Source organism: Acyrthosiphon pisum, chromosome A3, assembly GCF_005508785.2.
Source record: "Acyrthosiphon pisum isolate AL4f chromosome A3, pea_aphid_22Mar2018_4r6ur, whole genome shotgun sequence".
In the NCBI taxonomy this organism is placed as follows: domain Eukaryota; kingdom Metazoa; phylum Arthropoda; class Insecta; order Hemiptera; family Aphididae; genus Acyrthosiphon; species Acyrthosiphon pisum.
Window position 1 is genome coordinate 27,710,641 of NC_042496.1, and position 72,089 is coordinate 27,782,729.

The window sequence follows — 72,089 nt, forward strand, 5'->3', positions numbered from 1 at the left end:
TCTGGTTTACCATTTAAAACATTTCACTCGAATTTCAATTAAAAATAAAATAATGTATCAGGTAATACAATTTATTTTTGCGCTTTTATCCCACTACCAAGGTACAAAAGCGCAAATTCGTTTTGCGCTTTTGAGTTATCGAAAAATAAAGTCAATTTGCTCTTTTGGGTTTCACCGGAGGACTCTATACCCATGCATTTGATGTCTCCGTCTTAAGCAAGTACGGCAAAGGAAATTTTAATTTATAAGTTTCAATGGTGTTCTGTTAGTTTTCATAGTAGAATGAATTAATCTGTTATAAAACTTTAGTCTAAGAACATTATTTGTGCTCAAATGTTGGCGATTTTTCAATATTTTAATTTTCAAGCACGATATTGGTATGTGAAATATTACAAACTAATAATGCACAGATAATGTTCTTACTTAAAAGTTTGATAATAGGTAAATTCATAATTTCACTCCAATAACAAAACTAACAGCACACTTTTGAAACTATTGCGAATGAAAATTTGCTATGTCGTACGTGTGCAAGACAGAGACAACAAATGCTCAGGTAGCGTCCTATTAAGCGTTTTTGGACGTGTTATGGTCAGTTTCATTTCTTTTATTCGACGTTTTTGGAAAAAATTAAACCAATCTATCAATTGAGAAAACACTAATAATAATATAGATCCAATATAATACAGACATTATCTTTAGAAATATAGATGCTAATCCGCCCATTTCCGCATAGCTCAAAATCTTAGTTCATCTGTTTTTTTTTCTTAACTAATTTGGTATATAATATTAGCATACATAAATTTTAACTATTATTTATTATTGTACTTGATATAAAAGTGCAATAAGTTATTTTTCTGAAATATTGTCATATTAAGCATGCCTACGCTATTTAATCATTTATTTTACTATTAATAGTACCTACCTACCTGTAACAATCAACATTTTTTTTTTAAATTTGCATTTTTCTAAAACATATCTAATGAACTTTATATAAAATATATTTAGATAATCAAACGAATGAAACATAAAAAATTAGAATAGTATTCTAAAAATAAGTTTTTTTCATCTAGAACTCCTAAAATGAATAACATTATAATTAATTGATGTAGGTATGTTTCACAATTAAAAATAAGCCTACTTCTCATTCCATAATCCATATAATGTTCAATAGTAATAAATATGATGGTACGTGGTCGGACCAACGTGAAAGATATTAGAACATGCCCTTTAGTTTCCTGGCCATGTGTTTTCCTGTTCACGGTTATCTAAATCCAACAGAAGGGGTAACAGACGTCATAACTTCAGAAAAACCCTTTCGGTTATTAATTATGACGAAATAAATTTCCGCACGGCCATCAGGGACGTTCTTTTTATAGAACGTGCATATATCATGTCAGTTTAGTAATATGATTTACACGTTCCTTTTTATAAAACGCCATATTTTTTTACTACCCCTTAAAAATAAAAAAGCGGAACCAATGTCTAAAAAAGAGGAGGGTCTTCCCCATGATAAAATACTTTTAGTTCAATATAGCTATTTAAAATAGTATATTAGAATAGTGTATTAGAATAAATTATTCTGAATAATAATAATTATACAACTATATTATATACCTGTATACAATTATCGTTGTAATTCAATGGTGCTTTTTCCTTTTTAATTCCTTTTTTTTATTATTTAAAAAAAAAAATTAATAATTATTCGGAATGTGGAATATAAAATATGAAATAATAAAATGCAAAGAGCTCGATGAACTCTAGACTAATTAAAATTCGGTATCTCAAACTCACGTCTTCAACTATATTATGGAGGCTAGGTACTTCACTAATTATCCGGTATACCGTTATGATATGTGTAGTCCGAGATGGCCTCTATATAATAAAACAATACTGCTGCCTGCTTATTGTATGTGTAATGATAGTAATTATGATTAATTAACCTGCCCGAAATGGTTTGTGTGTTTTCCTTTCGGGAATCTATTACCAAAAATAACAGTCAATAAACCGAAACGTGAAGTTTAAAAAGATAATTTTCTACCTAGTCATTTTCCACATTGATATACATCATTCGTTTTGGTTTGGCCATTTCTATGCAGACTTTATTCACGTATCAAATTGTATACTTTTACGTTTTGATTAGTTTATACTTCAATTCTTGTAATACTCTACAGTCTACATGATATATTGTAGTTATATGATATATATGTAATTATCAATGTCTTATTATTGTTGTAAAAGCGAGGTAGGCACTAGGTACTATTGGTTTAAAATACGATCATAACATACGACGCAAATATGAATCAATGAATTTTAATTGTATGAAATAATTAATTTAAAATTATAATGGATATTTAAATGTGTAATTGGAATGTTATACATGAGTAATTTCAAATTTAAATGCATAAAGTAACTATGATGAGCAAGTTGCTTTAATATAGAGTAATTATCTTTTGACTAGGTATAAAAATAGTTAAAACCAGGAAATGAAGGACATAATATTATTATTTATTAATGTATAATAATTATTAGGTGTACAGCCTATTTAAGTTTATAATATATTATGCGGATATTCAAAATACATAGAGTTCATAAAATAACAATGAACTAAATATACAATAAAAGTGTATCATTGGTTTGAGATATAAAATACAAATAAACGGATATTCTTAAAATCATAAATACATTTAAGCATAGGTACCTTTAATTTAATTAGTATTATAAAGGTATTTAAACGTGGGAAAAAATGAAATATTTTTAAAAATGTATTTAAAACAGTTACTTTACATTTGGCTAATTTTTATTATAAATTATCAAAAACTTAACATAGAGTGTAATAAATATAGTATAGAATATAATTTTTATTATTTCAATTAAAACATTCAATACTTTTAAAAAAATCATCTCCCACGACAATAATTGTTATTATATGAAACAATGAAGAAGGTCAAAAGGTTCATTAACTTCAGACATGATAACAATAAGGGAACTCAGCTCTAGGAAAAACGTTTGAAATATGGAAGGCCAATTTATCGCATATTCGCATGTAATAATTTTTAGTTCAAATTGTAGATGACATTCAAACTCGGCATTAAAAATTTACAGACATTATTCTATTGTAATATTGTTATACCTACTAATTTTTAGTTATAATAACGGGCGTAGAGTATCGTGTACCAACTTTTGGGGTTTACCTCGGAAGAACGTTATCACTGTTTTAATTATTTTCTAATTTATCTATTCACATTTAGTATAGGGAAATGAAAATACGTGTAACACACTATATTGACCACTTCTTAAGATATATGAGAATTGCAGTGAATGGATAGTTACGATAGCTAGTACGATTGGTTGTTATTAGAATCGGTTATATAATATATTAAATTATGAATGGGTTTTAGTTTGTTACATACTTACTTGAAAAATAGGTATATAATAGACCAATTACGTTTGTGTACATGTATACTTATTTTCAAATTAATTTTTATTCTTTTTTTTTTTAGATTTCGAAGAATTTTATTTAGTTTTGTTTAAAGACGTGATTAGCTTATAATATTATTAATATTACAGTATTATAAAAAGCAAATGTTACCAAGTAAACTACATATAGGTACCTGTTCAAAGGACGTTACACCGAAATGTGATATCTCCGTCTTACAAGTGCGTATCATAGCAAATTGTACGCTAATAGTAGAACACGTGTAGCTCCGTTAGCTTAAAAAATAGAGTGAATTGACCTGTAATAAAATTTAAAGGTAAGATTATTATCTGGGCAATATCTTATGCTTTTTATTATATTTCAATTTTGATGCGAGTTATGAGTATTTAAGATCTACAGATAATTTACAATTTTCTATAATATATAGGTACTAGCTTAAAAATTCCAAATATAATAAATAAACAAAATATTAAAGGAAAAATGGGGGTGAGCATGATGTCGTCGAATCACCCTGTATTTTTATACATCATATCGTTTTTCTTACTACGTCGCCATTATATACTATGAATCATGAGTATACATCTTTACCTATATTATATTCACAACGATCAGTGTTGAGCTACAGATTCGATCCAATCGCGTTTATCGGGGTTTTCTTTTTACATATTCCCCTTTATCTTGCAGTGTGAATTTGGAATTCCGGAAATCAAAAACTAGGTTTATATTGTATTGTTATATGTGTAGTGTATACGGAATACCTACATTAATCACGTACCAAACACATCACTTATACATGTACATATTATATACACAAGACCCGTCCGAGCAACCCTTCTGCGGATTTCATCTTCTCAAATCAGCGGGACGCCGGTTCATTTCTTGAAAACATCGATGACATGTACATGTCTTTACCTTTAAAAAGGATAATACACCCAAACATGTCAATAACTGTTGGTTTCCTGCACGGCCCACACACAAGGTGTGATTTGTGTCAGTTTTATTTTTAACTGTGCCAACTGAAAGCCTACATGTTGATGTACTTGTGTACCTACTAATATCGCAGCATAAGTCAAAAAGGAATATTATATACATGCACATTTCTGGGGACTATCGTGTATACTGCACGGCGACCGGTGACACACAAAAGGAACATGGTATAAGGTATTCGATTTTTATTTTAAGATTTATAATAATCGAGACGGACATTGATGTGTCTGAATAAGAACTGGAGAATATGTTCGCCCCGGAGGCGGATAGGTAGGTACTTCATACACACAATAATATACAATACGAGGAATTAATTAAAAAATGGCCCACCACGGGACATATTTTCCCATGACCACTCTACTTACCGACTGGCGAAACTGTTTTTTTTTTCATGCCGCATTCTGTTTTATTATTATTATCATTTTTTTTTGAACTAAAATAAAACACGTATTTATAGCATTGGAGTAGTTATATTAATAATAATTATTATTATGTGGATCACTCACATCAAAACCGTATTTATAAAGGAAATATACTTACAAGTTTTATAATACAAATGTATAACTAATAAAATATCATTTAAACTGTTATAGGTTAACTGTTATATTATTTAAGTTATGCATTTCTGACATTTTGAACACTGCATTTTAAACATGTTTACCTGTTACGCGTATTCTATGCTATTACATAGATCGTTTGCAGTTATCGTAGATGCACTGTATTGTCTATGATAACGGATAAAGTATAGATAGGTACTATAATATATAATTATTTATGTACACTATACATATTATAATATTCGTAATTCGTGGTTCGTCATCATTTTTATTCTGCTTCAGCGTAGCAGAGAGCGTGCTCTAATTTCGTAAAAAAAATTGCTCTAGCTGTTTCTCTCATAATTAAGTAGGAATAATATTGTCGTCACTTATAAAATGAAAATGCGCATATGGTATACATTGGTACCCTACTTGATTGAAGAGTGTACCTCCTAATTTATTAAGAATGTGTAAACTATTTTCTGCACCTGATGAAAATGTTCTTGTTATGCGTGCAGTGATTCCTTTGATGTTTTTAAATGTAACAAAAAGTTAATAATAGTTAATAATTTTTAAAAAACAACAACATTGCATTAGAATATTTTTATTTATGAATCGAATAGTTTCCATCATAGGCACATCACACATACGAATATAAAATATGTTATCACAATTTTATTATAGTAAATGTACATTAATTAAATTTTCTTAACATATTATAATAATAATTTTCGTTATATACAGTCATGGTCACATTAGTCTTTTACACGATATAAAATAGTGGCTACAACCTAGATCACTGGTTTTTGTTCCTATTTTGTAAAGGACTCATTCCTTTGTAATTCGAAATTTGTTATGAAATTGTTTGGATTGCTTCTTAATACAAAGTACAAACTGACAAGTAGGGGTTCTAATGTGACGTTAACATATTTTAAGCTATTATGTAGGTGTACGTATAGTTACATTTGAATTTTTACATAACAATATAAAAATATTTATTTGTATTAATTATATATATTAATATAATAACTACCAACTATCATAATAATTAATAATATGTTTCAGTTGTGTCAATATCTAAATGTTTTACAACAATTATGTTAGATAATTACATGACCTATTTAAAGTAGGTTCAACTTTAATTGTAATATGCAATATTGGTAACAGCATGATGTATGCGTGGATTACATTTTTTTTTTTATTTTAATAGGTAATTAAGAAATATGTTGTGAAAAATACACAGTTTAGTTATTACAATCATTTTTATATCGTTTGTATACAGTTTTTAGTTGTTTTAATAATTATATTGTACGTGGTTTATGTCGTGTGAAAAGGAAATCCGTTAAGTAGTTTATTTACACGTCATGAACAAAAATGAAAATCATTATAAAATATATTAATTACCATCATAAAATCGGCTGTAATGATTGTGGGGGGGGGGGGTTAACTATTAATTAGAAAAATTAAAAAGTAGAGTTCATACATTTAAATGAATAAAATAAATACTACGCGTTGTGTGCATACCTCAGTAAACAATTAATATAATCATAAATAATAATATTTATCTTGAAGTCTTTAGAGGACGTCACGCCCGCATGTGTTGTCTCCGTCTTACAAATCTATAACATAGAAAAAAATGCTTTTCGCGGGACAACTTTACTCCCTCTGAATTTATAGTACAATTACCAAAATACACATATAGGGAATAACTTAATCTGTGTCTTAGTGTTTTCATATTTTGATAGCACTAACCAATAATTAAATGAAAAAAAACCAAAAAAATATAATCTTCTCAACTGAGAACTTTAAATGTATTTATGTTATCCAAATAAAAAAAAACACTGCGACACAGATAAAGTTCTTCCCTATGCGTTTTGGAATTTTGGTAATTACGTGAGTTGTAGCCGCCGTAGATCACACCAAATTTGTGTTTAGCAGAATTTATGATGCTAGTCATAATATTCCAGTAACCGAATACCAACCGATTACCAAATTTAAAGTTAAAAATTGTATGTGTTTTTTCGTTAGTTTTTTGAACATTTTAATTTAAAGGGTATTTTGAGTATTTTCGAACTTAAATATTTTACATATTTTCAACTTGCCTTAAATTTAAAATTTAAAATAAACTAACGAGAGATCACCCATAATATTTTTACCTTTAAATTTGATAATAGGTAAATTTACGCAAGGGATTCTGTTGAATTCAAATTTGCAATGATGTACGTTTGTAAGACGAAGACAACACCATGCGGGCATCAGGTCCAAGTTGAATGGAATAAGTCTAAAAGAATAAATTACGAATAATTGACACTTTACGAGTTCCAGATATTAATAGGTTTTCTAGATCACGTTTTGGAATGTGATTATATATAGTGTAGGTTGTAGCTATGTACTGAATAATATGTGTATGTGTGCTGTAAGACCACTATAATATAACCAGTAGACTTCGGGTGCCTCGAGCTTCTTCTAATACAACCCGCAGAGGTCGATTAGGTCGAGCTGCAACCGTACCATACGGGTATTAGCCATATCTGGACGGTAGGGTACGTATAATAAGATATAACTATAATACAGTATCTTACGTAACCCCGTGTGTGGCATGCATTGTGGGAAATCCGATACCTGTGGAAGGGAGTAGGGAAATGAAACGGTTACCCGGAAATCTATCCCTAACCCTTTTGATAATGATTTATGTAGTGTTAAGAAATCGGTAGATAAGTAAAGTTTCATTATATTTAAAATGTAGGAAGGTAGGTAGGTACCATGTACGGTAATGCGGTATAGTAGGACGACAGGTCAAATAATAATAGTGTTGTCCTATAAGTTAGACAATGGTTTAAGTCTTTTGAAGTTAAGCCAATTTATGGCAATATCGAACGTCCATAGCAGATGAATAAAAAAAAAACAAATTTAGTATTCTTGTGTGGAATTAAATCATTTTTAAGAGTCTCACGAAAATTCAAGTTTTTTTTCGTGGCGGAAATAGCCGTAGCGGCATTTGGTGTGGTGCCAAATTATACGTACACAGTGCAACAAATTTCTGGATGAGACTAGAAAATGTTACATATAATCATCATTACTCAACGGTTGAGTTATTCATTGACGATATTCAATGCCATCGAGGAGATATTCAAAATTGTTCAAGTTTGAAAATAGAAAGTTGATTAAAAAAAAAATTCGAAGGAGGAGTTGAGTCTTCCAATTGTGGGTTGAGCCTGTTCTCGATCGTATTATATATTATAAACGATAATATAATACCTATGTGTTTTAAACGTTAGACCATTATACAAAGTGGAAAAATCTGTGTAGAAAAAACACAACTATAACCAATAACGAGCGATTTCGTTTAAGCGGACCGCTAATTACTATTAAATAATGGCCGGGATAATTACGACACTGTAGAGGGCATATATATGAATCATGCGGTATACGCGCATTTCGTTGTTAAATGGTGTGTACGTATATTATTATTTATTATTATTATTATCGTGTTATACGGACAAGGGGCAGAGACTACTACCTAAAAACGAACACGACGTTATATGTACAATGCGTACCTATATATAATAATATATATTATACATTATTATACAGTGTATAATATTAAATTAAAAAAAAAAAAATAGTAATTAAACGCGTGGAAAGAAAACACAATAGACGATAATAATAATAACAACAATATCATATCAATAATAATTAAATAAATAACTTACGTTTGCATTTCACACTCTGCAAGCCCGTGTGTGTTCACGTACATGATATCACACACCTTATATACCTATGGGTATCTGTATAGTTTTTATCTTTTATACACTTATATCAGTGGCATTGTTACCGTGTAAAAAGATGGGTCACATGGATATAATATATTATTATTATGTAGGTACAGGTGTTTTCATATATAAATGGGTGTCGGTCTGATGCGATGTAACCATTGATACGATATTCACGATGTACAGCTGATAAAAGAAATGTATAAGGTTATAACGAGGAGGATCGGCTGATTGACATTTGATTTTTGTACGCACAGATGCACAAATACTCGATAATTATTATTGCCGCACGATAACGTGTGCTTCTAACAATAATAACCATTATAATCGGTGCGATACGATTGCGCTGCACTTGGGTCTCTTTATACCTTTTTACTCTCAAAAAGACACAACACGATTGCGCACAAAAAATTATTTATGCTGTTGGCTTTAATTATTATAGATCGATAAATTATATTATACTCTGACCATATTGTAATCGTATATAATACAAAAATTAATTATACAGTAGACGTAATACAGACGTAGTATTATAAACAGCTTAATATAATAAACTATACCTATAGGTACTATATGGGTACTATATTATGTCTATACTCTATACCTATAATAAAAGGTACAAAATTCAATAATAAAAATATTATTTATTCCATCAAACGAACATTACAAAATAAATAATATTTAACAACATTTACAACGATGATATCCTTTAAATCCGATGGTTGAGCCAAAACAGAGATTCTAAAATCCAAACTAAGGATCTAAGGATAGTATACAAAAATTTGTTTATTATCCTAAATATTAAAATATCTATATATGAAATAAAGTTGTTCTAGCATGTATATTATATTGATCAACTTATGTAATATTGATATTAGTAAGCACATATTAAAACAAAGTATAAAATATTAGTATAATTCGTATACGTCAAATAAAAATTATTGAAATTATTTATACTTAAGCTATGCCTAATGTAAAATTGAGAAAATTCAAAATTGTAGGTATATAGGGCAGTGTTGTCAAAAATTGTTCTAATTTTAGGTACAACAATATAAGACTTAGATTTAAGACATATTATGACATTATATAATATGTATATTTCATATTTAATATAAATACTCCTAGTTCCTATATAAGTAGTGTTAGTATTGTAAGTAATTATAGGCAATAATGGCCAATATTATAAATGTCTTCAAAACAAAACAATGCCTATAAAACATTTGTTGTGCGCAATCCTGTGTTATATTTTCTTAAATATAAAAAATTGTCAATGCGCAGTCACGTTGTTTTTTTTTAGGTAAAAAGGTAAAAGTGCTCAATCTATGTTACTCCCATCTATCGATACGTGTGTACATCGCGCAAAACTTAGCAGCAATTTTTTTTTTCTATTACCCATGATATAATATGCATGATAATAATTAATATGTATATTATGTGGTATTGCGGTCGAGAATCAGATATTTCCATGGACGATATTTGTAACAAACTATACAGGAAAAGACAAAACGGAACCATTAACGGAATTCGTCGTTTCTGGTTGTGTATATTATTATATAAATTTAGGTAGTCTACCGCGAGAGAAATATTAACATAATATTCAAATTGATACTCACCAACATTTATTTTTATTTTAGCAGTTTTTCATGTATTATGGTAATACGCGACGACTAGACCGCAATACGAATCGATTAAATAATATATCATTTACGCGATTATTTCTCGGGATATAAAAATGACAGATACTTTATATTATATATAGATATTATAAAAAGGAATATTACATGGGTCGTTACAAAACCCAGATAATTTCCAACACACGAAACAGGAGTGCTGAATCATCAATTATTTAAATTAATTTATCAAAATACCGTTCGTCTTTGACGAGTATAATATAATCGGAATATTTGATTATGAGTTCCAGTTGAGTAAATCGGATTTTTTTGTGAAGAATTTTGAAAACCCGTAGACCAATAATATTTGAATAAAAAATATATAACACGCACTGCTTAGTGCTTAAACACAACTATGTAATATAATAATTGTACAAAACTACATTACCTTTAAAGATTATCAAATTATATATTTTGTAGTGACTCTTGCAATTCCCATTAAATTCAAACATTAAATTTATTTTAGAGAATTATTGAATTCCAAGGATGAAATGTTTTATGATTAATCTCATTAGTATTTACTGCGGCGGTCAATGTAAAAAACATGTACGTATACTTTTATTTATTTTGGCTTATCGATTATTTTCCATTGGTTTTTGCCGTATATTTTCGACAATTTACGTATACCATTATTGTGAATAATGAATTATGAATCTTATGTGTATATTAATGATGTAATCGGCCATGCCACGGTGAGAAACGCGATGTGTTTCAGATACTGTATTAAAATTAAATAATTGTGTATCATGACAAGGCGAACGGATATCAGGATATATGGTTTCTCTTAAATTCACGTCTAGTTGAGCACATTATATTCTTATAAATATTTCAATATTACTCATATTGAAAATATGCGCGTAAAAGGAAAAATAATATTAATATGTTGCGTTCACAATGCAAGTAAAGAAAACATTTATTAAGTATTATAATATGTATTATAGTGTAACCGTGTTGATTTCAATATTAATGTTTTTTTTAAGTTTGTACACCTAATAGCTTAGCATTTTGAAATTATATTAGTCACTTAAGTTAACGAATTATACGATGACACATAATAATTCAATTTTATTTATATTATTATTAAACATTTTTTCAGAAAAATTGTATTATTTCATAATATTATGTCATAATTCGTTTACGAACGTTAAAAATACTTACTTTAGTAAAATAAAATAATCATGTATAGACGAACAGTTATTTAGTTGGTGCACAAATTAAAATAAATAAATGTAATGTCTCTGATTTCTGATAATTGACTAACATTTTAAATTTATTATAAAATTGGTGTACGTATTTGAGTTAACTGAAAATAAAATATATATAGAAACTACTTATGGGGTAAATAATTATTACATTCTTGCAAACAAACAAAAAACAAAACGTACATGACATCATTTTTTTTGGATTTTTTGTATTTTAAAAATAAAGGTTAATTTGTTACCAGATTTAATACATTATTTTTGAAACACATTTTTAAATCATATTATACATAGTGAAAGTTAAGGACAATTTATTTGTCCAAGTTTAAATATATATACCTATAGTAGTATACTTTTATAATATGTAAGAATAAATAGGAGTATAGGACTTATAGGTATACAAATATCATGCAAAATAAAATACATAATATTATACATGCAGTCTACACGGCGACTTGTATCTGATTCCATGGCAGGATCGTTGCAAATATCTATATACATATTATATGATATATGTATAATAAAAAGAAGCGCGATAGTTAATATTCATATGCCGTCTACAAACATCCGGGTTTAAATGTGATATCTGATAATTGGGCTGATGGAATATCGATGTATTTTACGTTCATATAATATTATTATTATTCTGTAATATTCGAACACGGAAATAATGTCGATTAAAAACAAAAATTATATTTTTTCCAATTTTATTAATTCATGACAGTATAAATATTTTACTATAATATATGTGTTGCGATGTTTTTCAATAAATTAAACGTATATAGAATAAACGTATTAAACACAAGGATTGCAGGCTAAAAAATCGAATTTATATAGGTAGTAGGTACATATGGTGCCAATCTGCAATCATGATAACTTCCATTTTTCAATTTAATAATTTATTTTTAATTTATTCTTGCAAATTTTGAATTTTTGAAGTTTTAAATTTATTTAAAGGCCAAATTTTAAAGTTCATGAGATTTTTGTACTGTCTACTAAAGGAATGCCCTGCGACGAATCTGTTTTTTTCCAGTGAGAACTCCGCCTTTTTACTGTAAATTATATAGTGGATCATTTTTTGACCAATTTTATGTACCTAATTCAAAATTCGAACGAGAAATTGTTCAGTTATTTGTACTAAAGATAATTAGTCCTTAAAAATGGTTGTAAAAAAATATAAAATAAAAGTATATAACATGGATCTAACAGTGTTTATTATATACTTTGACCATTTTTACGGTTAATTATAAATTTAAATAGATTAAATATTAATTATTAAAATGTTCAATTCACCATAGCATAAGATTCTTCAAACCCATAATACTTATAGCTAATATAATAATAAAATAGTAAAATAGCTCAAAACTATACTATGGTTCTAATTTTTATTTTTTATTCAAAATATTCCGAAATATTATCCGCTACCTAAATAATTTACAGTAGGTAGTAAATAAGAGGAAATTTTAACTATTCCAATACTCCATGGAACACTACTTAACTACTTAACACAAAAAATCTCAAGAATCTGAAAATATGATCTTTAAATAAATTTAAAAATTCCATAAAACAGATTTTGAACACCTACCTAACCTAACTGCATTGTCGGAGAAAAAAAGGGGGTGAGCATGCTGAGTGAATCGCCCTGTATAATGGATATATACGCATCATCGTCGTGTCATAAAATAATAATGTATATATGAAATCATCATAATAGGAAAAAAATAAAAACTATATGATCGTCGATAGAGAATAACCTTAAAACCTCTAAGTGCATACACGCGGGACTACTGCGAAAAAAAAAATAATTACATAAAAATGTTTGAAATTTGTTTTCGTTTATATTTCATACGCCAGCCGCAATATACCTACGGATGAGAAAATATTTTTGAAACATTATAATATGTAACCTAAATGCCGCGTGGGAATGTCGAAAGTGTGCAGAACGATTTTTCGAACGACGACGTTAAAATCGCGTCCGTTCGTCCTCGCCGTCGCTGTAAAGTGGTGTCGGTGGACGAGCGGACGGGAGTGACGACGGTGGCGGCAGGGAACGCATCGGGTAAACGGCATGTATTATAATGTGTATAATAATATGTGTATACAATAAATATATATAATATAAATTATAATGTTAGGTAATAAAAACACATACATATATTACGTGTATTATATATGTGTACATGGTTTTATTAGTCCGTAGTCGAATGGGACGTACACCACGACGGTTCCGACGATATAATCTCTCTTGTGTGATAATAATATGTACCTATATAATATATTACAATATATAGTTTATTATAATACGTACCTACCTATATTGTGTAGCAGTGAGAGTCGAATAATGATTTTATAATAATAAACAATATATACGTGATTTAATAATATCTAGTATATAATATTGTACAGAAAGCCCAAAGTCGTTACACATATATATAATATTATCTACGCAGGGTGGTGTCTATTGAAAAACGAAAAAATAAGGATTGCTCCTGCTGTATAGTACCTACCTATAATATCAATATAATATAATTATTACCTTACAGTCGCGTGCAGCACAATATCTATGCATAATAATAATAATAATAATAATAATAATATACGTATATACGTGTAGGTACGTGTGTGTGTGTGTGTGTACGCAGTAGGTACAATAAAATATACGAATCAACAACTAATGGTACAACAGATCGTGTACAGCACCACACACGGTCCGTCTCTCCCCGCCACTGCTACGATCGCATATAGTGTAATATATGCATACATATTGGGTTTTCCTCCTAACGAAAATCGTTTTGAAATTAATTGCATTGTTTTTCCAGCCAAACCGTCCTCTAATCGTTGCTTCTACTACTTGTTGAGATTTTATACATTGCTCAAGGTGTGCCCTGTGGCGATTCGAGCTTCTGTTTTTCAATATTGAGATTGAGAACCCCCTTTCTAATGTACATTATTTATTGGATAATTTTTTCAAACATTTCGATGTTCCTTATTCAAAATTTGAACGAGTATAGTTTTTCAGTTGTTAAAATGTTTATATTAAGGATATAATTCTTACAACAGCAAGATGATACAACAGTCCAACAAAAATATAAATCAGATGTAATTGTAATATTGCAGGGTCTGAGTAGGTAATTATTATTATAATATTATTTAATACTTTGATCATTTTTAAAAATTATAAATACATAGATCAATATAAATGTATAATATAATAATTACCGCCTCGTGTACGGCACAATACCTATATAATATGTATACAACAATAATAATAATATACGTATATATGTGCACCGTGCACTATGCAGATACGTGTGTTTACGCAGTATAATAAATACGAACCTCCAACAATACGTACCTACAACAGATCGTGTACAGCACCACGCGGACCGTCTCTCCCCGTCGTCGTAGCGATCGCATAAAGTGTAATATGTATATACTTATTATGTTTTCCTCCGAACGAAAATCGTTTTGAAATGAATTGTATTATTTTTCCATGCCCAGCCAAACCGTCCTCTAATCATTGCTACTACTACTTGTTGAGATTTTTTACATTGCTTAAGGGGTGTCCTGTGGCGATACGAGCCTCCGTTTTGCAATATTAAGAACCCATTTTTCTACTGTACATTATTTATTGGATAATTGTTTTAAACATTTCGATGCTCCTCGTTCAAAATCCGAACGAGTATAGGTTTTTCAGTTGTTAAATATTTATACTAAGGATACAATTCTTAGACAACGGTCTTAAAAAAATATAAATTAGATGTAATTGCAATATTTTAGGGCCTGAGAGTAGGTAATGATTATATTATATTATTATATAATACTTTGATCATTTTTAAAAATTATAAATACGTAGATCAATATCAATGTATAGTATTATAATTACCGCGTACAGCACAATACCTTTATATGTATATAATAATAAACGTATATATATATGTGTGTATGTACGTGTGTTTACGCAGTATAATAAATACGAACCTGCAACAATACGTACAACAGATCGTGTACAGCACCACACACAGACAGTCTCTCACCGCCGCCGCCACGATCTATGCAGTCTAATATTATTATGTTTTCCTCCGTACGAAAATCGTTTCGAAATTAATTACATTTTTTTTTCCACAACTCTCCACCGCCACCCCCCCCCCTCCCGTCCTCTAATCCTTCCTTCTCCGCGGTATTCCTACCGAGCGCGGTGCAGAAGACGACCGTAGGTGCGCGGTATATAATAATATAATATCATAGGTGTTTTATTTTTACCTTAAACCCTACACAACTAATTACACGACCGTATAATATATGTGTACACAAACCGCGTGCGTATAAAATATTATATATTATTTATATATGTTGTACGATGGTATATATAATATTATAGTTGCTGCGCTCGGGGGCACGCCCCCCGGCAATATAAATCTCCTGCGGGGCCGCCGGCGTCGCAGCACAATCCGGCAACCGGCTTTTTCTTTTTCTTCCTCCTCCTCCTCCTCCTTCTCCTCCTCTTCTTCTTCTTCTTCTTCTTCTTCGGCGATTCAACAACGTTCGTCCGTGGAAAAACTCGACACAACGAACGATCAAAGAGAGGAATAAGGGGGGGGAGGGAGTGAGAGTAAAAGAGAGATAATGAATTATCGTTTAAACGGAAAAAAAAACTAATATGAACATTTTCAAAAACATCGCGAACGATTATAATCTAATTATATTATAATCGGACCGTTCGCCGCCGTCCGTGTTGCGCTGTATAATAATAATAATAATAATAACGTACGCGTACAATATTTTATACGGTGCGCAGCGCACGAGTTTAATTAGGTATCGACCGCTTTGTTTTATCGTTATTAATTTTTTTTTTTTAGAATGTCATAAGACACGGCGCGGCGGCTGCTGCGGTATCCGTACAGTCGTTCCCACCCTCCGAGTGCTCACTGCCAAAAGGGGTGGTTCGCTATTCCAAATTAAAAATAATAATAATAATAATAAGTAATAGGTTACCGTCGTAGTCCGTAATCTCCTACCGCGAGTCATCGTCGGACGCGCCTTTTTTTCCGGATGATATAGGTGTGTCGCCGCCGCCGCGCGACCGTGAATCCGAAAATAAACTCTCTGCTTTTATACCACTGGATTTTGGAGGAGAAGAAGACGTTCACAACGACGACGACGACGATTATAATACGTTATAATAGTCGGTCGCTTGCCAAGACGCTTTTGCTCAAAAGCAACAACAATTACAATAAACAAATCCTCTCGACGGCAATTAGAGGAGTGGGATGCTACGCGTTTGTATATGGTGGGATGGCAAGCCCCTCTACACGGGATTATAAAATTGGTATGCATATTATATCTAATATCATATGGGTAACAGACATGTCAAGTCTTCCATAAAGTATTCCACAAAATTGAAAATATATTAAAACATAATATTATATTATAATGAGTTATGCCTAATGCGAGAAGTCCACAACCGTTGTCACTTCTTGTCATCGTTTTCGTGATTGGTGAGTAGGTACTGCTGACGTGCGTGCATCGTTCCCGCCAAATCGTTTTTCTTCCAAAATTACCGTTTGTGATATGATATCCATTATAGTCATAATTCTGGTTTTATCTAGTTAGTTATTGTAGTTGTTTTATGTTATTTTGAAAATTATATTTACGAAAATAGTACTTTTCCACCCTCAGCATTGTCCAATTTCAGTGGTTGCTTATGCAGATCAATAAATAATAAAATAGAAATTCGCATCTCAATATTAATATATTTTTAAACATTTTAATTTCAAGTGTTCATGCTGGGTGAGGGGATTTTTCCTATACTGGAATTTTCGTATCTCATAGTCTGTATTTAGTTCAACCAATATCCGTCGTCCGTACATCACTCTGTCCCGGAATGTCACTGTGGATCTCATTATAATCGAGTCACAATATAGGTAATTAATTATGCAATGACTGTACATATAATAGGACGTACTATACAGGAATAAAATATACTGCTGTTTAAAAGTATAATAATACAATTTAGACACGCGAAAACCGTTTCCTATCCGGCGATCGTTTGTGGACCATTTATATAATATGGAAAACTGCGCAGAAGTGTACACTTTTTATAGGCCACATTTGTACGGGTTACAATAAAACGAATTAACACGTACGAGAGTAGATATAACGTAATCGTGTAAAACGCGTTATTTCGACGATTTTCCCGTGGGACGAGCGTTGTTAAAAATAATTGTAACAAAGTAGACATACCTACGCTATACTTACCACGCACCGAAATAATATGATGATGAAAAATTATAATTAATATCATTTGTTTTTCTTATCGAATAGGAAACGGCGAAGACGCGACTGTTATATATAATATATATATTATATTATACGCGCACCGAACAATTGAAACGGAAAGGAATTAATACCCGCATAAATTATTATATGCCTATGGTATAACATTAATATATTATGCCTATTTTTTTTTTATTATATTATTAAAACCCGGTGGAATGTTATGCGCGCCGGGTGGAAGAGGACACGGACGGCGGTGCTGCGAGAGACGGAAAAATAAACAGGCCTAAAGAGTTGTAGGTTGTAGGTATAATATTATTATACGAGTGTTGTATACAGGACGATCCATTAATCATGCTCACCCCCATTATTTGATTTAATAATGAATTTGTTCAAATTTTTGAATTTTCAAAATATATTTAAAGCCGTAATTTCAAGTTCTTGAGATTTTTTATAGATTCCACTTAAGAGTTAAGGATATAGTGTCCTGTGGACCGTGACGATAATAACTTCAGTTTTTTAAATGAAAACTTCCCTTTATTACTGTAAACTATTTGGTGGATAATTATTTTCAAAATTTCGATGTACCTAATTCTAAATTCGAACGAGTATAGTTTTTCAGTTATTATAATGTTATACCAAGTACAATAGGCCGTAAAAATTATTTTACAAAAATATAAAATATATGTAAAATCATAATATTATCTATAGTTTATTTACTATAGTGACTATAATAATATTATACTTGGTCATTTGGACCATTTTCATAAATTTTAAATATTGATAGATTAATACTAATTGCTAAAATCTTAAACACAAAAGCTCTTGAGAATTTGATAATATAGTACACCGATTATTTTTGAAAAGTACAAAAATCCAACTATCGGAATAACTGCATATTGAAGAAGAACAAGGGGGTGAGCGCACATACTTGGTGAATCATGCTGTATATAAGCAGTTTAATGCGTACATAATAATAAAATTGTAATCATTCGGCACGATTTTTATCGGCGGAGACGACCGCGCGCAGTCTGCGAAAACAATAAAACGAAAAACTCACACGTGTAATTTCATAAGACTATAGTTATAGGTACCTATTATACCTATACTACCTCGGTATATACCGTGGCTGTTTACTCGTATCGCGTGCACACACATATACCTAAATAAATGTGTAATGATAATAATATTATTATTTGTACATCAATCCTGCCCATGTTTCCTCTGCACATCCTTTTCGCCAGCACGCCCCTCCCTCCGCCCCCCCCCCCTGCACACGCTCACAACTCGTCCAGAGCTGCTATTCAACGTGCGCCGTCGACCCCGCGACGACCGACGTCTTGGCGCGCTGCGGGACGTGCTCGGGACGACGACGACGATGGCAGCCGCGCGCGTTCATTATAATAACAATAATAATAATATTATAATATCGTACACAACAATACGATATCCGCATCGCGTGTATAATATCATTCGCCAAATTATACGTTTCCATAGCGAACGCACATTCCGGAGACCCGAGTTTCCGGTCTGCCGGTCGACGGTCCGTCTGTCTGCTGCTGACGGCGGCCTCCGCGCCATTCTATAGCAATATGTGCATAATATATACCTCGACCATATTATTATTATTATTATTATCATTATTATATTATAATAGCGCATCTAAGAAAATTCAAATTTTATATATTTTGGGCATTTTATTTGAACACGTATTTTCCTGTATTTATCTGCGTAGCTGTTATACCGCAACTACCTATATAGATTTACCTATATAGTAACCGACAGTTATTTAGCGACAACCTGCCCAGGTTAACAAATGTTATATTATTTTAAAAAAATTTCGTAATTTACCAGGGAAAGTAATATAATGCGAGCCCAACTGTGCCGACAAACCAAATCCCTGCAGGCTGTAACACGCATAGGTATTGTAGGTATACGTCCTAACCGCAGGAATATTTCCTTTTTTTTTTTTACAAGATTTTTCATTATAATTCTTAAATATCTGTTTTAAAGTGCTCATAATTTGGATTCGTGACACGAGCCGAATATTCGACCCTACTATAGTATTTTGATAACTATACTATATAATTATTCGTGTTGACGTGGAAAAGTGACGACAATTTTCCTTTTCGTGGTAAATCCCAGATTTTTGAGGTGAAAATATGCGTTACCGGAATTTGGTTTGTTAACAGTTATAGCTAAGGTAATTATAGCATAATATATAGTTGCTATTTTATATGCTGCATACTTTAAGTTTTATTGGTTAGACCGGCTATACTTATCTTATTTTGTCTTGTAAGTATAGATTACAAAACTGTCTTAAGATAACATAACGCAGTGTTCATCTATTATAGTAGGTAATCACAATAACAGAATTGAGTAAACATTTTTCTGGTTAGTATTTTTTTTTGGACAATCTCGAACACATAAGTAATAATATTCCGTAATATTTTTCTTTTTGGCTACGCCAGCCACCCCAATTTTAAAAATTACCACATTTTTGAAATTTTAATTTTGTGAATATTTATAGTTTACACGATATTCTCATAAATTTCCAAGTCAATAGTATTGACATTAATTCGTTACATACTTCTTCCCAAAAAATCAAAAAATACTTCAAATACATGGAAAGGGCCAGGCGGCCAGCAACAAGTCTCTCCCCGACTCCCCCTTAGTCCTTACATCTCTGATAATATATGAGCATGCAGTAATACATGATGCTGTGATCATACGTAAAACGTTGTGACGTGTTTTTTCAACTGTCTTCACGACGCCTGGCTGGCTGCAGCAGATTTGTTCGAGTCGCCCTATTGTAGAATTTCTCATTTTGTCGTGTTGTCTGGACTAGGAAGACGTTAACATATTTTACCATAGAATTTTATTTTAGGGTGTAATTTATTATACAATACGCAGTCGCTGGAAAATGCGGTATACATCGTACACAGTATAATTTATATAAATAATAATATAATATTAATATATTATAGTCGCCACGCGCGGTCTCCACTATATATATTATATCTGGTCCGGTTCCAACTATCGATTTGTCGAAATTCCTATTTTCAATGACGATATCGTCGTCATCGCCGCTGGAATCTGCGCCACAGAGGGCCGTCTAAATTTAGACGATTTTTTTTTCTTTCTCCGCAAGAAGAGGCTGCTAGAACTCTCTCAATATAATATATCTATATTATATTAGTAAGTCCAGGGCCACATTAAGCACAATGTATGAGCACAGTGCCTACGACTAACGACGGTGGGTGTGCCAGATTAACATGAGGCTCTATATAGGCACAGGGCCCACGACTAACGACGGTGGGTGTGCACTTGAGGCCGTACTTACAAACCAAAAAAAAAATCATTAATTAACAGAAATTCGATTATAAAAATCTGGGAACTCGCAGTAGTTACAGACGAAGGTCTGGTCAGCCTATATTTCTAAGGATATTTTAATAGGTATATATATTGTTATTAGTAATTTTACTATATAGTGAATATAGTAATAAGATAAGCCGCAGGTAGGTTTTACCAAAATTGTTACATATGCCCCTGCAGATCACTGTGTAAAGATTTCATATAAATGTAGCGTTAGGCCTCCCACAGCTTATATTGACACAAAAAGTATTTTGCACCTAATTCTCTGCGGGTGTCTCTTGGCCCTGCTATATAAAGCAAACGGGTAATTAAGTACCCCGGTTTTCGTTAAATCCCCCGTCGTACCATAATATTAAATTATATAAATATACAAACGGTGTTTTGAATTGAGGGTGGACGTGAGAGGATAGCTTCTTCTTTGCAAAAAAAATTATCAATGCGTAAGCAGGTACCCCTTCTGATCATATACTAATAATTTTTATATAGTTTTATATTATACTTAATTATATTTCTAATCAATCCATATTTTCCTATACACTTTTTCTCCCCCCTTCTAATTATTTCCCGAATTTCCCGCGGTGTATTATATCTAATGCGTGCAAGTGCTATTATACTTATACCTTCACGTCGATCCGGATGGGAGACGGCCGGCACTCCATACAGTCTATAATATTATCATAAACATACGAGTCGATTGTGCCGCGAAAAAAAGAGAACGGGGCCAGCCACTCTCCTCCGCGGTCGACCGCAATCGATCATCTCTCGTGTGTGATGATGAGTTTTCCGAAGAAAACTTCCGGTCAAACGCGGGCACGGGACTGGCAGCCGCCGTAAATGTAGGTGCGCATCGCATATCGCCGGAGGTTTGCGGTCTGAGAACGCTTATATTTATTACAATAATATATAATATTATAACGTAATAATATTCGTAATAAATCGAATAAGACGTGCAGCGGCGTCCGTCGCGACGGTAATTCGTTTCTGAGGTTTTTTCGATTCAATAAATCCAATTGCGGTGGGACGATATGGGTACCGTATGATAAAATATTGTTCGATCATTACGTTGTTATTATTATTATTATTATTCGTTTACGGTTTGTCCGCACGTTCCCGCGACCCGCAGCAGAATAGATATCGCACGAGATGTACCTAATGTATGATATTATTATTTTACTCGCGGTCGATACCCACAGCGGTCACCGGTCACTGTATTATAATAATATAATAATAATATCATTATTATATTCTTTGTGTACATGTGCAGCAGGGCACACCCGTTGCGAAAACGGCATCATTCCGCAGACCACAGCCGATCGTCGCACGTGCCCCCGCGGACAAGAGCACAACACCGCACGACGGAAACCTCAACGGTCAATAATCGGGAAAAGGAAACGATGATGAGTAATGGCAATAATAATATAGTGGTTTTTTTTTTTTTTGTTTTTGTTTTTAATCATTTGAAACAATCATTTATTAACAAAGGAACAACAATAATATATTTAAAAAAAACATTTAAATGAGTCAATTTAACAAATTTATTCACTGACGAAAAATAAATGATCGTTGTTTAGAATTGTAATTTAACTTATTTACACTTCCGATATTATAATATACAAACGAAGAATTAGGTTTTTTTTACAAAATACAGTACAAAATACTTAAGTATAATTTTTGTCTTACACGATTACGATATATATATATATATTTATATATATGTATAATGCGTATAATGTATATATATACCATAATACGCGTCTAACAACGCTTTTACTTTTAATTAATCATTACATTAATGTTTAACAAATAATTCGTCGTCCTAAAGACTCGCACAAAAAAAAAGTCGTATAAAAAACTACAAAATAATGACTTAGGGAATAAATAACAGGAACATGTTTTTTTTTTTTTTGTTCGACACATTAATTAAATTAATAATAATACTTATAATTATATGATTATAACAACAACAAAACGATCACAACGCCTTAGAGATCATCACCCTGGCTCTATTTTAAAAATTTTTTATAATGATGGGTATATTATATATATACATATATATATAAATAGATATATTGATTGAGATTAGAATACATTTCTTTTTTTTCAGTTGTCGACGTTTTTTACGGGTTTTCTTTTCTTTTAACGGATAGGGAATAATAGTTAAACAATATGATGAGGTTAGTAGGGTAGGGCGGGATTAGATGAGGGTGTTAGAGAAATAGATATATTAATATGTAAATGTAGTCTAATCGTAATATTACGGCGTAAGCCAGTCATTTTCGAATGTTTGTGTGTGTGTGGTGTGTGTGTATACAAATTGAGAGGGTCAAAAAAAAATGGACTGACAGATTCATCAAGAGGTCTACTTACAAAAAAAATAATATTTATATATATATAATATATATAACTTAATAAACAGTCTAAACTTGTGTGGCGAAAGAGTGTTGGTCTAAAATCATCGATTTCACGGCCGCTCTTTCGTACTGAAGCTGCTGGTGTATGTTGCGATGATAGTGGTGAGCTTTGACAGGCGATACCTCGCTGAAACAGAACAAACCAAAAACTTAATAAATACGTTCGTCGGACGGTGTGCACATATAAGGGGATTGTTGGAAAAGGAGAGTTTTTAAGGGTTGAATATAGGACATTTTCCAAGTGCATGCGGGTCTTGTAAATGTTGTGCGCAGTACCTAAGTGATCATTAATATCTGTGTGTGTGGGGACGGTAGAGAAAAAAAATATAGGAACCCTACAACCACACCGCATGTATACAAGTAACCACCTGCGAGCTTCAACGGTAAAGAGTACGTCATGCTCATTTTGTATATTGTTCCTATACATTCTATCAATATATTTTATAACGCGATATAACATGTGAAAACTGATTTTAATTCTTAAATATATGTCTACCGGACAGATCGATTATGCCATACGATTTAAGGTATTTTAAATTTAAATTTCGAATGATCAATATTTAAAATTTCAAACGTTTTAAGCATTGTATAGTAGTCGTGGAACGAAATATTTTGGAAAAAGTGACCAGATAGATCTCAAGCAGACGTAATATTAAATTCAAATCACTTTTCAATAGTATGATCGCATTACTAGCGGTGCAAAGGATCGACAAAAGATCGGTACACTTCGGTTGAAATAACTGACCGTTTGCAATCGCCGTAATATCGTAATAATGGGTAATAATATAGGCATGAGAAAAGACGCGGCGGCGTTGTGTCAAGTCACAGCGTTGCGGGCTGATATTATAAATGAAGTCCTCGACAATATAATAATATTAATATTATATTATTATTATTAGCCCGTTGTCGTATTGCGCCTAGTCATCAACACATTCACCGTCGGACCGCGGCTGTGCCAGACGACGACGACGACGAATAATAATAATTGTGTCTATCAAACACACTTCTATATATTATTATTACAGTGTATAACTCTATAACTGCAATATTGGGCTAGTATATAGTAGGTAGACGCGCATTATGTTATTATTTTGTACCTACCGACGCGCTATCAAGACATTCCGCCGCCGCCGCAACATTAAGACCTCACACACGTAATAATACGACAATACAATATTGTATTCGGCTGATACAATAGACACAGACCCGTCGTCGGTATTTCAATATAATGCATGTTTTATATACACACACACACATTCGGACACCGTCACCACCGCGCCCCGCAGAGACGTTTGTGGTGTTAAAGGATATATAAATACAAAATAATATAATATAAATGTGAACGAGTGAAGTGCGCTGCAGAGAGACGCTCGCATTACTCGAGGTCCGGAGAACACATACGCTCGCGTGTACCCATTAATACCTGTATGTAATATATTGTGCATTACGTTTTATTGTTAAACGATAACGTCATACGCGCGGTGAGCATATAATATATATGTAGACGACTCGGGAGGTTTGGAAAACTCATCGTCGCGGTCGAAACGCGTGTCATTACGGCGAGCGCATAAGGTTCGGACGACTTACATATACCATACAATATACATAATATATAGGCCTAAAAACGTTGGAACATGACGAGCTTATAATAATATATTATGATATATTATATATGCCCCCAAAAACGTTTCTTGCGCATGACAAAGAAAAAATATAAATAAAACATCATCATCATGAGAAAATATATTAGAAAAGGTTTTCTTTCCCCGGAAACTGCAGGTTGAAAAAAATATTTTCGCTACGCGTCAAACCAAAAACTTTTTATTCGAAGCCCGGAGGATAGGGACTACATCCTATATATATCCATCTATATATGATGAAAATATAAATTGTTTGAATAACAGAAGGGTGAAAACCCCGTTAAATACGTATATTATTGCCTCGCCTAAATCGAATTCTTTAAAATTATATAAATATATGATTTTGTATTTTAATCGAGTGTACTAGAAAAACCGTAAATTCTATACGCTGCTCGGTCGTTTTACTTAAAACGGATATGCAAATGTTATAAGAGACCGTATAAAAATTAAAAATTCACTGGAATTGGTGCCAATCGAATCCCCAAAGTCATCCAAGTATGCCTCCTACCCCCTAGCGTAGAACACGTTATTTCTTATTCTAGAGATCATCTTAGTATCATATGGTATGTTAGTACAATAATTTTTATGATATGATGCTTACTTATTTGTGTTGTTGCATTGGTTGGCGGCCGAATCGACCGATATGACAGATATCCTGCGGTCCAACGCGTTTATGGCGTCTTGTTCCTTGAACGACATCCGGTTTTGTCTGTCAGTGTTGAGCAGCTTCTGCCTCTGCAGTGACGACGACGACTGGGCCGGCGTCAGCGACGGCTGCTGCATCTTGTTGGGCGCGGCAAAGCACAGCGGTTCGGAATACACGTTCTCCCGGGCCGCGGCCGGCAGCGGGTCCCACGAGTTTCTGATGACGTGTGGATCGCCCAGCTTGGCCACGCTGTGTATCGAGTTCTGTTCATTTTGCATTCTCGCGTTATCGTCGGCCTTCTTCTGGTCGCGGCGCCGGCGGTTCTTCATGCACAACACCACCGCGATGGCGGCCAACACGGCCACAGGCACGGACACGGACAGCACCACCATGAGCACGCCGTTGACGGACGCTTGCACCATCTCGGGCTGTTCCTGCACCACCGCGGACACGTGCTTGGATCTGTCGCCCAGCGAGGTCGGCCGCTCGTCGGTGCAGTTGGCGCCCGTGTAACCGACAGGACACTCGCACCTGAAGCCGCCGTCACTGCCGCCGGTGGTCACGCATGTGCCACCGTTCGCGCACGGGGACGACAGTACGCATTCGTTGACGTACCGGCTGCAGTCCTTGCCGCCGAATCCGGGCCGGCACCCACACCGGAAGTCGTTCTTCAGGTTCTCGCATGTACCGCCGTTGGCGCACGGCTTGGCCACGCAGTAGTCTACCACGCTTAGACACAGGTCGCCGACGTACCCGGGCACGCATTGGCACCGGAAACCGTCAGCCTGCGCTTGGCACGTACCGCCGTTCAGGCAAGGGTTCTTCTGGCAGTGGTCGGGCAGGTGGCAGTGGGCCCCCGCGAACCCGGGTGCGCACTTGCAAGTGTAACTGGAACTGTCTTTGCTCGGCACGCACGTGGCCCCGTTTCGGCACGGGTCCGGCTGACAGTGGTTGGTCGTCTGGTGACAGGTCGGTCCGGAAAATCCGATTGGGCAATGGCACACGTACCCGTTGTTGTTGCCACCGGTTCCGGTCCCGTTGGTCTTGGCGGCGTTGACGCAAGTGCCTCCATTCCCGCACGGCGAACTTGCGCAGGCCGGCTGCGTGGACGTCTCGCATCTGATGCCCTTCCATTGGCTGGGACACGTGCAGCTAGAGACGGATCCGGTTTTCTGTGGAAACAACACACGAAACGTTTAGGACTGGATAATATATTATTGTAATATGCGTGTTTTGCTCATCGCAAACGGACAGCTGACACAGTACGAAAAATGCAACCCCTCCCACTCACCCACCACCTGGAAAATTTAGTTTTTTAGTTGTAAGTTAAACTTTAGTTTACTGACGATAACACTATACCAGTGAGTGATGAGTACACAACGATAATCATTTAACTTAAGCTAACATATTTTGTTGGTTCTACGTTTTTGCTTTTTTCACCCAACCCCTCCCTATACATTTCGATAGATTATGTGGTAATAATACAATGAAAATGATTCGACTCTCACCTTGCACGTACCGCCGTTGAGGCACGTCAGTCCAGTAGAACAGTCCATTCCTGGTTTGTTGGTCAGTCCCATGTCGACGTTGCACTCGGGCCCCGTATATCCGGGGGCGCATGCGCACGTGTACAGGCCCTGGCCAGTGTTGAAGCACGTGCCTCCATTTTTGCAGGGCGCGTGGTTGGTGCAGTAGTTCAGGTCCTGGTTGCAAAACATACCACCCCATCCTTCTTTGCACAGACACTGCCATGGTTTTTGGCAATAACCGTTCACGCAACCCGGATATATCTGACACTGGTCGCATCTGGCTCCTGTCCAGCCCGCGTGACATCTGCGGAAGAGAAAGAAAAACACGAGTTTTTAGCAATTGTCGTATATTGTTTTTGACGCTGCAAATATAATACATAATATACGAATCGAAGTTTGGTGGGCTAGGTGGTGTAGGTGGTGGTGGTAGTGGTGGTGGTGGTAGCTAAATGAAGGTACGCGAAGAGCGGGGGTGGGTGCGGCGGGGCACGGGAGTTCGAGAGACGCACGGAGGAAATAACGTTTAAATATTATATATTCTCGCCGCGCTGATTGAATCAGATAAATAGCCGCAGCACGATCGATCCATAAATAAACAACAGGAACGATATAGTGTATATACTCGTATATACATGATGATGACGGTGACCGGTTATGTGGGAGAGGTGCTGGGGTTAAGGTCGTCGGATATATGGATGGCCGTGAACCAGTCGGAGACTTTTAATTACCGACTCGAAAAAAATAAAAAGAATACTAATACTATGCATACGTATATAGTAGAGATATACAGCACGTATAAAACGGAAAAGCGACGGCACATAAATAGAAGACTTATGGACTCGTATATGTTTATATTATACTATACATAAAAGGTTCGCAGTATATAGATACGCGCGTACAATATTATATAGAGGTTCTACTCACTGGCAGGTTCCTGGAGTCATGCACGTTCCTTTTTTCTCGTCGCAGCCAGGTGCGCAGATCGCTGTAAAAAAAAAACAAAAAACGAATAAAAATTTAATTCAAAATTCAAAACGTTAAAAAAAAATTTTTCCACACACGCACACACTTTATGTTCAATAATATGCATGGTGCAATATGTGTACGCACACACGCGTGCGCGGTTATAATATATGATGTATTTATCGTTTGCATACATTGGAGCTTTATATATTGAATTTAATTTTTTTACCCCGAGACGGGAGTGGCGAAACCGGAACCCGGCAGATGTTGTCCGACTCGACGAGGGGCTCGCGTGGACGGTTTTTCGGCGTGTGTGCAGTTTAACATTATATATATTATTATATACTCTCTGGCTGCAGAGCTGCAGGGGGACAAGTGGCCGCCGCCGAGCGCGTTTTGCAGCTGCCACCCCGGGGCCAATGGGTTTTTGTTGTTATGTCAGACCCACACTATATACGCGCGTACATATAATACTGCACTGCTGCAGCACCCTGAATGTGTGTGTTTGTGTGTGTGCAGCGGACATATACAGCTATTGTTCCCCGCTGGGAAAACGCGGGGCGGCCATAAATCGCGGACGAGGAAAATTAAAATAATAATATGAAATATTAAATATCGTACGAATAGGTGATGCAAGCGAAATAGGACGGTAGTGATGATGACGACGGTGATATTGCAGCAGAGTACGACAACGACGATAGCGGCCAAGAATGTCGGCGGCGGCGACGGCGGATAACGCGCGCGCCCGCGCCGCACAGACTTAATGCGATTTTCGTGACCGGTCGGCAAGAATTTTTTTATATACGTGAATAATAATAATATATATATATATATCATATATATTATATATCTGTTTGCTGATCTTGTTTCGAAACGTTATGAATGGCGACAAATTGCACGGGTTCTGAAACGTAATTACTCTCTTGTGGGATCCGCCGCCACCGCCGCAATCGCGGGAGAGAAATACAATATAATATGTAATGTATAATATATAATAATATATAAATAAATGACACGAGGAAGGAATCGGAGATGGACGAGAGAGCGAGAGAGAGGAGGAAAAAAAAACGAAAACCGGTAACTGGATATACAGAAACAATGGCGTTTAATAATCGTTCGTATAAACGGTTCTGGTGGTCGACGGCGGAGGAGCGGGCGAAGCGATCGGGACCGACATCAGCGGCGGCGGGTAACCGATACCCACCGTGTAATTACAGGCTATCTCTTCGGATCGTCTCTCTCTCTTTCTGTGTGTGTGTATATGATTATTGTGTCACCGGTTATAAGAACTCGTGTGCGGCGGCGGTAGCCCCAGTGGTCGGAAACTTTTGATCGTCAGTCAGCAGTGAGTTTTCGCCCAAAAACTGTCTACGACGACCGAATCAATCGGCGGAACGTTCCTATTGTAGAAGAGATGTGGTCGAAAATGATTGCGATAATATATTATTATCGTGGGGGTCGTCGTTTGTCCGCGGAATCGAGAAAGAGTCGTAAAACGCGACCGAAATTCGCTCGTAAAAAACCATCACCAGTCACTCGCATCGCCATCGTCCCCCCCCCTTCCTCCGACCAACACAGCCACCGACTCCTATACCGAATATGTAATTATTGTCGTCGTCGTCGGCCGTGATTTATTAACGTCGCACATAAATAATACATTTTTTCCTATATAATATTATATTAATAACGTATTCCGCGCGTACGCACGAGAAAAAAAACTGTCGCGCGCGATGTGAGTCATGTATGCTCGTACGGTATTTTTTTATTATTATTATTATTATTCGTGTGTAAAACAAAAGGAGCGTAATATAAAGAGATTGTGATCGGCGGCGGCGCGGCGTCGAGGTATGTATGCCGGTCGGTCGCGGCCACGGCCGCCTGTTTGGGAACCACTGAGCGCATAACAACCTGACAGGCACACACGGCGCGCGAGAGAAGCCCATAGCTATGGAACGAACGTTACCGTGGGAACCTGGAGGACTACCGGAGCGGCGGCGTGTCCGAGAGACGGAACCACCACTGCCCGTGCACAAAAGGACTGGCAAGGCAACGACGACGGCGGCGGCGACGACTACTACTACTAAGACTACTACTACTACTACTACTACTTCTTCTTCTACTACTACTATTATTAATATTACTACTGCTGAGACGACGACGAGAATCCGCGCGACGGAAGGTTGACCGGAGCGACGGCGGCGGCCCGTCGCCCGTCCGACGATGGACGGGACGACTACAACGCCACTCATCATCATCATCATCATCATCGGATACCGATAAATTATACATATAAAACGCACGCCGGACACAACCACTGCTGCACGGCACGGTTAATTTTACAATTTTCCTCCTCCTACTCCTCCTCCTCCTCCTCCTCCTACTACTTCGTAATACCATTATTATTATTATTATCGTCATCGACGAGCGGGGTACAACCTATTATCTCGTTATTATTATTATTATTATTATTATCATCATCGGACACACGTATTAAAACGCATATTATTACATATTATATTATTATTATTTTTATTATATGGAGAGAGATCGGTGGCGTGGAAGAAGGCAAAACAATGAAATCGCGTCCGCGCAATCATAGTATAATATTTTTCCCTTTTTATTCTTTTTAATTAGTTACTCGCCCCGAATGAAATTTAATTTCGAAACGTAAAATGCACCGCGCGCATATAGGTACACCTATAAACGTCCTAGGAGGGTCTCAACGACCGACGAAAACACGCCTCCGTCTCGCTTATATAACCAAACGCGAGTGGTAATAACGATATAAAAATAATTTAAACGCGCGCGCGTATGATGCACACGATTGCACGACCGCGGTAACAACACGGGTTATAATAAGTCTATAGGGACGGGTCGATCTTCAAATTTGTATATACTTGGTATTTTCCCGAACTGTTCGAAATCAAACTCCAACTCGAATCCATTATGTACATTTTTGAATTTTCAACTTAAAATTTAAACAATAGACAGTATTCTAGGATACGGCTATTTATACTTGAAAAATATATAAATTATGCTTATGATATTATAGTAAATAATATAATATTGAACTTTGCATTTATCGATCTGTTCGAGAACCCATCGCATAGTTTTACAACAACAAACTATAATCATATTATGACTATTACAAATTTGCATTAAAAACGTACCTTTGCTGCAATAGCTACCAGTCCAGCCGGGCATGCATATCATGTCTCCGTCGTCCGAGCACAGGTAATGTCCGAAGTTGTCATCCCTGGGCCGACAGAATTTTGCGCACCCGTCGCCGTGATAGTTATCCTCACACCGGACCCTGTGCTCGTACACGAGTCGCGATCGGACGCCGCCGGTCGATCCGGCGTATTCCTGTTGCACCCATCCGTCGCTGAGTTTCAGAAACCGTTGGTCCGTGATCCGCGTGATCAGCGCTGAACCGTTGGTAGTTCCTGCAAGGGAAAGAAAAAAACCAGTCAGTTAAATTGTAAAGGAATAAAAATAGAATAAATGGTACCAATTAAATTTAGAAGAGGTGGTGTCAAACGGTCTCTATATCATATCATATCTATACATATTTTAATGTAAATAATTAAGGAGGCGATAACGATAAAATGTCTATTTCCTATAATATACAGATATTATAGTTTCTTTTAAGTGTTCTTTCAAAAACAATCACCGTTGAACGACAAGTTTCAGTCGTTTAATTTTTTTAAACGGTACGAACTAACTTTTCAACGTACATTTTTACAATGCATATTATTTTAAGGCATTTGAGATTTTTTTTGCGATTTTTTAGGGTTTAATAAAATCGCAGACATAATATAATGATAAATAAAAATATTTACAATAAAACAATGTGTCGTGTGTAGTAAAAAGTATTCGGTTCTCATATATGTGCGAGCTAGTGTGTGTGTGTGTGTGTGTGCACTGTGTACACGACGAACGGGAGGAGGCGCCGGCGGACGAACGCGGCAGACACGTCGGCAGAGGCACCGTGGGAGAATAAGACGGTCACCCACCGCCCAACAATTGGTCACACACACACATACGCGCGCGCGCACACATAATACCTATACACGCACACACGCCGTATGAATGCTACGTGCCTACCGTTTTCTTCGGCCGTTTCTAACGTCCGAATAAAATGGAATAATAATAATAATAATAAAGAGCCAATACAGCACACAAACAACAAAGTGATTTCGACTCTCCAATAAGCCACGAGGCGGCGGCGGCGGCTACGGATATTATATTATTATATATTTTATATCGATATAATAATAATGATGGAAATATTTTGAAAATGACGTGTTTTCGGTGTCGTCGTCGATGCGCGCAGCATCCTCTCTACGACGACGTATTATTTTCGACGTATATAATAAACGTTTCCGGGGGCCCGGAATTCCTATCATTTCCGCCGATTTCCGTATATATTATTTCCGTGACGAGATTATTTCTGGACCCGTCGTATTTTATATGTCTCGCGCGGGGATGCGAGACACCGCGGGGTCCGGGGCTTGGCTCGGGATCAAAACAGAAAAACAAAAAAAAAATACAAAAATACAAACCCGAGAAACGACGAAATAAAAGGTCTATTATAAAATACGCGTATATCGTTGGAAAAGGGTGGCGGGGGAGGGAGGGAACGGCAAGGAGACGGCTTCTCGGCGACGGCGGGGAGAGAGAAAAGAAAAGAATTCCCGTCGACGACGACGTCTGGTCCGGATTTTATTCAACGACAAAAGCGTTGAAATTTATGCGCTTCGCGATTACCCTGCCGCCGCCGCGAAGAATACGACATGCATTTTTTTCCACTTTTTTTTGTCCAACGGAGCACACACAAATCACACAAAAGAACACGGGAACGCGCGCGCCTATATATATTTTTATACATTATACGCATACGCGAGATGAATTTTAAGAATAATTGTATATACGCCGCCGCCACCCTTTTCGATTTCATCCTACGGCGTTCGCCGTTTCGCGAGCCAAACGATTTCTTCCCATGCGATTTCGTCGCACCAAAAAATCCGAAGAATTATTATTATATAATATTATGTATATACGCACGCACATGACTATTCGAGACGAATGCGTATATACGGGGACGGAGCCAACACATACACACACACTTCCCCATCCACCGACGTCCGGAGTTTTTTAATTTTTAGTTTACCGCGCCGCTATATGGCAAACAAAGATAAATAAACAATAACGCTGCAGCAGTGTGTATATATAATAATATAATATTATGTAATAATAATAATAATATATTACTCAATCGTAAAAAATTTAAACGTTTACGCTTTTTTTCCAGAATAAATATTGATGCACAAACAGGCACCACCACCACTACCATACAGATCTTATCAAAACGCACGACGATGTCGATAAGTCACTTTGGAGCGGCGGCGTTTGAGTCACCGCTGGAGTAGTACACGATATTATTATTATTACTATTATTACTATTATTATATATACGATAAAATGTGTTTTCACATGTGCCGTATACTACACGAAGACGGCGTATTAGTATTATTATTATTATTATTGTGCCGGTCGTCGTTAATATAAAACAGCCGAGCTGAACCGGAAATAAGAGTAGGTAATTAAGACATTTAAATTCACGAGAGTAGTTTGTGTCAAATCTTTGTCGTCGTCGTCGTCGTCGTGCAGTGCCAGCGCGCTTACGGACTTGTCGATTTAATGTCGTGTTTTTATGAATGGAACACGGCGGGTCCAAGGTCGCCAATGGCCGCGATTTTACTATAATATATACACGTATATTATTATTATATGTACCTATATAAATGTACGCGCGTACGACTCGTGGGAAAACGGATACACCGAACAGGTGTTGTTTGTGACTTGTACAGAAGGGTAGGACACATATATTTCGAGGGCGTGCGGAGGATCGTATAGGGTTTCTGGGTATATAGACCCAGATACTCACACACAGCACAGACGACCCTACTGACTCAGAAACATAATATTTTTTTCCGACATTTACCTACCTACGACGCATAATAATAATAATAATATTATGTATACGAGATTACACGCGGCCGAGCGCGCACCAGATAATCGTAAAATTAAAACGTAATACATGGGTAGGTCTTGTCCTAAAGTAAACCGATTCGTTATCGTTAAAAAATATAATATAATATAATATGTACCTGAATTTCTTGCAGACGACGGTTCGTGCCACGCTTCCACGATGAGTGAGAACGTACCCTGTAAACAAACGAAAAGAAAAGAATTAACGACAACGTTTAAAACGAGAATTATTTTAGAAAACCATACAACATTATCATTTATCACATTAATAATATTATTTTGTCGTTTAAGCCACATGATAAACGTCATATTATTATAGCATGACGCGTGCGTATTTGATAATATTGTACTATCATAATTCATTATTATTATTTATTATTATTATCATCACGAAGTACCATCGTGGTAGGCGGTATCGGTTATAAATCGATACCGGGGTAAATTATGCAAAGAAAAAATGATTAAAAAAACCCAATAATTTATCGCATTGCTTACAGGAATAGCCCGCATGCAATAATAATGTTTGTGCATAGTTTCTCGATCGTGTAAACTGTTAACGGAGTACAATCGTCGTCGGTTTGGCGTGCATCGCGCGCCACAGCAGACGACCATAAAAATAATAATAATAATGATGGTATCAAGATAGTATATAATATTATATAGTGGGCTTATTTGAAGTAGTAGTATACATATATAGCATTGAAATAACTATTGTGATTCTTTGAGGTTTGTTTCGGGACAATAAAAATAACGAAGAAAACCTATCCTTTCTCACATATTATTATTATTATTATTATTATTATTATTATTATTATTATATACAGAGAGGCACATTGACAAGCAGCAGTCTACAGGTAAAAGAGATCCTAATAATAATAATTCCAATAATGAAAAGATCGATTAATTTTTATTCGTCCGTACAACACACGCCCATTGCGCGCGGCCGCAATTATTTTAACAATCGGATACCCTCTAATTGCCAGTCGTGTGACAGGTAATCTCGAAATATTTCCGAACCAATTAAAATATCCACCTGTATTATAGTTGTAGACGATGATGACTTTCAAAGGAGGAACGGGATAAAAAAGTAGCGCCAACAGACTGACTGACTGACACACACACACACACACACACACACCACAGAGAAGGAGAGAGAAATATATCGTAACGCACTCGAACTCGTTTTCCCCGTGTACTATTATTATTTATTACTATTATTATTATTTATTGTCGAATGGAGACGAGCAGTGGCAAGTATCTGAATTCGTGCCATATGGGAGATGAAGCGCGTAAGCCTATCGATTTCCGTCTATATATATATTATTACATTATAACGAATGCACCCCTTCCGGCTTCCTCAACTCCCCGTGGAAATCGGTCAGCTTCCACCACCCGAACATAATATCAAATGGACCGCAATGCCGCAGTGTATTATTTCCCCAGTGGGATGACACGCGTGAGTCACATTGCTGCGGCAGCAGTTAATCCTCCCTCCCGCAAAGCTCTTGAGCTTTAAGCGGATATTATCTATTATATTATTATAATACACGTCAAATCATTTAATCGAACGAAAAATCGTGGATTTTAACGAGTAGGCGTTCCGTCCAAGGAGAGCTACTAATTTTCTAGCACGAAATAAAACCAGTTTTAATCAATAGTGCGTGATAAGATCTAATTAAAAAAAAATCAAGCGTATATGTATATAAATAAATAAAATAAAAAAATAATAAAACGGGAGCGATTTTAACATATACAATATTCGAAACTGGTATTTATGACATCAAATGTACAGAGAAATACACGAATGGAAGTTAGTTTCCCAGTGTGTTTATCGTGTATTCTACCTATATATAATAAAATATACGTCTGATGTCTGAAGAATATTACGAGAACGGAATAAAAACTCCCATAATTTCTACCGTTCCTGACAGGTTTTGATTTCACACTCCCTGGGTATCTATCTCCGGCGCACCGAATCGCACGGGTACATTATTATTATAATATTATGTACGCGTCTCGTAAAGGGTTTTTTCTTCCGTCCGTTGTTAGCATTTTTGAAGGTTAAGGTCGGTCCCTGGGACGTAACGGTAAAACGGTCCGCAGCCGCGCCGGGGAGGATTTATTATCTCCGATTCCGCTACCCCTAAACGCGAACATAATGCGTATGGGCATAGGACGGGGTGCGGCACACAAAAGAAAAGGCTTCTGGAAAAAAACGTACATAACATACAAACACGCGACGGTACAATGATATAGTATATATATATATTTCAGCAGTAATCCGGCGTGATGAACCCCGACGGCGGATACCTATCCCGTCATATACCGGAGCAGGTCAACCCTTTTGTTGGAATTCAAGACAAGACAAGATCTCTCGAATATTTATGCGCGCATATCCTATACATAATGGTATATAGTGTGTGTGTGTGCGGGCGCTTACAATACGCACGGTATGTGTGCATAATAATATATAGATCCCATTTATCTTATCCCTCCGGTTTAATAATATAATATTATAGGTTTCCTGTGGCGAGACGAAGGAGGAAGCGACCGGCGATATAATATTATAGCACAAGACCGTCGCCGTGTCGCCGTCGCCTTCTCTTCCTCGTTCCGTACGATATTATTATTATTGTGTTTGCTCGCGGAAACGTTGTGTACGTGCGTACACGTATTATACACACGTACCTCAACAATACGTTGGAGCAAAGAGATATTATATAGAAGTTATACGAGGTAGGGCTGGGATTTCAATGCTCGTTGCCTTTTTCTTCTTATAATGCTAGCTGACGTATGATGATCGTCGTTTTGGTACAAATTTCTCTCAGGTCTTGTCAAATGGATTACTTACACTGAATTTGATTTTGGATTTTTACGAGTATTTTTAGAAAAATATAATTTCAAAATTATAACGGAATTTTGTTATGTTCTATTACATCGCCAACGCAAACAATTGAAATGTAACGAGTCATGCATTTGATATTCCTAACTTAACACTTTTATTATGACCAGTAAACACAAATAAAATGTAACAATGTATCACCAAATTACTACAGTGCTACTAGTATTTATATCATAGTCATAGTTTTTTTTTTTTTTTTAATGCATTATACAAGTGGGTTCATATTAATAAAAAAATTTAGGGCATTAATGCTATTTCTATAGGTATAGTTATGAACATAATAAACGTTGTATATTCTTACCGGCCATGTGAAATTGAAGTGGAACGCTATCGGTGTGGCGTTGGCCGGGAGCGTCAGGCTGTTCTCGCCAAGCACAGGCGTGACGACGTCACCGAACGTGCAAGTTGAGTTTACGTTTATGTTGGTCTCGTAGTGTTTTAGACAAGCTCGGAACTTTGTCCGGCACGGCGTGCCGCACACGCCGCCGCAGCACGAGCCAGAAGCCTCTCTGCCCAACTCGTTGCTGAACGATTTTATCCGCAGCTCGAATACGCCGTTGCAATCCACCTATATAGACAACACAGATGTTTCATTAAATATATTCTATTAGCATACTATTTATTTATTTTATTTCCAAACAACATATCGTCTCGCGAAAATACGCGACCGCCGTACGAAAACGAACGCGTATAAACGGTCATAATAATAATAACAACAATAATAGGTATGTGTCACACTGTCACACACGCATTATGCGGAGGAGAGTCCGCAATCGTTTTTCACAATCGACGACGTTAACGCCCAACGGGTAAAACGGAATACGCGCGCGTACAGTAATAATAATGCGAGAAAAACGCATACTCAGGCCACGTCGTTATATATTATGCGCAATGAGCTGGCGACAGAGTTACGACGCGTCGACAGGTGGTGTTGACGTTGACGAGAGGACATAAAGGTCGTCTCCGCTCAAAGGATGGCAGCAGCGGCGCGAGCCAAAACAATGGGTGAAAGCGCGACTACCTAAAACGGAATGTCCTGTGCACCACGTACACGCGTGTTGCCCGAGGATATCAATATAACGAATGGTGACGGTGACGAGGGTCGCCTGCCCGGAGACCACGAATAGTGGCTCAAAGGTCGCAAGGCGTAATGTGACAACAGTTCTGGAATTTTATTTTTATTTTTTACCGGGTACGGATGCATTTTCATTCTTTTTCCAGTAAAAGAAACCATAAAGGACCTATGGAATGGAATGGACTGGCTGAGATGGCCAACATTATAAGAAAAGAGATGACATACGCTTAAGATCCTGTCACATGCGCGGGGGGTGGTATGGCTGTCTCTCCTCTTTACAGTATAACAATAAAATATTATTGGCACTACAAAAGAAACCAACTGCATGCACCTCCGCGCGCGTCTCGGAAGCGGAAAAGTTGCCGATACGAAATCCCCGGACAGGCAACGGCGGATAGAATATTAATATCGTGTACCTAATATGAAGTGGCGTTCGAAGAAAACGCGAATAGCCTGAGAACACGCGAATTTTTTTTCTCTTCGTCAGCGTGAACCTACAACTATACTACACACACACACACACACACACACACACAGACAGACACACACGAACAGCCCTCGCCGAGTGTAACACGTATGTAGGTGAAAAAAATTGTCGTCTACGAGCGTGATGATAATATACCGCGGTGGCGGCGGCGCTTCGCTCGGCGGTAACCATACTTTTATTACGTGCCGAGTATTATATTATTATCGTCGTGTAGACTCGCACATAATATATGTATACGTGCGTGCGTGCGTGTCCTGTACGAAGCGCATTTCTACGATATACGATCTCACACACACGCCACAATAAAAGTATGAGGCCGTTTGGAAAACGCGACGACGGCAGTAGGTACGCATTTTTCTGGTTTTGATCGTTTTATATTATAGAGAGGTGTGTGTGCGAACGACGACGCGTAATCGTAATTTATTGGGCATAATATCATACGCGTTTATTATTGCCATTATATTATTATTATTATTATTATGTTAGACCAGAAACCAGAAATTCCCTTGCAGATCGTGGCGCTGGGCGGTGGTATATAGCAGCTATCACATACACCTCTAAATAGGTTCGGGTAATTAACCGCATAACAAATCGTACACGTTTTACGACATTGTATGTATATATTAATACCGTTATGAAGAAAAAGTATTCGTCAATTTTATTTTATTTTTCTGATTTGTGTTCTATTAATTAATTAATGCATCAGAAACCGATATCGTACTTATTATTACACGCCGTGGTGGCTCTATTGAATTGTTGATAATTATCATAAAAAACCTATCGATTGTCAGAGGTTTTGCGCGGGGTAAATAAATTACACCTATATAATAATAATATAATATTATGCGATTTACTCGTTGTTTTTATTATTTTACATCACAAGTTTCTATAAGGTGTACGGATGGCCTACATAACACTGCGGCGGCCACGTACGATATTATTATTATTATTACTTAGGTATATTGTTGGTACGCTATTATATTGTCGCTATACTACCACGGTGTCGTTTCCCGACATCATCGTTATTTATTTGATTTTCAACAAATTTCATCGCGCCCCCGATGTTCTTTTTCGTCCGTATAATATAATATTATTATAATCGTCGCCGTCGTCGTTCTCTAAATTCTGTATGATGACACGCGTCTTATTCAGCCGACAACATCATGACATAGGTTAAAGACGCGCGAGTGTGTTACTGCATTTTATAAAAGTCATTCATTCCAAACAAAAAAAACAATAATAACCAATGACTCGACACGTTTAAAGTTTCTTTTTATTTATTTATTTTTTTTCTAATAAAGTTAGGTAATGCGCTCATTGTTAGAGCCACTCGTGTTTGTAAATATACCGAAATACGGTTTTTTCTTTTTTTTGTTCCATACACACAACACCGCCGTCGTCCTTTCGATTCGCGTTTTGCAACAACCGCGGCAGGGCCAGCAACACAACGAGAGTACTACCGAGAGACGTCATAATCACTCGTTGACTACGACTAAACATTATCATTTAACGATGATGATTACATTATTATTCCATCGCCCCCGCATTCCGATTCGCAGTTTCCCAGACGATGGAGAAATCTCAGACGCGGCCGAGATAATAAGGAAATTAATAAGGCCCAGCTGCCTACTCCTAATAGACTGATCGGGACACCACTGTCTTGTTTTAAGCACAGATTCCTGTAATATTCTATGCTAGATTAGCAACTCAGAATAAAACGAATACAAAGTAATAATTATTGAAGGTGGTGTTTGGTTTGGAAAAATGTTTATCCATAAAAAAATGTAGGCTATTAAGATGTAGTTGTGCAGAAGTCCGTGGTCCGAAGAGAACGTTAGATAAAACACTAGGTAGTTGTTATGAGTTTAGTGATAGCCATATTTCAATAGCTCTCCCCTTCATCTAACACAAGTCATTATCGATGGGTAAGGCCCATCCGTTTCTTTATTATCTGTGCACACCACGCGTCGTATGCCTTATCTGCGGCGGCTAAACTAATAAGTTCGAACTGAACCAATAGTTGACGTCCAAACATAGAACAATATTGTCGTATGGTTCGGGCAATGGTCATAAATTAATTGTTTGGTAGTACGACGGGGGAGCGAAATATCCAATCAGCACTCAGGTAATCCCATCACTTCACCCCCTTCGTCAAGCACCGATAACGACCGCGACAGTTCCGAGAAGAGACAGAATTACTTACGTCGAGTTAGGCACTCGAACATAACAATAATATCCGACAACGGCGTCGTTACTTGTTATCACGAGCTAAACAATATTATTATATTAATAATAACGATTAAATCATTATATAATTATTATAAACAGAAATTAAAAACGAACTCCACTCTACAGTCTGTGGCCGGACGGTCGGCCACCACGGATGGTCTATAATACTGTGATGGGACCGCCGCGCCGACGACGACGGACTTTATGGGGTATTGTTATTATTAACACTCCTAGCCCGTAAAATCATCGAAAAAGCGATAGTTATAAAAAAAATAAAAACTATCATATTATACTAACACACGCGTATCACATCGGTTATGACGATACTAATATGTGTATATGTATATTTCTATGGACGGGGAAAGATATAAATAAAACGGAACGACGAGGCGATGAGGTGGAGAGGAAGGTACGTAGCGCGCGTGGGGAACGCGAGACCGTATATATGTCAGCGGACCGTATTATTATTAAAAACCGGGTTATGGGCATCTTTGTTTAATTATATTTTATACCGGCCGTTGTGTCGGGTTGACGTTGAACAGGAGGATTTTAACGAGAACAGTCGTCCGCAGCTAGACGAGACGAAAGGAATTCGTAAGTATTATACTTGATAATAATAATAATAATTAATTGCCGTCGTGACGACAACGATGCGTTTCGGACGCGTGTGCGTTATGATATTATTATTATTATCGGGATTCGGGACGTCGTCGTCGGCGTGCTATCGTGCAGTGATGGACGACGGTCGGTCCCGTGGTCAGAGCGAGTTTTTGGCATACCTACCTTTACCATCGTGTATTACCGCGACCGAGGTTGTGGAATAACGACAACAACGACCGACGAGATTTCGTGTCAGATTTATTTTCGTCACTCTCGGCAGTCGGCGACAATGATATTATTAATATTATGATAATAACGTTATTGCGGGTGGAGGGGGGGCACGACCCTCGTCGACAAAGATGACGACGACAACAATCTATCGGTGTGGTCCTCGTGGGAATATCATGATAATAATAATAACGAGGATCCGAGGAGCGCAAAAAAAATGTGCACAATAAGACTGTTTGCGATATTTTATTGTAACAATAACAACATATATAAATTTCTACTTACGTTTGTAACGACGAATGTGATGATGCATACAATGCAATACAGACACCACCGGTACCGCATGGTCGTCGTCGTCGACGCACAGCGCACTGATAACGGCGGACGCGACACTTGTGTGCGCGAAAATGATATTTCGTTTTATTCTCGGAACACGCGGCGAATATCCCGCCGACTTAGGACTTAGACGTTTTCCGGAACGCGAGTACGTGGAACGCAACACATCGCAGAGAACACACTTTGGCGAAATTCAGTGACGACGCGCACACGGTCGGTTATTATTATTATTGGTTATGATAATAACAACAACAACGATGGTAATATTCAGACGCGGGCGACGAACACCCGTGGTAGACACGATAAAAACGCACTTTTAATAAATAAATAATATTTATAGGTATAAAATTAATTATCACACAACACAATTAATAGAGGAGGTAATAATAAATGTGATATAATAATTCATGTGTACACAAACCGTATAAAATAATGAAAAAAAATTTTCAATAATAATAATAATTATAAATAATTTACGTTACGAATGTTCGTTTTATCAATATGATATAATATTCGTGTAGCCGGTGGATAAAACTACGATAACGCGAACCACTGAGACACGGCGCGGAGTAGCAAGAGAGACGCGCGAGCGCTATCGAACGGTCGCGGATCGACGACTGTGGCGGACTGACGGTGTGACGGATACGAATATTATACGATACCGGCCGCTTCGTCCGACCCGGAGGATACGTTCTTGCGACGACGGCGGCGGCGGCGGTGCCCGTGCGTGAGCGTGTTTCCAGTCTGCCGCCAGGTGTCGGCACCGTACGCCCATCCCCCCCGGGCACCAGGTGACACACGCCGCCGATCGCACGGTAGTCACCCCTCTCTCGTCGCGGGGTGGTTGTGCCGCATTCGGGGCTTATTCGTTATTATTATTATTATACCTACAATACGTTTTTTACGATTATTATTATTATTATTATTTTCACAATCGCCCAACCCCCACCACCGACACCACCGAAACGGAGACGTGCCTAATATATTTATATACACTGATATCGCGATGGCCAAACGCCCAAAATTATTATATTATTACGTTATCCGTGTGCACTATTCGAACCGAGTCCCAAATAAATGAAAAAAATACGCTTTGACAGCAAAGTTGGGGAAACGATTTTGTTTTAATTTTACCAAACGCTTAGATTTTTTGTACAATTTAACGAGTATCTTGTGGTCCAACTTCTTTTAATTTTTTTTAAATATGAAAATCTCCTGAATTTTTTCGTGTTTAATTGACTAACTGTTGGCATTTTTGAAAATGTCGATGTTTCAATGGAAGTAGATTTGAGTTATTTAACTATCTGTATAATTTGTACTAAAGGTAATATTATAATAGATCCATGACAATAGGTTTGGTAGATATAGAATAATCGGGATATTATGTTGAATTCAAAATTATAATAAAATATAACATTTAATGTACCAACATTTTATACATTTGTAAAATAATTTTTTAAAGATTACTATCCTTACGTTTTAATTACACAGAAACCACTCAATCTAATTTTAATTTAGATAGAATATTTTTAAAAACATAATCTTCTTCGCGTTTTATACGATATAAATTATAAATAGTTTGAAAATATCAAAAAACTGATTTTAAATGGTATGAAAAAACTAAATAGTTAAAAATATACTTATAACTAAATATAGTCCTCAAATCATTATTAAAGTAAAAATGGGGATGAGCATAATTGTAAAATCATCATTTTGTATAATATACGATGCACCATGCACGGATGATTATTAGATTGGTTCTATTAAATGCGTCGTTTATACAAAGTTTACGCCTGTTATTTTCCTTTGACCAGCTATTATTATATAACAAGTATATTTTATAGGTATACTTATAGCTACCTATAGGTTACCTACTTCAAATTGTCGATATCATAACTTAATTGAAAATACCAACTGGACCTACTAATTTATATATAATATAGACTAAAGTCTAATATATACTGCAGTCTTAAGTTCAAAATTGTTAATATTATGGAAAATATAGGTATTCATTTTCTTATAGGGCGAAGGAAATTTTTAAAGTGTTCCGTACAAGGTATTAATTTTTTCTGAGAAATTAGAGTCTTATTCACATCCAATATCATTATTATTATACATTTTTTTTTATTAATGTACAAATACATTACAGTGCATGTGTTGTTTATTCATCGCTATATTATAATAGCAGACTGATGTGGACCTGTTGTTTCGTCGAAAAAATTGAGACCACGATGCGATATTCTCTGTCAAACGCGCCACGATTTGAATGTTAAATTACCGCTGTGTTTGCGTGCCTACAAAAAAAAATTCGCGTGGGACGTTTAAAAATGCAATTCCCGTATTCGTCGGACACGATATGTCGTAATAATGTTATTATATGTGTGTTGTGATATATATTATAATATTATTTTACTAGCGCGTCGCGAGGTCGGTCTCTCGGAAAATTATTCTTAAACAATAAGTCGTCTAACCGCCATCGTTGTGGTGTCGAGTTCATTGCGCTAAATGACTTAATGGACGACGGATCTGCGTATTGCATTACTAAGATGTAAATATCAATTTTTTCTACGACTTGGAAATTAAACTCAATAAAAACTGTGTGGACTTCAGTTTTTGTCATCTACCCCGATTGCTGATATAAAATAAATATTGAATGTAAATTATGTAATTTATGTAAATAATAATTCTTATTTGTGTATCGATGAATTTAGAGTTAGAAGGCGTGGAGGCTACGCAAAAAAAAAAATTGGGTTGTTTATCAGTCCTCAATAGTTTCTACGGTCATAAGCACAACGTACAAGTCGTGTTTCCTGTTATCAAATAAAATAAAAATACTGCAGTATAATATTATAGTTTTGCAACAATTTCGTTTGTTATTATTTAAGATTCTGGGCAGGGCGATGAATGTATTGTTCTTATACAATGATATGTATTTTTCAATTCAATATTGTGATGGAAAATTATACTAAACGACAACAGTGTTGTTTTCGGATTTATTTTATTTTATAAACTTTTTACATTTATTATTAAGTACTTATATGTAAATAATATTGTATAATTTATTCCGAAAATTAAAATTTTTATTTATCTAAATGTATACTGTATGATTAACAGTTTGCATATATAGTTTATTATTGATTTACCTATTTATGCGGTTCGATTTTATTGGTTATTAAACATATACATACCTATCCAATATAATGAGTATTGTATAGTCTACAATATGAAACTATGAATGACATTTTTGCGTTTTCTTTTAAACACTTGAAAAAAGAAGAAATAGATTTTTTATTATCATAGTAACTATAGCTACATTATTATGATATATATATATATGTATGTATATTATACTATTTACCAATAATAATCAGATTAAAAACATTCTCTAAACGAACTAAGTATGTATTATATTATATAATAATACTATTTGTTTTTTTATTGTTTTAGGCGTCGAAAAAATTATGAGAATTCAACAAGGTAAGGTGTTGCCGAATCGCATCGTGTGATTTTTTTAAAATTTTATTACGCTGCCGCACTAGAAATCAACGTAACCCAATTTTTATAGTGCCAAATTGCATATGATCGCTGTCCTTCGTCGTTTAACTTGCACTAAAAACTCATTTATTCAGATTCCAATAACTGAGCCATATGAAAATACCACCTAAATATAAACGCGTAAAGCCATGATATGTCTCGTGTATATATTTAATAGATTTGGAATGTGTGAATTACCTAATGCATAAGATATGGTCCACTCATTGGTAGACTTATCGTAAAAAATCTATATCATTATAAGGAAAAAACCGAGAAGTAAAATTATATTCAACTGCAGTATATAAAATAAGTAGGTACTACCTCTATATTCGTTTCCATATAACGATTTTAAATATGAACACTGCATCCATTACTGTAGTATGATAATATAATATATATGACTAGAAGTGATTGAATTATACGGCACATATAATGACAAGACATGAATAATTTAATGGAACTCGCCAATTCTGCAGAGTTTTATATAATTAAAATTAACTGTTGAAATAAAAGTCGAAAATACAAAGTAAAAGATACCTACTATTATAGTATATAGGTATACCTACTACAGCTATCTATAATCTATATTATATTCGTCCGAGACGTTCGAAATTGCATATTATAATATTATAATATAGGTATATTAATAATAAGAACTGGCGATGATGATATGCCCCGCAGCGTTTATATGGACGAAAACAATGGACGATGCGATGGACGGTCTGGCAAACAAACATAATAATATTACGTTATCCAACTGTATAATGTACGCGTCCGTGTATGAAACTGCGCGCGAGCGGAAGAGTTTAACTTCCGGACACCACCGTCCACCACTGCACTACTGCAGCAGCAGCGGCTATAATATATCTATTCTCGCTATAGGTACATAAATTATAATATCATAATATTATACTATATAGCTTGCAGATTTAAACTAACAGCAATTTTAGTTTTAATATTATGTATACAATACCTATATATACGAGTATATTATACAGAGTGATTCACCAAGCGTGCACCATTTTGCTACCCCCAATTTTTTCTCTAATAATATTATTCATTTATTGAATTTCTTTTTTTTTAAATTTTGAATTATTGTAATTTCAATGACCCGTATTTCCAAATTTTGGATTTTTCTACACAATTATTTAAGAATATCGTCCCGTGGCGATTTAAACCTTCTATTTTTCAAATGAGAACAAATGCCTTTTATAAAATCGTTATAAGCAGACGATTTTTTTGAAAATGTTGATGTAAATCAAAATGAGTAAATTCAGAGTTATAAATAGAAATAAAGTAAGGACAATAATCTAAAAAAATATATTTTAAAATATATGTACTTACAATATTTAATCTAATACCAAAATAGCTGGGCTAGGTACCTATGAAAAATTACTTATAATATATTCAGACAATTTTTACAAATTATATAAAATCGAAAAGTTAGCCGTTAGGTAATAAAGAATATAAATTAATACATTAATTATTAATTACTATAATTTTCAAATAATCATATCTCCTATATTTTGCAAACCTATTTTATCGTGTACGTATCATCGTATCCTAAGAACACAAAGTTAATCAACTCAAAAAGGTGCGATTTTCATTTGAAAAAAATAAGTTGGTACTGTCACAGGAATACAGGATATACTCTTTAAACGTTGCCTAAATAATTTAAGTGTTTATGTTCATTAAGAATGCTTTAATAGATTAGCAGTGCTCGGCTAATCACTCCGTATAAACGTATATATTATACTTTACAGTAGTGTAGAATTAATTTATGCGGGAATACATCTAGAAGAGCCTTAATTAATATCTATACGTTAATATTCTTATACGTACGATTTACGACCGCGTGCCATTTATACCTACACAAAAGAATTGTACCTGTATTAGGAATTTTTACCAAGTATTCTCACCCCATTTTTCATTTAACTATAATGAATGCCTTCAAATTCAGAATTCTTGAACTTTTAAATATAATTGAATATGAGATTTTTTTGTACTATTTATTAATGATAGTATCTGGTGGTACGAAATTCTGTTTTACAAATGATAAACCCCAATTTCACTGTAAATTATTTAGTGGATAATTTGTTTTGAACATTTTAATATGCACCTAATTCAAAATTCGAACGAGTGGTTTTTCAGTTATTAAAATATTTACGATAATAGTCTTTGAAAATGGTTTACAAAAATATAATATATTCTTAGTATACAAACTAAAATAACTCAACAACTATACTCGTTCGAATCAGAAAAATTTAAGATTTTGAATTACTGCATCATTTAAGAAAAATATGTGTGAGCATGCTTGGTGAATAGAATATTCTTCACGCACGCGACCGAACGAGAGCAGAAAAGAAGAATATCGCAACGTGGGTCCGCTATATACCTATCTGCAGCAGAGGCAGTAAATATAATATATATGTACCTCTTTTATATGGTATATCCTACGTAGGTAATGTACCTTTGTTATAATAGACACAAGGCCGTTTTGTCTCTTTCGGACGTTTTGCTGACAGGAAACGTGTAAAGTATATTACATTGTATATATAAAAATAGGTAGGTACTATTTAGACAGCCCGTGGTGTATGATGGTATATACACAAAATATCCCTCGATCGCCGTCACCGCGGCGACAACGTTAAAATATATATAAACTCAGGATTTATTGCGCGAGTAACAAAATACGCCTTTATTGCGCCTTTTAAACCTTTTCAGCGGATGCGAAAGAATGAAAACGTTTAATAAATCACGCGCGGATTATATTATTATATATTTTATTTTATATACGTACCTACATTGGGTTTTGTGATTCGTGTCCAGTGCGCATACGCACTGCATATTATATAGAAAACGCAACAGCTTACGTTATATTATTATTATTTTACTGGGTGTTGTAACGGTTTTTGGCTCCGAACCCCTCGTTAACATAATAGGAGGGGTTCCGACCCAGCGCCCCTGCGTGTATTCATATATATTTGTATACGTATATATTGTATTCCCGACGCAGTGCGCGCGATGATAGAAGTCGTGTTTCGTTAACTCATCAAGAAGAATAAAATATTTCTATTTTAAAAAAAGAATAATATTTTCTACGTTTTTTGGTGCCCCTTTTTTTTTTAGCTATATATATAAATATTTTTTTTTACAAGCACCCCGCATGGCGAATGAACTTGCAGAGTTAAAACAATTTAAAATTATATACAAATTAACAAAAATTACGTACCAGCTAATTCAGAATATAAATTATACAATTAATAATGAGTATTAAGTTAAAATTATTATTTTTTATTACTATAATGACGACGGTAAGCCGGTAAAGGATAATGAAAAAAGCGAAGTTTAACATTGTCGCGGGAATGCCACATATACGATTATTTTATATAGGATTATATTTAAAATGATAATATGATAACGGGTGTGCGTTTAAGTCTGATGGAGACTCTGGGATTGAAGGAATGGACTTTCCACATATTTTTTCTGATAACTCTGAGTATAAACCATTTATTTCATTGATAACCTTATACATAATATAAATTTTACCACAGTGATTGTATTATGCGTCTATATATTATATAATAGCGATAGTCAATTGCACATACGATATACACTTCACATTAAGAGAACAGTTTTTCATATACTTATTTTGTAAGCAATCGTTCGGATGAATCTCCTCTGGATTTTCTCAAAATTGTCTATTAACCCCCAACGGCCCCACTACCAGATCGGGATTATAAATTATTAATGATTCAACATCTAGTATAACCAATGAACTAATGTTAAGTATACAACTTTTAAACGAATTCCCAACAATTGTGTTTAATAAATCCTAAGGTTCTATTAGCGCTTTATACCGTTGTAATATTATTATATATAAAGAAATATTTAAAAAGTATACAATGTACACAAGCATGCTCCGAGTAGAAAAAACGCTCAAGTCGAATGCAGGACACATAATAGTGGACGTTTTCGCGAATATTTAATTTCAATTTAAACGTGAATATGTTTAAATATACCTAGGTATATTAGGTATATACCTCGTTTATACCTAGGTCATATAATTTTTGAACGGGTTACACACGCCCGCTCGTAAGTATAATGTAAGATATAATATAATATAGCTACCTATAGTTAGACGATATAAATGCTGCTTTATAATATGCATTTTATTTTATTTTTTAAATTGTGTTTCTTTGTTTGATGCATACTGCAGGTATATGGATCGTAAACCTGTTTACGTCGTTTTTATTATAATATAATATAATACATATTATTTCGTATTCAATTCATAGTGTACCTATAATATAAACGACGAATATAAAAAGATCGATAGACTTTAAATGTAGGTATATTATAGATATTATATAGTGAACCGTAGTAGGTAGTTATATTTTCCCGGGAGGTCATTAATAGTTTATAAACGAGGTTGTGTGATCTTATAGCTAGACCATACACTTCGTATCCAAACAGTAATAAGATTGCTATTCCGTTCAAAACGGTCGTTTATGTGTAGAGTGAATGTGCCAACTGCCAATTTGGCACACAACAGAGTATTTTTGATTGTATCCAATTTTTTCTCACAGCTTTGCAGACACACACACACACACGCACACATGACACATTATATATTTATATTTATATTATTGCTATACAATTTATAGTTATATCAATTCATATTGAAACGTGATGTAAACTATACATAATATTATTCAAATCGTATTATCGTAGGGCTGTAAGTTCATGCAGTTGCATATTTTTTTTTTTTTATAAATAAGAAAACGTGCTAAGTAAGGTGAAAATCCGTTTTCATAATATAATAGTAATAAAATAATATAAAGTTTAATAGTGTATACATTTTTTCATACTTTAGGTGTTTTGGTATATAACATTTTTTGAGTTATTAGCACGTCATTTTATTTCTTAAAAATTCGATTAAGATATTTCTTTTGGTAATTTGTATTCTTGTTTATCTGTATGTGTGAGTTTTATTAGTTTCACGGCAGTTCCACGGAAAAAATGTATCAATTTTAATCATAAGAAATAAAATATAACTTTTAAATAGGAAGAATTTATTGTGAATAGATATTTCTAAATGTCTTATTATTTCTTATTATATTTACTTTTGATTTTTTTTACTTCGCGTATTTCAAGTTTACCGATGTAGTTTTAGATTTTAAGCGCATTCATATTACAGAACTTGTAAGTACACATTTACCAGTTTTTCACAAGTGCATGCTTATTTATACGTTTTTTAGTGCATGAACTTATGAGTTCTACAGTGATATTTATATATACACAAATTAATGATACTCGTCAATACGTCGTGTACATTGCACGTATATAATTACGTCGAAAAGGACTAGACAACGTGTCGGCGGCGGCAGTGGCTTGTGGTCTATATATGCAGCGCACGACCCCAACAACAATTTTTTTTTACCAACCCTTTTTAGTTTATATAGTTGTTGTACACTACTGCAGAAGGGTGGGTACACGTCGACCACCGGTTTAACGAGGAGGGTACATAAAACATGTAATAATACAACGGAGCCGGCTGCCTACCTGCCGCTGCTGAACAAAAAAATATTTTTTTTAAAGGGGTGGGGTAGGTATCCCTTGGTAGCGGTAGGTAGCGCGGACATCACACAGACGTTTTCTATGACGGACAGACACCGTGCCTAAATATATGGTAAAAATAAATATGTATTGTTCACACTGCAGATTACGATCGGGTAAAATGCTAACGTTTAGACAGATCACGGCTGATGAGACAGCCTTATAATAATAATAATAATAAGTTATATTAATATTATTGTCAAACCGTCAAAACATACCGTAAAAATAATATTCATCATACAATTAACGACGAGTAATGAGTATTATAGGAGTTTACCTGCAATTGCACTAAATAGTAAATAATAGCCGTTGGTCGTTTAAATTTTAATATGTAAAAATAATATTTATTACGTTCAGTACAACTTATATTACTTTACTCATACAACATGCAAAAATGAACACTCGATCACTCGTATAGTCTCGATAGGTACTGTTATGGGATATTTGCTGCAAATCAGCAATTGTCATTTTAAATGCAAAAATATATAATTTTTTTTTAAAAATATCTAACAATTAATTAGTAGATAATACATTTATCAATATAATATAAGTTTTCATTTATTTTTTAATATCCACGGTTTATGTATTATAATTATTATTTATTACATGTAGGTACACCTATGATAATTCAATAGCTATTTTGTCTGGTACATATAGGTAAGTAGGTACTACGATAATTTAGCAAAAGAAAATTATTTCATTTATTTTTCTCGTAGTGGTGTAGGTAACTGGTAAGTTTTAACGAAAAATTTACTCAAAGTTTTAAATTGCTATACAAATTCCAAAAAATAATCTAAAAATAAAAAAGCAAAATTAAAGTTATATTTTGAAGTTCTTTAATGGATGAAATGCATTTTGTACTTTAAAAGCACTGTTTTGGAACATTCAGAAAAAATACAATTTATATTTAAATCCGAGCCCTAGTTCTAAAATTATAATATTATACGTGTAACCGCATCTACCAGGTAAGTCCTTCACTCCTATATACCCATATATAATTTATATAAACAATATATTAATAATATAATACATTATCGCTGTACCTAGCTATAACTAGTCAATGATTTACAATGAGTTGTATATTATTATATCTGTAATATGATGTTGTGGCATACATTTTTTTTCGTTTTCTAAATCCCATAAGAACGAACTAAAACTATATCTTACGGGTACATAAAAAAAAAACTCAATATGTCATTATAATAGCGACCATGAACCGTCTGTTGCTGCTGCTGCAAGACTGTTCTTAAACGTATTAAGTGTAAATCATGGTTCTATAGTTTTTTTGAACTGTTAAATTATATAAGTAATCCTTGTATATACCTACGCCTGTATATTACATTCAATGACCGTTGCGCACATAATATAATATTGCATGCAAAACGCATTACGCATCATTATTACATTTATACGGAGTGTGTAAAAAATAAAAAGTCTTTATTAGTGACTATAGGTACCTACGTATATGGTGTGTGTATAACTTTCTTATAAATCTTAATTTGTACAAGAAGTGTATAATATGAGAATTAAACAAAACGAAATCCGTTAATATTTCTAATGAATTATTATAATTTTTTTTTTTTTAATGTAAAATTCCGTTAACTATCCATTTTTAACCTACACGTTGGCAAGTCGGATATTTTATTTTATACTATCATTCTGTTCAATACTTGTTATTCAAATATCTAATAGTAAGATCGACGTGATATTGGGTATATATTTTTTTTTGTAAATTGCATCAGATATCGTAGTAAAAAAAAAATAGGCTATATTATATTATATTAATTGTGCCGAAAGATATCTGTGTCAGCACTGCATATAAACGTAGGTACGTAGGTACGTAGGTAAATGTTTGGTATCTAAATTAATTAAAAAATATACTATTACCTGTTTTATTTGTATTTTTTTTTATATCAATTGAATTTAAGATAAATAAAACTAAATAGGCATCGAAAAATATTATACCTCATATCTTATAATACAATATGCTATGTGAATAGTGAATAGTGAATATTCTCGATTTGTGTTTTCGTTAGGTATATTTTCGTGTTGAAATAATTGATGTATGCCTATTTAATTTCCAATACATTTTCCGGCGCAAAAAATGTACTTATATAATATTCAGGTACCTTGACTAAAAAATCTAGCAAATGTGTTAATATTCAATTATTTTTTAATTAGATATCTAATTAATTGAAACGTTTTAAATTTATTTCGATTATAAAATACTAATTTATGTTAATAATAAATAAATATTAATTAAACTGGTCTACACGAGTATAATGATACAACATCATGATAGGTATATCTCGCATTTTGATCGTACGTAATTCATATTATACATATATTGGTGTTGTATTCATATACCTATTATTGCAGTAGTTTGTAAGATAATGAATACAAAATATCAAATAACTATATAATATATTATGAATAAGGATTAAAATAATAATTGTATTCCGACAATAATTAACTTTTAGTATGATATTATTATGACAATGAAAGGCACGACTGTTGGCGTTATCCAGCTGTAATAATACAAAAAAAAAAGTATATACTATTGTGTGTGTGTGTGTGTGTGTGTGTGTATGTGTGCTGGCGATGCGTGTGATATATAATATAAATATAATATTAAATAGCCGATCTTATTAAAATTAATGATTTTAAAATTGATACGTTCCATAATGTGATAATAATAATATGCAATAATATTCGTATACCTACTCGGATGGGAGTTTAATTTTTTTTATAGGTATAGAACAATGTTCGCATCAATACCGGTCTCTATTTGAATAATGATTTTATTTTATTTTTTAAAGGTGTACTGAATGGAGGTATAGGTATACCTATCGAGAGCAGCTGCAACTCACCGAACGCCGAGGAAAAAAAAACAGCCGGCTGCAACTATAAACACCCTGCACACGCGCGCTTTGCGTACGCGCACTTCATCGTGATAATATTGTGTTATTCAGTTATTGCAACAAGTTCTCAAAGCCCTGTTGGAATATTATTAATACACATTATATTATATTATATTCGTTTGCATATAATATGTCGTCGGCGTACCTATATATGCATATGTGTAATGTGTATGTATAAATATACCACGATGCAGGGACCGCGAGATTTTCCGACTAATATATTATATTATACTGATGCGAAGATGGAAGAGCATATTTTTTTAGCGCTTACCTTAAATGGTGATATATTTTTAGTTCACGCGTAACGCGTGTTGCCTAAAAAAAAGTGCCTACCGTCTGGTATTTCGTTTCGGGAAATAAATTTTTAGCAACACACATGTGTGGTTCATTATATAAGCAGGGACCGCATGCAAATCCTTTTTTTACACACCACTAAATATAGAATTGTAAAAAAACAGTTCCATTTGACGACTGACGAAAAAACTAGTCGACGCGCAGCTGTCTAGCAACTGGAGTCTCGTTTTGGGCACTTTTTACTGGAAAAGGTGTTGAAGATATTATACACGCATATGCGGATATATATAAAGGTACCCTGTGCTGCCGAATGGTGAAGAAAGGCTTTTCTGAAGGAAAGGGTTGGATATACTACCTAGCTATTGACTTTTTTTTATGTATATAATATAATGTATATACACACATACACATATAATACATATACATGTATTATATATATTTCGGTCCGCGGCGCTGCAGACGCGAGAAGCAACAGCTGCCCAGCAACAGTTGGTATGGAAAAATGACAGCTGTCTTTCTCGACCGAACCAAAACACACACCTATTGTGTGAAGACTATTGATTTCAAAAAGATTTAATAATTATTATAGGTACCTAGGTTTACACTGCAGGTTTATAACATAGGTAGGTACCTACCTACCTACCTACCTATACTAATAGCTCTATACGTCACTACGGCAGTCATAGACGAACAATATACTGAAGTGAAACAATTATTTTTAAATTACAATTGTGACATATTATTATATAATACATACGGCGCATACCTATACATAAAGTATTCTGGTGTTCGTCGTATTATATCTGTATAGTGACAGTCTAGTATAGCTAGGACAATAAATTATAGAAAAATTAACGGAGGGCATTAAGATCAAACTAATAAGCTAAGGTCGAATTCTAGTCAATAGATTAATACAACTACATATTAGTATTTGTGCTAGACGGGCGACGATGATGATTTTTTTTTTTACAAATAATCGTTGAAAATAATATACGGCAAAGGACAAAGTTGTCAAGGTATATCAATCTATGTTTTAAAATAAACATGGCACATAAATTGCAATAATCATGCACCGACATAAATCAGGAATAAACGACAAATATAACAGGTATTAAATGCATCTTAATAAAAATGAATCTACATTTCATATGTCCTTGAACATTTATTTATATTTGTATGCAACTTCACCTTCAACATCATGTCGTTATTATGTATTATTATAGGTACCTATAATATCAAGAGGATAAAATGCAAAGACTATTGGAATCTATTTAAATCAAAGAAGGGAAACTTATATTTACCTACCTACCTACATAATAATATATAAGATTATTATTTTTTTTTTTAATTAACAACGTATAGGATATTCTACGGAATTTTTCAGTATCCACCACGATGATATATTGTACTATGGCATTATGTCACATTGTATATCTATAACTATAATAACAGTCAACAGTAGCCAGTATAATGATTATACATTTAAATTATTTTCCTTTTCTTTCATGTGCTGCAACAAATCGTGTTAAGGTTAAAACTTACCATTTTTTAATTTGTATAATATAATATAATAGCTGTATTATAAAGCCATTGATGCTTTATATGAAAATACTTTTTAGTATGGCAGTCGACAGATAAGATGACAATATTATTATGATGCAATCAAAACTATATATTATATACCTATGCAAAATGTGTGCTTTAATAGTATGTATATTACAACTTTGACGAACTAGTAAAAATTAGGTATGCACTTAAATATAAAAAATATGAATATCTTTTACATCATATTCTTACTTATTTATTTTTTTATGAAATTGTAATCCTCATTAATAAAAACTGATAAATTAAATTGATAACAACAATATTATGGTTTTCTGTAGCTTCTAAATATAAATTATATAAAATCAACCTTGATTTCCATCGTTTATTAAGTATAAACATAACGATACATTACATATTATATTTTATTCTAATTTCTGAAGTTCTAAACTAAAGAAATATACACTAGAAATTATTCTTTAGTTGCACAACAATTACCATTCAATCAAAAGTATATGACCATCCAAAATCTTACGAGCGCAGGGTGCATACCGTCGAGAATTACGTAAAAATGTATTGCACGGCGCAAACAGTTATAGCTGACAATGAATAAATATAATGCACTACAACTTGAAGTGCGTTGAAAATCCCAAATTATGCCCTAGAAACAAAATATGCAGCGAAGAGTAAAAAAAATTGCAATAAAAAAACGCATCGGTTACATTTTGACATAATGCGTTTACTGCGAATTCGCAGCCCCGATGTAATACCTACATGGACAATATTAAGTAATACGCGTGTAATAAATTGGACGTGGACGACGAGTATTCCTAAAAAAGTGTTAGACGTGCCCGACATGCGCGACCCGTCAATTATGGCAGTCACAGGTAAGTGATGATGTCGACTAAAAACGAGAACTACTCGACTACCTGTTGTACATAGGTAGTAGTACTACGTACCTATATAGGTTTATGATATTATTATTTTATCGAGAAGTTATAATAAAGACACTGCAGTGCTGGATCAGCAGCGCGTTTGATGTTAAACAATTTACTTACGATAAAACGATTTATATACGCGTATCTATATATTATTATTATTATTATATGAGGTCAGTGTATATAAAGCACTGCACACGGAATTCTTTTTTTCTGGTCATCGAACTACATGAGCATTATTTACACGCGGAGGATATATTATATGATATTATAGCCGACTGAAACCACCGACGGTCATGTCATATATATTATTGTTGTTGCAGTAGGTACATGTGGTACCTACAATACGAACATTACTAGGAAATACGCATTTCATTGTAGTATATACCATCTATACCTACATAATAATAATAATAATATTATACAGGATTATTATTACTTCGTGTACGAATAAACGCATCGCCGGTATACACCTCATGATGTTGTTCGTCGTAATGAAGACGTAGGTACGTTATAATATATATATAATTTAATATATAATATACTTTTTAAATGCGTACATTTTATATGATATTATTATTATGTGTGTTTTTTCTCTAAAACATCAAAAAACTATCAGCGTTTCACGGTGAATAGAGACGTACTTTTTTTATTATTATCATCACGAATGTGTGCAGTGTTCGACTCGCCACACACCACATAATATATTAATCTATGTTTGAGTAGGTATACAATAATAATAATAATAAAATATATTATATTCGTTGATAATGTAGAAAAAACGATTTTTAATTGTGTTTTGCATAGCCGGCGGTCGATGTGTAGTACATAATACATATGTAATAATAAACTATGTATACCTACAGGGTCATTCATCAAGCATGCTCAACCCTCCTTCTATTTTTCATTTAATAACGAATTAATTCAAATTCTGATTTTTGAATTTTTAAATATACTTATAAATACCATACTTTCAAATTCTTGAGATTTTTACGTACTACTTCAGCAGCGTTCTGTGCAGGTGATACAAACTTCTGTTTTTAAAATTGTTATACTATATAATATATTAATATATACTGTATATAATAGTCCTTAAAAATGGTTTTACAAAGATATAACTTATGATCTAGTATATTATTTATTGCATACTTGGACCATTTTCATAAATTATAAACATTGATAGATTATTATAAATTAATAAAATGTTCAATAAAACTTGACAATAAAATATCATTACACGCATAAAAAAACATGAAACAAGTAACAATCATAAAATGTCTTATGAAGTTAAGTCAATTGCAGTTATATCTTGATGGTCGTAGAATATTATGTCACTGTGCAGTGTACAATGTGTAATTTTGGCCAAGTTCCACCCCCACCCCCACCCTAGTTCACGCGTATAATATTATATGATATTACAATTTGCTACATTTATTCGAAATGAGCGATCAACGCGTAGTTCAAACTTGTATACGCGACGTCATAATTTGTTTTATAGTGCTCATCATCGTGGATTTATCGAAGCCGTATACGTGCACCCGTTTACATTATATCTTAATAATATTTTTAAACGCATCCGATATCGTAGTCTCGTGTGTAAATTATAGCCGTAGATTACTCCCGTGTTCGTATATTATCATTATTTTATACCGGGTGATCCATTTTAGCCTAAAACACTCAATACTAATTCAAAAACTATTAACATTTTTAAAAATATTTATTTAACATAATTTTAAGTTGTTAGAAAACAAAAATATATATTTTACTATTTTTTAGCGTATCTTTTATGACGTTGTTTACACTATTTTCAATGACAACACGCGTTTTTAACTCCCAATTTTAAAGCAGAATATGATGTTTTGGAGTACCTATACTTAGATGTATAAAAATCGAATTTTGATTGAATAGTAACTATTCAATAGTTTATTAGTTCTAGCCTTACAGATATTTAAAGTATGGATGAGCGAAATAGTGTACCAACAGTTTGCTGGGTACCCTTGTTCCAATCCACTCTGCTCATCTAAACTTTAAGTACTTATTTATAACTATAATAAACTACTTGTCTGAAATTTTATTTTATAGATCAAAATACTTCAAAGAATATTCTGCTTAGGAATAGGAAATTAAAAATATAGTTCGTCGTTCACAAGAGAGAAAAAATAAAAATACAACGAAGTTCCGCAAATAGTATAAAAACATAATTTTTTCCCGACAATGTTGTTTCGTGACGGCTTAAAACTATAATATGTAAAATAAATATTTTCAAAAACATTAGTGTCTTACGCTATATGGATCACCCCGTAGACATCGACCGGAGACAAACGGACGTATTATATTACCTACAACACGAATGGGTGTACGACGAAACTTCTCTCTGCAGCAGTGACGACGACCCTCTTTAAAACAGAAATCTGTATTAATTATACGGATCGATTTTCTCGCTCCCCGAAAACGGTAAGACATATTATGTTAAAGTAAAACACACGTCGTCGTCATCGCGCATGCCTTTCAATATATTATTATAATGACATGTCATCCATAATATTATTATATTAAACGGAATGACGAGACGTCAGCTCAAATCGTACATCGTTTTCCCAACAAAATGTTACGTATAATAATATATATATAATAATATTGATCGGGTAGTATATAATACCAAAATATGATTCCGTCTCGGACGGATCTCAATGCCGTAGTCGTAAAAACTGCCAAGTCGTTTGCAATGCAAACATATTTACAATCGTTCCCACAAGAAATTTTTCGTGCGGTATTGTATTCGCTGCTGTGTTCGAATCGTATTCAATGCAATTAAGCGATCGGTCGCAGACGACGTTTATATTATTATTATAATATTATACCAGAGCTGCGAATATTGATGAAGGCAATAAAAATTTGCGAAATATGCAAAAACACCAGACATGAATTAATAACCGGCGCAATTCATTTTTTTAACTTACATATTATTATATTTAAGCACCTGTGTATGTATGTAAAGAGTAAAACTAAAAAGTGGGTAAGTATATTATACGTATCCACGCTGCTGTATAGTAGGTTAAGTTGAGTGAACCTATAGTCACTGTAATGGATGTGTTAAATTTGAAAGTATGTAGTAAAATAGTCCGACGAGCATAAAAAGACGGTTGATTTTAAGTCCTTAGTAAAAAAGTTCCGGAACCTTACAGAAAAGCTAGGAATTATTTATTACAAAAAATTATTATTATTATAAATTAATAGGTCTTGTTCTGAAAACAAAAATAAAATTATTTTATCATTAAAAAAATATATATATATAATATAATATGACTGTATAAGTGAAACTCGAAAAACCAGATAATTTAAATAAAAGCTGCAGTTGTACAATATTGCATGTTCCACAAAGTCGATCAGTGTTCAAAGTCCAAAAAAAGTATAGTAAGTTATAACACTGACAAGTTGTAATATTGTCGACATTGGTATGTCTATTGCTGGAATCGAGAATCATTATACCTAAATATATAAAATATCCCTTCTGAAACTAAAAATCGTGATACTGTTGACCTTTAAACGCATCTGTTAACTGTCCTGGGCTATTGAGTGCTAGGTTTAGGGCCCCACCAGTCAGTATAGTCAATATACTATACAGTATACACGATATTTCATTTTATACTGCACCCAGTAAACGTAATTTTGTTATAATATAGTCCCATACTCCTATTCATAAGAATTCTACGTTATGGTGATGAATCTCTGTTTGATTTTAAGCTTAAAAGATTGTTATACATTTTAAGTATTATATTATGTTTTTATATTTTGTATTTATAGATAATAAAATCTTTGGCAGTCTTACCTGGCGGGCGTTATTATTATTTTTATTATATTATACCTATATTATAAAATAAATAAATAAAATATATTACAATTTTGTGTAATGTTATACACTATATACTCGATTATATGATAATATAAAGTGATTATGAAAGATAAATGTTGAATAAAAAAATTAAAACCAAAATGTACAGCCTTGATAATAATTACATATTATTCTAAACTTATATTTGACCCGCGTCAAGTTCCAAGTCCTGTGTATTCTGTATATGTATAATAATTAGTACTGTAAGTTTAACGTATTGAAAAACCTTCAAAATGCACTTATATATATCTCGAAAATGCACTATAAATCCCAAAAAAATGCACTAAAAACCTAATAAATCGTTTAAATATCAACAAATTTTGTGTAAAATGCACTTATAAGCATAAGTACTAAATAATCCTAATTTAAAATATAATAATGTAAAAAATGTTAATTATTTTAAATCCAAGGTACCTATAATACTATAGCTATTATAACCAAATGTGACGAGAGAACAGAACGTTTAAAATATTTATAAGACGAAAATTAAACAATAATTTATAAAATGTGAGTAAAATGTTTTAATTGACGGAAATTAATATAAATATCAATAAAAAGAAATACGAAATTACCTAAAAATACGTAAGACCTAAAAAACCAAAAACTAAAAAAGATGCAAAATAATAGTTTCAAAAACTGAACTCATTAGTACCAGCTATTTCAAACTGTGTGTTAGGAAGGTATAATATATTTTATAGCAAGTTAAAATATTTTGCAAAATTTCTAAAAATTATTCAAAGCTCTAACATAATAATGTTGCTGCTGTACCGATATAGTATTGACTATCGTTGTGCTCGTGCAGTGCTTTTATCGCATATACGATACGATGTACGTCTGTTCGCGATATAATATATCATACACGGCCGTTTCGCGTACTTCCGGCGTTAATTTTATCAACATCTTTACCGCGGGCTCACCGTGGCGAGTAGGTATAATATTTATGTACTGATCTCGCGACAGTTGTTCTGCGAGACGTTAAAAAACCGTGTTGTTTTTCCGAATCGTATCTAATGCTCGGTTCCTATACGCGGCCTCGGTGTATACGTGCACTATACATAAGTTGTACATTATATTATATACTAGAGACTACATAGTATATGTTGGTGGGTATATGAATATTATTTTTTTTCTCCGTCTTCTTTCACCGCGCCACGGGGACAGATGGTGTGGCCCATCAGGTAAAGCTGGAAATCAGGGTGTTCGGGAAGACGACCAACTGTTGGAGCGGAGCAGAAAATCTGGCGGCAGATGCGGATTGATCGCGAGCAGCACACACGCGCGCACGCATAGAAGACATCAGCGACGACGACGACTACGACGACGGCGACGACGACGATCGACGGTTCTTCAGTACATATATAATATATTATTATTATACTCAAACACACACACACACGACTATACAGTATATACTCTCCAGATCGCGAGCACACACACACGTGGCAGCTGGCACGTGCCGGGCAGATGGTCTGACAGCAGACACGTGTTGCATGTACACCACCTGGCCCAGCACCCCAACAGGTTCGCAGTTTAGGTATATACCTATAATACGCGCGCACACACTTATCCTTAGCACACACACGCACATATATATATATTATATTATATAGGTATAGGTACATATAGGCACGCGTTTCTGTTGAATTTTCTTAATATCACATTGGCGGCGGTGAGTATGTGCTGTATATATAATATTATAATAATAATAATATGTGAAAAGGACAGCGCGGACCCCCTCGGGCGGGTTACCCTCTCCCCCCATCCACCAATCTCACCGAATCCGCAATGCTGCTGCGGGACACGCGCGCGTATGTTATAGCTGGTTTTTACCTGGTGGCCTACTGCACCGAGAGAGACTGCAAGCTGTATGTACCAGCAGCTATATACCTAGCTATTATGATGATATGTACCCGTATACCCGGTACCCGAGGTCCATCGCATAATATATATATTATAATATTTTTGAATATTATCGCGGATCACGCGCATCCGGCAACATATTATAATAATAATCATATATTAGGCCCGCGGTATATTTATTTTTGCTCCGGTGGAAATCTCTGGTACCTACTGTAGGGCGGCTGAAAACATGATGCGTTTTTTGTCCTCGTGTTCAATCGATTTCAAAGAACTATAATATAATAATATTATATTATGCGCTATACACGCGTATCGTTATAATCTGCATCCTGCACGCTGCAGCACTATACAATACTGCACTTTGCAGATATTGTGATATCGCGCACGAGGCCGATGACGGTTTTTCATTTTTTCGCCCACGCGTGTTCCGAAAAGAAATCATCGCGGTATTTTGAAATCGTAAATTATGTAAATATAATATAATATTATGCGATCCCAAATACGTATTAGCGTATATATAGGTACTTCCTTAAACAGAAGGCGTGTTAAATCATACTGTAATTGGTTTTTTCTTCCTATTCACGTGCGGTGTTTAATATTATAATGACGTAGCCGGTACCTCAGCTCTTTATACGAGAAACCAAATTTTTGCGTAATTATCTTTTAAACATTCGTTTATGAATCTTTATTGAGGGGGCTTCTTTTATGTGTATAGTGGTTATTTTATGATCATTAGGAGTGCGTATATATAGCTGGTAGGTACCTATACTTCTATTCTTCATAAACTCGGCGCGTACGCACAACGCATCACACAGACGCCGACACCTATTATAATAGCTGATGTTTGGGCGTTAATGTTTAAAAAACGTAATTTCAGTATTATACAGGCTGGTTTATAACACGTTGGTAAATCACTATACAATTTGTACGCAACCGGTTATGATATTTTATACGTTTTCACGTCAACAGAATATATAACGAAAACGATTCTATAATGCTAGGAAATAAAGAATATTACAGTTTTAAATAATTGTTTACTACCTATATGTATTATATGAAACTACTAGTTAAAGGTACCTACTACCTATACATCATTACTTCGATCAGGTCAACCCTTTAATAACCGATATTTTATCAAATTACAGTGTATAATATAATACAATACAATTTGTACTCGACCACCGACCGGTGATTGGATTTTAGATGGTTACATTCCGTCAATAGAATGACGAGTTAAATACTACTGCTTAGCTGAGATGTAAGAGGTTTAACTACTCAAGTCATCCTACATTGATAAAACAATAGTATAATAACTAATAGGTAATAACTTAGAATAATTAGTGATATACTAATATCGCCAAATGTTCAGTGACCCATACTTATTGATCTATAGGCCATGAGCCTCTCCGTTTTAGAATTGTAATATCTGGTAGAATGAGGGAAACTTGCATCAATCAACCTTACAATATTCCACTCTCTGCTCGAGTACGTGTCAGGTCTATATAGGACCTTTATATATGACAGTGGACTTGTGTCATTTATAACGATAGTCCTGCAAAGATACTTTCTGTCACCTGCAGCGTATATATTATACTGAGGAGGATAGATACCATCCTCCACATGACTACTTTCCATTCCTGTAAGCTTTTAGTCTTTCCTCTCTATAGCTGATAAGCGTATAATAGCGTTTAAGTAATAGTAAGTGATTTAATTGGGAAAAAAGGGGGACGTGAAAGTTTAAAAAAAAATTGTGTACCTGAAGATTTAAATGTACTGTTGTTTATAGGATATATAATTAGAAGGAGTACGATAAAATATTTTTAAAAAGAAGGTATGTATTCCGTGCTTCCGCGCCCCTCTTCAATTCGAGCACTAAACCTAGAATATGTCTGCTTAGGTTTATTGATGAATCCACTGATGCTACCCTTATGATGGCTTTTACAAGTGAACTTTAAAGTTTGTTACCGTCCAACAAGGTACCTTTTGTTGTTCCCATCCACATAAAATCACTACGGGAGGAATACTATAACCAATTGATGCGTCTGGTAAAAAAGTTCCCAGCGGCCATGTGCATCCATCAGCCAGCCTTGTTAATATTGAATGTTTATGAATTTGGTCATTTATACAAGATTGACTTGTGAAGTCTAATATTATTGTTACCATTATTGTTTCATTTTTTCCAAATTCTAATATGTTAATTATTTGTTTACTTGTAATGAGTATTATGTATTGGGCCGTCAAAATAAATACAAATCCAATATTTTTTTAATAAAATTGACGAAAATACAGCTGTGTATCTATATAATATTATAAGAAATATGGCAGCACAAAAGCAATGAATAATGACGTAAAATAATACCTACCTGACGTGCTAATAATATTATTACTTGCGTCGGATGTTTTATATACTTAACTATATATAGGTACGTTCAACTGCGCAGCCACTGCACCTAATGTGTGTGACAGTATTATATTATGCTGCAGGTACACTGCGTGCAGTTTTTTTATTGCCCGTCCACGTTGATAATTAACAATAATATATTACTTTCTCTGATTTATATATTATATTATTATTATATATGTTTCAATAATCGATATTATTGAATTATCACTTTGTCGCTCAAATCGAACTGGATATTTATGCGCAAACATTATCGAGTAAATACATCTCGTAAAATATTATATACTATATATTGCATTCGGTATATAATATTATAGGTATATAATATAATATTATGATACTATACGCGGTGCACGACAGTCGCGAGCGTTTTCTCTTCGAGCCAATAATATCATATTATTATTATTATTCCCGTTTGCCCGCGTGTATTAGTGTATTATAGTCGTCTTGTGCATCAAAATCGATTTATAGTTATTACGTGTTTTAATGTTTAGGCCAATATAAATGTGCGCGTGTATTGCAGATACGAATATATATATGTATAATGCATAATATGTACAATGTAAGCGCATATGTGTATATACAAAGAGAGAAGGAAATAATAAAGTGCACGTCGTCGTCGTCGTCGTCGTCCGAGTACAGTTTTTCTGTTCATAAAATAAACGATATTTATGGGGTACCTACTATACTATACTTGTACGTCTATACAACAGGAATGTATTATGTTTCTGAAAAGTATCGAAGGCATTTAAAACTCGTTATTCTATAATGTACATATAATACGTTTTTTTTATTTTTAGTACCTATATATACGCGGATTGTGCGTGCGCAAAGCGCGGAAGAAGATTTTTAAGATTGACAAGACTATCGCATAATAATAATAATATTTATTACGTAAAAACAGTCCGTTTACAATAATAATAACGGTACCTACAAAACATTTACCATATCTACAACAACAAATTAGAATTTTGGATTGAAGTATAATACGTTATAGGTACTGGACGTAACGGACCCCTTTCATTCAAGCCGACAAGCCTTATAATTGTCTTATATATATATTAGTTCATTACTTATTGTACTTATTTGATAATACTGCAGACTGTAAATATTCGTTTTTCTTGATAAAAAAAATTTGAATTTGTTTATTTTTTTATATTTAAACAATATTAATACGGTTTGAAAGTCTTTATTAATATTATACAACGATTGAAAAAAATCAATATTAGCCGTTGTATTACTTGCCGCCATTAAAATTTTTTCTTGCCAGTATTTTCTTTATTTATATTTTGTATATACCTACCCAGAATAGCTCTTTAGTTATCGATCATAGGTATTCATTTAAATTGTAAGCCCTCGATAAGAAATTATAATAGATAAGAGAGTTACCTAAAGAGTACCTACCAATACTGAAAAAACCTGAAACTCATCTATTATGACCCGAATGGAGTTTTAGCTTAACACATAATTTAAAGGATACATTTAAATTGAATCAAACAAGTGAAGCATATTCAAGGCGAGATCTTACGAATGAAATATAAACTGAACTAATATATTAAAACGTAATAACATATTATAGGGATACTGTTCGATTATCTTTATTTTTATTATTATGATTGTTGTTGTAAAGTGAAATTAGGTACAGAAAGTTATGAGAGAATGCGTATTGTTAAAACAGAATCGTCTACAAATTGTGGACACATGTGTTTCTCATGGTTTTATAATTACCGAGAAATTACGTATACACAAAAAGGAAAATATAATGATGTCATTGCAACAAAATTAAGCTGGCAACGCACAAACGCACAATTATATTATTATAATGAGATTACGGTTGATCTATAGATAAATTGCATTACACGAACAATAATATATTATAATATATATTGCTGCTAAACTATGGCACGGTTTGTAATATAATATATGACTGGGAAAATAAAATTGTCGAATTTTTAATTTTTTTTTTTAAATGTACTTATAATATTATTGACGACATGACATTTAAAACGGTCACCTGTTGCTGATTCAACATATGAAATATTATTATACAACACAAATCAACGAATTTAAGAGGACTTCGTACCCATATGTTTTGTTTCCGTCTTACTTATGCAAGACGCATACCAAAGTTTACTTTCAGCAGTTCCAGTCCATATATTTTAGTAAGCATCATAAAGTATGACACAAAGCATGTTGTAATCTAAAGATAAAGGGTGTGCAATACGGATTCGAGAAGTTTATACGTCTATATATAGGTATAAGTTACCTACCTAGAAGTTAGATATACCCACTAGTTAATAAGTATATACTGTTTGCATACAAATTAGGTATAATAAAGTTTGCTCATTTGCTTCAAAACAACAATCATATAATTTGTACTTCGTTCAGTTTTTCTGAATTCTAGTACGAGCAAAAATAATAATATATGAGGAGTCAATATATTATTCTCGGATCAATCTGCATTTAAACCAAATATCCTACATAATTTCAAGTAGCTCTACCTACCTGTTAATTATTTTATTTTTCAACAGTATATACACCTTCAAAGTATAAAAATAAATTAACAAGCAAACTGCAATTGATAAAAAATAAAAGATTTTATTACAAATAAATTGTCGGCATTTCTTTCTCATTTTAATGATTTGAAAGTGGTATCAAGGAGGTGGGCCGTGTGGGGGACCAAGTGGCAAATCCCCACGTCTCTATATGATCTTAATGTACCTAGGTACCAAAATTGTATTTATATTTTACACATATGTATGTGAATATGTAAAATAGGGGCTAAGCAGTTCCAATTTTGTGTTGTTAGCTTAAATATTTAGATTGAATTTGCTTATTAAAAACATTATGAATGTCCTCTCTTAAAAATTCCTAAAGAAAATAGCTTAATTTTTGAGTCTTTCGATGTACCTATATATGAAACTAATTTTGCGCTTGAAAAGCAAGTCTTGGGAAATTTAGAAAAAATATGCAATTTCCAATTAAATCAGCGATATAATTATTATAATATTATAGCAACGCCATGTGCCCATTATGCATCTTTTTGATTATTGTGATTTTATTTGGTCAACACACCGACTGAAGCAGCTGTCGTTGTTCATTATAAATATGAGTCAGTTAAACATATAGGCACTTACGCGTATTATAATGTATGAATTTGTTTTTGGACTCTATGCGTGCAGGTTAGCCGAATGAGTATGGAATTTGATGCGTTGGTATAATGCCTATTATTATGACTGTTGCGCAGGTACAGTTTGTTGGACATTTAAATTCCCCCATTAAAGAATATAATATGTAGCTGCTTATCAGCCGTACATCCAACCACCGAGTCGTGTATACACTTTCCATGCATGGCCCGCATTGATATAATATATATATATATACACATTACACATATCATACATGTATATATTATAATTTATAATATTGCAGGTATTCAAAATGAGGATAAAAATGTAAATGGTTGTTCGTATTGTTTAGCTAAAATAAACGTGACTAAAATATTATGCTTCGATAATGTCCTTTTATAGAAATATCTTACTATATATATATGTATATAATAATATTGGAAATATACATATTATATTATTATTATTATCAGCATCATCGTAGAGCTTGCGATTTTACTCATTTTCTACATACACGAGTAAGTGTACTTTTATATTTCGATAACGTATTGCAGTTATTATTGCGACATTATAATAATAATATTATTATTATTGTATGAAGTCGTCGGTATACACCACCTATAATATACGCGTCTCTGGAGCACATTGCAGAACATTAGTCATATTGGAACTCGCTCATGACTATTACCAATATATATATATATATACTCGACAGAATCAACTGCACAATCTCGCAGAACCATATTTATTATATATAATAATACAATATAAAAAAAAATAATCACGATGATAATAACCATAATTCATAAATAATAATATCTGACCCACTGCATGGGTAAGTTTTCGTGGTTCGTGCGCGTTAAATAAATATATATCAAATAAAAACCGATGAAAAGCAAAAACCATTGTGTTTTAAAAGCTGTCGTTAAAGAAATGACGTATAATTTCTCAATTAGCCGTATATGGTTCGTTACTACTACCTATGTGTGTGTTGATTACTATGTACGTACACTCTGCACGCCGCGGTACAAATATGATTGTGACCGAGTGAAAAAGTCCTGTCTTGTTTTACGATTAAATTGGACCGAAATAATTTCACGGACGATATACATAGATCTCGTTTTGTTTTATTTTATACAGGGTGATTCATTCATTAAGCATGCCCAGTCCCAATTTTTCCTTTAATAATGACTTTGTTCAAATTCTGATTTTTAGAATTTTTAATTATACACCTAAAGACCATATTTTCTAATTCATGAAATCTCATGCGTACCTACAATTAAGGGGAGTTCTGGGGCCATATAAACATCTGTTTATCAAACGAAAATCCATTTTTACTATGAATTATTTTGGGGGTAATTTTTTGGAAAATTTTAATATATATAACTCAAAATTCGAACGAGTATAGTTTCTCAGTTGATATAATATGTTTATATACATGCTTATAGCTTTTATACTATGTGGATACTAGTCCTTAAAAACGGGTTTACAAAAATATAGATTAGATGTAATATCGGATATAGTATTTATTATATTTGGAAAAATTTTACAAATTATAAATGTATTTAGATTAATCAATTTAATTATATTTTTAAATTCCAGATTAATGAATTACGAACATTATAAAATCACCATTAGCCCCCGTGTTTTCCAAAGCCACTATCATTGACCTATAATTATCTTTAGTACACAAAGTTAAATAACTGAAAACTACTAGTTCCAGCGTTGATTTGATTCATCAAAATTTTCGAAAAAATTATCCACTAAATAATTTGCTGTAGACAAGAGGGGGGGTGTCATTGTTTGAAAAACTGAGTTTGTATCTCCACAAGACACGCGTCGTTGAGTAGTACCCTGCAAACAATCTATTTTATTGATGAAGGAAATGGGGTGAGCATGCTCGTCGAATCACCCTGTGTTTAAGTTCTTCGCGTTTAGTTTTTAGTTCACCTACATAATATGTTGCTGCAGGTACAGGAAACCACAGTGAAACTAGCTAATTACTAATTAGTGCGTCGGTGTGTACCTAGTATATTATTTGTAGTAAGTAAGTGACGTAATTACACAAACAGAAAATAACACATACACACATATCATTATGATAATATATGTACTTGATAATAGTCGTAGTCGTTAGTGAATTAGCGATACAAAAAAAAACTAAACGTTTTTAATTTATTCCCAATTATAAATTCTGCGTGTGATTGTAAAAGTTTCTTTTACATTATTTTTTAATATGTACCTTTATGGACCTATATTTGAATTATAAATTTGAATTTTTTTGTGCAATTAATTATTCGAGTAATTATAATATGGTTAATAATAATACCGGAGGTCTGAAGTTATTTTTAAAAAATAATTTCTTCACCTTCACGTTATGAAAAAAAAAACAGTAGACTGGTTTTTCGTCAATTTATCATGAATAACCTCATTCGATGACCAATCTCAATAGTGGAAAAAATAAAGTAGTTATAGGTATGATTTAAAATAGATGAAAAAAAAAATGTATTTCAATAAGAACTTAATAAATAAGATACCTATATATTGAGATATACGTGCAGTGTAAATAATAAATGTTGCTCAAGATATTGAAAACTGAATTGCGATGACCGATGAGATAAAATTAAAAATAATATATTTATACTCAGCATTATATTATAGATATTTATAGCATTATTATTATTTCTAATTAATTGCGTTTTTGTATTTTTTCAATTCTTCTTGTTAGTTACTCAAAATGGTTAGGTATGTTTTAGAAATTACTTATCAAAAATAATTTTTAATACATTTTCGTTACTTCGAAAAATTCTGACGAAATTACTGTTACAAACAAAGAAATGCTTGAGTTACTTTTGTCATATTAGGTACTACTCAAAACTGGAAATCACTATAGGTAGTGTACTTTCAAGTTTGAATGTTGTCCGCTACCACTTAAGTTGGTAATATACCGTTGCATTATTAATACCAAAGATGTTTGTTACAACCAAAATTGCCTTTTTTTTAAGGAGCATTTTACTTTTTTTGACTTAAAACCCAAACATTTTTGTTTTGGTTAAACATATAAAATTTAATTTATTTCCCATTTTATAAATACCTATACTGAAAATTTTCATTTGACGTCTTTTATGAGTATAATAGGAACTATACTATGGACTATTAAATATTACTTAATGTAAAAGTAAAAAGTAACGAAATTTGTTCTTTTTTTTATGACTTTATGAGTTATGGTAGTGTTACCGCACCACATACGGTATGGTTAAACTACCAAAATAAAGCAGTACCAGTATCGGTACTTACATCAGAACATCGCTAAATAATAGTATATTATACGTTATTGTTGGTTCGTTGATTGTTATACAGTATCAATATACGTAGCAACAAGTTGTATACTATGTGCTGTCCTATATTGTTAATACGTTATGCCGTTTAATTTCCTTAACCCTATATACAAAATTCACTTTCTCAGTTACTTTTTTGATTGTTAAAAAAAATGTTCTTATTTAATTTAAATTTTGAAAATCAAAAGCATATTTATGAATACAACAGCTATGAATTTGTTAAAAGCTTAAAAAGAAAATGAATGCCTGAGGCTCTGGCGAAATGCCGAA

General features: G+C 33.9%; 1 protein-coding gene across 1 annotated transcript; it reads right to left on the minus strand.

The window, feature by feature from the left end:
• Positions 1 to 22,992: 22,992 nt before the first annotated feature.
• Positions 22,993 to 43,002, minus strand: LOC100160703 (neurogenic locus protein delta). Its single transcript, XM_001943860.5, has 8 exons — positions 42,302 to 43,002; positions 37,699 to 37,965; positions 34,615 to 34,672; positions 31,612 to 31,887; positions 28,403 to 28,463; positions 27,458 to 27,782; positions 25,905 to 27,121; positions 22,993 to 23,790 (listed from the first exon to the last, which is right to left on the minus strand). Exons 1-8 carry the CDS (start codon positions 42,359 to 42,361, stop codon positions 23,670 to 23,672), a joined length of 2,385 nt encoding a protein of 794 aa, XP_001943895.2. The 5' UTR covers positions 42,362 to 43,002; the 3' UTR covers positions 22,993 to 23,669.
• Between the last annotated feature and the right edge of the window lie 29,087 nt (positions 43,003 to 72,089).

Excerpts from the sequence above, each read along its gene's own strand:
- LOC100160703 (XM_001943860.5), bottom strand. The coding sequence starts at position 42,361 with ATGCGGTACCGGTGGTGTCTGTATTGCATTGTATGCATCATCACATTC. Across the intron at positions 31,888-34,614 it reads GTCGTCTGCAAGAAATTCAG|GAACTACCAACGGTTCAGCG; the intron begins GTACATATTATA and ends TTTCCCTTGCAG. Across the intron at positions 28,464-31,611 it reads TGGTAGCTATTGCAGCAAAG|CGATCTGCGCACCTGGCTGC; the intron begins GTACGTTTTTAA and ends TTTTTTTTACAG.